This window comes from Salvelinus sp. IW2-2015, linkage group LG27, assembly GCF_002910315.2.
Source record: "Salvelinus sp. IW2-2015 linkage group LG27, ASM291031v2, whole genome shotgun sequence".
Lineage (NCBI taxonomy): Eukaryota > Metazoa > Chordata > Actinopteri > Salmoniformes > Salmonidae > Salvelinus > Salvelinus sp. IW2-2015.
Window position 1 is genome coordinate 11,378,166 of NC_036867.1, and position 72,089 is coordinate 11,450,254.

At 40.8% G+C, this 72,089-nt stretch overlaps 3 protein-coding genes across 4 annotated transcripts in view; 2 read left to right on the plus strand and 1 right to left on the minus strand.

Annotated features, from left to right (window-relative positions):
- Positions 1-3,169: 3,169 nt before the first annotated feature.
- apbb1ip (amyloid beta (A4) precursor protein-binding, family B, member 1 interacting protein) lies at positions 3,170-32,984 on the minus strand. Its single transcript, XM_023973036.2, has 13 exons — positions 32,810-32,984; positions 21,363-21,422; positions 20,225-20,312; positions 19,458-19,756; positions 18,259-18,336; positions 13,369-13,528; positions 9,283-9,404; positions 8,403-8,477; positions 8,129-8,272; positions 7,406-7,516; positions 4,899-4,997; positions 4,645-4,777; positions 3,170-4,450 (listed from the first exon to the last, which is right to left on the minus strand). Exons 2-13 carry the CDS (start codon positions 21,420-21,422, stop codon positions 3,744-3,746), a joined length of 2,076 nt encoding a protein of 691 aa, XP_023828804.1. The 5' UTR covers positions 32,810-32,984; the 3' UTR covers positions 3,170-3,743.
- A 12,361-nt stretch (positions 32,985-45,345) lies between these two features.
- Positions 45,346-51,829, plus strand: nell3 (NELL (neural EGFL like) family member 3). The gene is made up of 4 exons (XM_023973135.2): positions 45,346-45,458; positions 45,689-46,368; positions 48,288-48,923; positions 49,087-51,829. The coding sequence occupies exons 2-4, from the start codon at positions 45,708-45,710 to the stop codon at positions 50,622-50,624; spliced, it is 2,835 nt and encodes a 944-aa protein (XP_023828903.1). The 5' UTR covers positions 45,346-45,458; positions 45,689-45,707; the 3' UTR covers positions 50,625-51,829.
- Positions 51,830-67,219: 15,390 nt separating this feature from the next.
- The window catches only part of nle1 (notchless homolog 1 (Drosophila)), a 17,922-nt gene continuing 13,052 nt past the window's right edge, over positions 67,220-72,089 (plus strand). The window contains exons 1-4 of one of the 2 annotated variants that reach the window (XM_023972771.2): positions 67,220-67,309; positions 69,778-69,951; positions 70,143-70,363; positions 70,442-70,521. In XM_023972771.2, the coding sequence (XP_023828539.1) occupies positions 69,817-69,951; positions 70,143-70,363; positions 70,442-70,521 (436 nt within the window). In that variant the 5' untranslated portion in view covers positions 67,220-67,309; positions 69,778-69,816. Of the gene's footprint in view, positions 67,310-67,415; positions 67,481-69,777; positions 69,952-70,142; positions 70,364-70,441; positions 70,522-72,089 lie in introns of those variants that run through there. The other variant, XM_023972772.2, reaches the window with a different exon arrangement.

The following is a 72,089-nucleotide window of genomic DNA, read 5'->3' on the forward strand; positions in this document are numbered from 1 at the left end:
GCCCCCTAGTGGTATGAACTAAAAGGCACATCTAATACTTTTAAGATGCACTTCTCTTGAATACCAGTCAGTACATGGCACTGTAACCCATTGATTAGTACAGGCCAGGTAGGCAAAAAGTAGTCTACCTGAGGATGAGGCTTGTGTTTGTGTGCAGTTCTTTTTCTTACCCAGAGGATGGACCCAAGCCAAGACCCCACACTGTCGCTTATTTAAGAGAGGTTGTGTTTTCAGTTGCATTTCTAGTAGAGTATTAGGACATGCCTAAGGTATTATTGTCGTTATGTCATGTGGTTTATATGTGTGGAATGTAGATGATAAAACTTCTGTGACTGCAATTGAGTAATTGCAGACTGCTTTGAGTGGCCTGTTTGAGTAGGAGGGTAACCCACTGAGACTTTAGTCGACTGTGTTTGAGTGTCAACCGAAGACGGTAAGATACAGGAAAGAGAATAGAGATGCCGTACAGCACAGTTTCAAAGTCAATCTGTTTCATTGGATACAATGAAAACCTCTGCCAAGCAAATACTGACAGTAAAATAAAGACTTTGTTTCAGTATATATGAGACTTTGTTTTAGTGTGTGGGTTGAGTAGACTGCGTTTGAGTATGTCAGCAGCAGATGGTAAGGTAAGATAAAGGAAAGAGGTTTTGTACGTGTGTATGTTGCAGAATCTCACCTTTTTTTCCCTCACTCCTCCTGGCGATACAGCAGCTAAATGTATCCTACATTTCTCCTACTTTTGGGACAACGGGAGAATATGATAAAAGAATCCAACACATCATAGAAACTATAGTTCAGACAGGAAACGCCACATATTCGTTTAACAATTTATTGGAAAAAGATTACAATAGAGCAATACATTAGTCCTGACGTCGAGCTCTGTTCCTTCGGGGTAGCTCACTGCCAGAGATGCATCATGTTAAGATAATAAAAATTACAGGCAGTGAGAAAGGTACGCTGTACAAATCCCTCTGTCTGAAACAAAAGCAGAGCCATAACAGGTGGACTTCGCCACTTCGGCCTATTTATTGCCTTATGTTCCTAATCTTACCTCATTTGCACACACTGTATATATACTTTCCTATTGTGTTATTGACTGTACGTTTGTTTATTCCATGTGTAACTCTGTGTTGTTGTTTGTGTCACACTGCTTTGCTTTATCTTGGCCAGGTCGCAGTTGTAAATGAGAACTTGTTCTCAACTGGCCTACCTGGTTAAATAAAGGTGAAATACAATGTAAAAAAATTGCAGTTTGTTTTGGTTGGGTTTCGGATTATAGTTAGTCAATGCTGTATTTTGGTGACTCCAACTGCACACTGTATCCCATTTTCATGCACAGGTTATCTAGTTAACATGACATTATTACATCTCACAGATTCATTCTGCTATGGTGTTAGATGATTGATTCTTTGATTGTTTTTAATGCCTTAGGCAGCGAGATGATTTTGTTGAAGATAATCAACTCAGGATGAATAGTAAGCAATGATTAGTATAGTATAGTATAGATATCAAGCTCCAGTCTTCTGAATCAAATCAAATTGTGTTTGTCACATGCGCCGAATACAACAGGTGTAGACCTTACAGTGAAATGCTTACTTCCAAGCCCTTAATCAACAATGCAGTTTTAAGAAAAATAAGTGTTCAGTAAAAAATAGATAAGTATTTTTTTTTWWAAATAATAATAATTAAAGAGCAGCAGTAAAATAACAGTAGTGAGGCAATATACAGGGGGTACCGGTACAATGAGTCAATGTGTGGGGGCAAAGGTTAGTCGAGGTAATTGAGGTAATATGTACATGTAGGTAGAGTTAAAGTGACTATGCATAGATAATAAACAGAGTAGCAGCAGCGTAAAAGAGGGGGGGGGGTGGCAATGTAAATAATCTAGGTAGCCATTTGATTAGCTATTCGGGAGTCTTATAGCTTGGGGGTAGAAGATATTTAGAAGCCTTTTGGACCTAGACTTGGCGCTCCGGTACCGCTTGCCATGCGGTGGCAGAGAGAACATTCTATGACTAGGGTGACTGGAGTCTTTGACAATTCTTAGGGCTTTCCTCTGACACCGCCTGGTATAGAGGTCCTGGATGGCAGAAAGCTTGGCCCCAGTGATGTACTGGGCTGTACGCACTACCCTCTGTAGTGCCTTGCAGTCGGAGGCCGAGCAGTTGCCATGCCAGGCAGTGATGCAACCGGTCAGGATGCTCTTGTTGGTGTAGATGTAGAACTTTTTGAGGATCTGAGGACCCATCCAAATCTTTTCAGTCTCCTGASGGGGAATAGGCTTTGTCGTGCCCTCTTCACGACTGTCTTGGTGTGTTTGGGCCATGATAGTTTGTTGTTGATGTGGACACCAAGGAACTTGAAGCTCTCAACCTGCTCCATTACAGCCTCATCGATGAGAATGGGGCCGTGCTCGGTCCTCCTTTTCCTGTTGTCCATTCTCCCGAGGCGGGGTATGCAGCACAACCCCAATGGTGGGCCCAGGGGTTAAAGGTCAGCTGTTCCTCCTGAGTGACGCCTCTGCCTCAATATGACGGGACTCATCATAACACAATATGTTAGGTGCATTCAGGATCACAAAAAATCTCTTCAGCACCAGTTTCAACATTGTTCAGCATCTTTTGACTGCAGTTCACATCTACATAGCCATCATGGTGGAATTAATCTGCAACTATACAGTTAGTTCAGTACTTGCACGTATTCATGTTCACGCAACTGTCGGATGACCATGAACGTAACCCTGTTTGCTGACCTCATGTAATTCAAGATGAGAAAGGAAAGGGAACAATCAGAAGCTGTTTTGGAAACACTGTGGTGTCGTAATAAATGTGTGGTGTCGTAATAAATGTGTGGTGTCGTAATAAATGTGTAAGGAATTAAATTAAATGTCCTTTTGAACACAGAAACGTGCAATGAGCTAATTTATCCTTTCGTGCTTTAGAAAACAAAACGTCATCGGGTCTCTCTCGTCTCCAACAGACATTGAAACACAAGAACAGTAATACTCTCTAGCCTAGAGAACATTATCTCAGGTGCACTCTCCTTTTTTAAAAAGGAAACAAAGTTGATCATTCCCTCCAATCGTTCAAAGAAAGTCTCTTAGAGTAGGTTTTGTTACCCACACAATCTATACGGATGTTAGGTTTCAAGAAATGAGGACAGAATATTAATTTGCAGTACTGTATAATATATTTATTCAGACAAGAGAAGATTGGAAACATGTCTGTTCTCGGAGTAAAATGATCTTATTGAGAAATATGTATTTATACATTATTTAAACATAAGCCTCCACCGAAATGCAGAACTAGTTACAGTATGTACAGTACATAAAGTCATTGGATCAACTGCAACAAACTTTGTCAAGATCAACTCCAATTGGTTGCCGACTCCCGCCAGATTTTCCTTGTCGGCCAACGGATTCGAACCAGCAAAACACTTACTGGCCGGCTTCTCTAACCTTGAGCCTCCTTCTGCCCCTCAGTTGGTGACTAACATGAATATTTTTCAATCTTGCACTTTACACAGTAGTCTAATAAATCTCTTTGATGTAAAAGCCTCTCCGATTCACAAACAAATAACTTCCCAACTAATTTATCACTTACAGTTCAGTAAACATAAAGTAGTTGCTGTTCTTACATCAGATCTGTAATACTCTTTGCTTTAAAAGTCTGTTTCAACTACTGTCACCGGTGGTTGATTTTCCTGAATGTAAGGGTTGAGTGTGTGCACCAATCCCCTGTTTACTGATTGCCACGTTTCTTAGCCATAGCCTTGGCTAGTTCTGACATGAAGTCCCCGCCCCCGGGCGCTGCTAGCGGTGGTGTAGTCCTCTTGGGTGGAGGGGGGCCTGTTCTCCTCACCGACGGGGTCGATTGTAACCCTGCCGAGGCAGGTGGGGGCGGAGGTGGAGGCGGGGGTGCTCCAGCCCCTATATAGGACTGGCGAGGCGGAGGCGTTGGTAAGGAACCCCTGTTGGTCACAGGGCAGAAGGCAGGATCAGGTGGTGGAGGTGGTAGAGGAAAACCTGGGTCCGGTGGTGGTGGTGGTGGTAAGCTGACTGGAGGTGGAGGGGGTAACGAGCCGGCACCTGGACCAAATCCAAGAGTTGGAGGTGGGGGAGGGAGGAAGTCTGGAGGTGACTCAGAGCTGTCGTCCTGGGAGAGAGATGGAGGTGGTGGAGGGAGGTTGGCCATGGATGTCGGTGATGGAGGGAAGCTGGTGGGCAGGGTGGGCAGGCTGGGCAGTTGTCGTGAGACAGAGGTTGCTGGTGGGCTTCTCTTGGTAGCCAGGGGCGGTGGTGGTGGGGGCAGCACTGGGTCAGGGGGTGGCGGGGGTAGGATCTGTGTAGGTAACAGGGGTGGTGGTGGAGGCGGTGCATTGCCAACCTTGGCCACAGGTTCTGCAGGGGGCTGGGGAGCATGTCCATTGGCCTGACCAGAAGCTTTGGCTGGGAGAAGAGCAGAGAGAAACAGACCAGCAATAAATAAGATTTTTCATCTTATCAATACAGTCATTCATTCAAATTTGATTTGAAGGGTTCTTGACTTTGTACACCCAGTATAGTAAAACAACGATGATCTATCCGTTGATAATCTTTTTGCTCACAGCTAATCTCTACCAGCGGAAAGGGTGTTTACTAACCTTTCGTGGTAGGGGAAGGTGTTGACGGAATGGACGTTGTAGCTGCGGTAGCGGCGGTGCGGTTGGTCCATGCAGTGGTGACTGCAGCCTTCTTCATCGAAGTTTTGTAGTTTTCGTACAGAGACTTCCCATACTGAGAGGGACAAACACCAACCGTTACAATACACGCAAGACCGCCAAACCCTGTCTGCCTAACACGTCACCGTTTATGTTTATGCCTTAGATATACAGGCTGTTGAGCTGTCTGCGTTCACCTTTGCGATGCGTATCCCCGTCACCCAGAGATTCATGGTCCAGGCGTCATCACAGCACAGATACTTAATATACTGAGACTCTTTCTGGATCTGGGGGTGCTGAAGTTAGGGATGGGGATGGAGAGAAAGGACACATCTTTAGGGTAGCGAATCAGTGAGACAAAACGATTGCGTCACCTCCAAACGCGGGTTATTTGTATCACTACTCTGTATGAGCTTCCAATGTTTTTTTTTTTTTGAGGGGGGGGTGATTCCAGCCATATGATCTCTAAAGTCCTCTAATGTAGATTGCATAAAAATCTCAGATATCCACGTTAGCAGAATTAAGGGTTACAGACTGATGACAGCGGTGAGATTGGAGATAGTGAACTCCTCCTCCATATTGAATGCGTCACTGAAAAGCTGGTGAAAATCAGACAGTCAGCACTCACGTGCCTCCCAAATAACATGGGAGGCATCCAACACTGAGATGTCCACCCGGCTCATAGAGTTATGGCACTGCATCCATCACAGAGGGTGTTAAAGGAGGGAACCGAGTCATACTTTCTCCCCTGGCCGTTGTTCAAACACAGCAGTTTGTATGAGATCATTGTCTATCTGAGAGAAAATGTCTTGACTTTGCTGTAGGGCCATTACCACACACTGATTGGTATGATTCAGTGTTTTCCACTATGAAGCAGAATGTGYCTGGTAGTGCCACTAGGGGTCACAGTCTGTTTAAAATTGTGGGCCAGTGCATTTTGTTTTGGTCTTTATTTTGGCCTCAGTGTTGTTAAGCTCACCACTGGGCAGATGTAACCACTACTGTCTGGGTAATATACTGTGATTGAAACATTGGCGTGTTGAACCCAGTTCACAGTGGTTGTGTCACTCTATAGTAAGATAATAGAACTGTCCAGCTTGTAGTCCCAAAAAAGGAAAATYAGTTAGCATTTTCTACCTTTGGTTCCTGTGTTTACCACAGACCTTATTTTCAGCATTTATCAAAAAACCCTACAAAAACCCCATTCAGTTCCCCCCCCCCATAAGCTTTGGCCAATGAGCCATGGTGGAGTTAGTCTCCACTAGTGCCTACAAAAAGATGCCATTACTATTGCTCTCTGTAACATCTGAGTCCAAATGCCTAGCTCCATGTCACTCCTTCAGTGATGCAGTATGAGCATTGATGACCCAATGCAGAGCTAGATATTAGAGACCTTTGCTAAACTTGCCCAGGGTTCCAACCTGCCTGCTGCATTGACTGAGATCATCTTCCTTCAGCCTCACTTCAACCCTCTGGCCTTGGGGGGATATCTCTCAGTGAAATGTAATTCTGTCTCCTTGCCTCTCTAAGCTCTTTGGCTTTGGTTCCCAACACCTCCTAGACCTAGAGAGTAATGGTTGTTGCTGATTCAAGTGTTTCCAAAAGGAGGGAAGAAAAGAAAGAACAGTTTCAGATCCTTAAAAGACTATAACCACCAACCCATCCAATTCTCGTTTTTTTTCTCAAATCAGTGAGGAACTCGTGTTCTGAGAAGAAGTGCGGATCTTATTGAAAGATACAATGTGAAACCGAGCCAACTGAAGAGAGCCCACTATATTGCCTGCAAGTAAAGGGTTTTCACCAAGACAAATACTCTACTATGACTAATGTGTTACAAACCAAATAACCATTTTTGGCGACGTTTACAGTGTTCCTCATGCCATTAATTTGATCTAACTCACTTGTAAATTAAATGGCCTGTAAAAAGGGGTGACTTTTCACTTCCTGAAAATAATGAACTGTTACTATATATTGAAGTTCTCACTTCCAGCGAGGCAGCTGTTGGGTTGACCACAGTACCAGTCTGTAGAGCGACAACAGTATACCCGAGTTATTTACAAATATAATAAACAAAACCCTCACTCTATGCTTATTTAATATGTACATGCATAGTACTTACACTTGCAGCATATGAGATACCTTTCCAAATAAAGCTCAATATTAAGCTCAATATTCAATATTTAGACTATTACAGTAGCTCATAGTGGAAGAGTTAAGCCCGGTTTAAAGGAGCAATCTGCAGTTCAAACAATAACAAAGAAGACACCCAGCTACTGTTAATGTTGAAAAGCTGTGGGATGGGGCTGGAGAAAATGTAACCATTCTCAAATCCATAGACAGAGCTATGGATGCAAGGACTGACCATTGATACCAAAATTATGGTCTTAACCATGTTTTGAGACTATACAGTGTTTGTTTAGAATTACAATGTTTACACACAGATGAGTTAAACAAGCTTATATTTTGGGTTCTGATGGGGTACGACAGTTGAACGAAGCTAATGAGGCATCGGTCAAGAATCAATGGGTATATATAATTCCTTTAAAAGTCAATAAATGTACGTAGCAATTGAAGATAATATTGGGGAAGAGAAGCACTCATGTAGTTTCTCTCTTTATCTACCTTGTACTAACTGTGACTTTTAAGCTGTGAGACTAAAATGGGGGTCGTCCTTCCAAAAAAGTGCTTTCAACTGTTCACTCACCTTCAGAACAAAACAGAAATCTGTTGGGGCCTTGTATTTGTTTTTGAACTCTTTGCCATAGTACACATTTACATTGTCGAACTGGACGAAACACACCAGGTCACGAGATGTCTGTGGGGGAAAAAGGTAGTCAAACTTGAATCTTGAATGACAGTATTGTGTTCGAACACTAAAGCCCAACTTCAAATAATGTGACAACTTAATCAATGCCTTGCAACAAGAGCCAGTAGCCACTGTAGCCTTTCAGTAGCACCTACAATTTAAGGATGTCATGTATGAATGGCGTGTGTATGAATAACTGTTGCCACAAGATGAAAGATGTAAGTGAATATATGTAGCCAGTGAGGTGCAAATACTGCAGTTGTATTTTTAGAGCGGCTTGAAGGGAACAAAGGGTTGATATGGCAAAAAGTATTCAGCACTATAACTWTGTAGTCCAAGAGTAAAGAACCTCCCAGCCATTTCATGAAGGTCTCAGTTGACATTGAGATTTTCAGACTTCTATTTTTCTCTTACCTTTTATTTGTTGTTGCGGGGAAAAGGGTTACTTTTGATCACATAGCAACTGAACTGTGTATGTATGTTGGGTTAGCTGGGAGTGTACAGTGTTTTGTTCACACTAAACTGAGGCTGACTGGGCCATATATTCAGTGGATGTGTTTTCTTTATCTGGGTTGTAGCCCAAGATGTCCCTTTTTGACCTCTGAACTTTGATCTGCTGACCTTGCTCTTCCCTTTGGGTACATAATAAATTCCAGAGGCCCGCAGCAGGAAGAGACGCTGTTTCCACGACTTCTTGCCATCCTCCCTGAGATAGAGCACCCCCTCTAAGTCAGGCACGATGATGGAGGTCCCACAGAAGTTCTCCTGTGTGGGGAGGAGGCAGGAAGGGAGCAAGAAGTCACAGAAAGGTCACATCATTGGAAACTGTCACTCAACATGAAGTCTCACATCTTTTCAATGGTCTAGTCTACGTGGTGGTGTTTGTGTTGTTTACCTCCACGAGTAAGTCCTTGTCTCTGTCTTTCATGTCTTTGATAGTTTTCTTGTCCTTCTTCCACAGATAAAAGTTCTATCGTGAGAAAAATATTAGCGTTACCATGCCTGTTAAAATAAGTCAAAGGGTCATATACATTTTACAACAACAACAAAAATCACGCATGGTACTTCAACCTTTATCTTAACTGATGTGAAGAGTTTGGAGAGCAATAGTAGCCATGCTATTCAACAGGGATTTAAGTCAAATTATATTTTCTTATATTCACAAGGATTTACACGGTAATCATGTTTCCACGGAAGAATGAAAGCACTTAATAATTGTAAGAATGCACAATGTAGCATTTTAGAAATGAGACAATCTCTCACACATTTTTCCATACACTTCAGGCCTGCATATGATACGACAGCCTCTCGCTGCCAACAGCCAAAACGCATTAATACATTACAAAGGGCTCTGTTGGAACAATAAACATTGTTTCAACATAATTAAATTGCCATGTCTTTCACTGGCGGACATTTTGTTTGATGCATTAACGTGAAGATGACATAAAGGGGTCTGTCTGTTTTGAAAGGATATCTCATGATTGAGCAAACATTTGAAAGTAACCAGAGTTGAAATAATGGAGAGATTGATTTGCAAAAAACAGAGAGGCCAAGAAAAATGGTCTGCTGAGTTTTGAGCTGTCGGGATATCATGACCAGACCACCTCACTTTATTTGAAATCAGGGCAGTCGGCAAAACCTTTTTCAATTCTTCTTCTGGAACAGGCATTTCTGATGATAACTATGCAGGGTGTGTGTTTGTTCCATGTTCACTCAGCACAAATGATAGACTTAGAAAGGGATTGCAGTTTGAAAAAGCAATGTGAAAAACTCACCTGAGGGTTTTTGAAGACTTCATATTTGTCTGGTCTCTCTTGGAAGATAACTTTGTTTTCACTGTCCCTTGTCCATGTAGACAGTGGGTCTACTAGGTTCTCGTGATCTTCAAAACCCCTTTCTGTCAATACAAAGGCACACGGAGCTCACACAATAATCTGTTATTCATCTATTATAATGTGCTATTATGTTAGTCCTTGGAAAATAATCTATCAGGGGTCAGTCAAATAATGATAAGATGGAGCCTTTGGCCTACCAACATGTAATCCTTTTTACATTTACTTATGTTGAATGAGATTATTGATAGTATGCTCAATATAATATCATTATTTGCAAGCCTTTTTTTTCACAGAAAAATATGCTGTGAATTCAATGGTGACCCTAACCCTGATAAAATGTCAAACACAGCTATGAAAATGTACACTCTTCACTGCATACATTAATTTAGTTTTGTAAGGTACTGTTATTTTTCTAAACAATTCTAGCATATCACCAAATATAGTTTAYGAGACCAATGCACATGGACACACATGGTTTGAGGTAGATTTCACTAACATACAATTCTCCATTTACAGTTCTACGCAGAATGGTATTGCGCTTAAAATGGACCCAATAAAAGGCAAGTCACTCATTTGCTTACAGATTTAAAGTGGCATTACAACACATTAAGAGTACTATTAAGAGAACTTTCTGCTTCTTCCCACCACGTTGCCCACCCACACTCTGGTGTTTCATCATCATGTCTGGGCGTTTCACTGTAGTTTCACCATGTGTCTCAATGACAGGCTACTAGTACTAATTAAAACAGAGACAGGCTTTAAGCATTAGCCAATAGCTTCCAGGGCTGTAGTCTGTGGCCAGGCCTATTACTGCCATTAAATGGCTGGTGAGGGCGTGAGACTTTGCCCCTAAAGGAGTCCTATAGGGAGTGGTTACGAGTTCAAATCCCATTGAACTGAATTACTGTATCTGCATGGTATGTTGCGGTGCAGGATGCTGTGTATGGTGAACACATGGATGTCTCACGGAAATGAAAGTATTATTTTTTATTTATTTCACCTTTATTTAACCAGGTAGGCTAGTTGAGAACAAGTTCTCATTCACAACTGCGACCTGGCCAAGATAAAGCAAAGCAGTGCGACACAAACAACAACACRGAGTTACACATGGAATAAACAAACATACAGTCAATAATACAATAGAGAAAGTCTATATACAGTGTGTGCAAATGAGGTAGGATAAGGGGGGGGTGAGGCATTAAATAGGCCATAGTGGCAAAATTATTACAGTATGGCAAATTAAACACTGGGGTGATAGATGTGCAGAAGATGAGTGTGCAAGTAGCGGTACTGGGGTGCAAAGGAGCAAAATAAATCAAATAAATAACAATATGGTGATGAGGTAGTTGGATGGGCTCTTTACAGATTGGYTATGTACAAGTGCAGTGATCTGTGAGCTSCTCTGACAGCTGGTGCTTAAAGCTAGTGAGGGAGACATGAGTCTCCAGCTTCAGTGATTTTTGCAGTTCGTTCCAGTCATTGGCAGCAGAGAACTGGAAGGAACTATACCTGCTGGAGCGYGTGCTGCGGGTGGGTGCTGCTATGGTGACCAGTGAGCTGAGATAAGACGGGGCTTTACCTAGCAACAACTTATAGATGACCTGGAGCCAGTGGGTTTGGCGACGGATATGAAGCGAGGGCCAGCCAATGAGAGCATACATATACTACCCACTAGTCGTGGGTAGTATATGGGGTTTTGGTGACAAAACGGATGGCACTGTGATAGACTGCATCCATTTTGCTGAGTAGAGTGTTGGAGGCTATTTTGTAAATKACATCGCCAAAGTCAAGGATTAGTAGGATAGTCAGTTTTACTATGGTATGTTTGGCAGCATGCGTGAAGGATGCTTTGTTGCAAAATAGGAAGCTGATTCTAGATTTAATTTTGGATTGGAGATGCTTAATGTGAGACTGGAAGGAGAGTTTACAGTCTAACCAGACAACTAGGTATTTGTRGTTGTCCACATATTCTAAGTCAGAACCGTCCAGAGTAGTGACGCAGGACGGGTGGGTAGGTGTGGGCAGCGATYGGTTGAAGAGCATGCATTTAGTTTTGCTTGCATTTAAGAACAGTTGGAGGCCACGGAAGGAGAGTTGTATKGCATTGGAGCTCRTCTGGAGGTTAGTTAACACAGTGTCCAAAGAAGGGCCAGAAGTATACAGAATGGTGTTGTCTGCATAGAGGTGGATCAGAGAATCACCAGCAGCAACGAGCGACATCATTGATGTATACAGAGAAAAGAGTCGGCCCGAGGCTTGAACCCTGTGGCTCCCCCATAGAGACTGCCAGAGGCTGGACAACAGGCCCTCCGATTTGACACACTGAACTCTGTCAGAAAGTAGTTGGTGAACCAGGAAGGCAGTCATTTGAGAACCAAGGCTGTTGAGTCTGCCGATAAGAATGTGGTGATGACAGAGTCGAAAGCCTTGGCCAGGTCATGAATACAGCTGCACAGTATTGTATTTTATCGATGCGGTTATGATATCGTTTAGACCTTGAGCGTGGCTGAGGTGCACCCATGACCAGCTCGGAAACCAGATTGCATAGCGGAGAAGGTACGGTGAGATTCGAAATGGTCGGTGTCTGTTTGTTAACTTGGCTTTCGAAGACCTTAGAAAGGCAGGGTAGGATAGATATAGGTCTGTAGCAATTTGGGTCTAGAGTGTCTCCCCCTTTGAAGAGGGGGATGACCGYGACAGCTTTCCAGACGATACGAAAGAGAGGTTGAACAAGCTAGTAATAGGGGTTGCAACAATTTCGGCGGACAATTGTAGGCAGAGAGGGTCCAGATTGTCTAGCCATGCTTGTTTGTAGGGGTCTGGATTTTGCAGCTCTGYCAGAACATCGGCTATCTGATTAAGTAAATGGCACTTTAAGGGGGTAGACTTCAGCTTTAATTTTACAATGCCAACAGAGGTAAGCTATTAGTGTACATTTGACAATTTTCCAGAACATTTGCACCATGTAACATGTACAGTAAAACATTACGTTCACAAGGAATTTTTAGGACGCAGATCAAAATCTATTTCATTTCCAATCGATCAGATATGTTTTGAGGTTTTATAGAAGCAGACGTACTGTATGCCTTCAAACAAAAATAGGTTTTGTTGCGAGTGGGGCGTATCTGTGTCATAGACAGGAGTGGAGCATTGAGCATACAGTCATATCAGCAGTACTTCTGGTTTGTTCAAGAGTAACACCCTGTCATGGAATATAGTCTTGAGGGCTAGCATGTGGCAGTCTAAAATGTCATGCGGGTGAGGTGGCCAACATTGGTCTTCAAATAGCCCTCATGACAAAAAATAAACCAAGTGTTGACCAGGGGTAAGTTCCTTTTTCCACTCATCTCCATTGGGGTTTACAATACATGCAAATGCACCACTGTCTTCAAATTGCACTAACAGGAATTCAAAGACTTTCATGAAGTCAAGTTGTGCTCCGCCGTTATAGAACATGGGCAATGGTTTGAAGGTTTGTCTTGACTCTCCATAAACTGACTGCAATTAGAGGAATGAGCTTAGTGTTATAGGRGACCAGAAAGGATTACAGATGATCAGAAATGTATTACATCAGGTAAATCATGACTTGCATGTTTTTCCCAAAAGTAGGGCTTCTCCAGAGCAAACCAAAGACATGGTAATGAGCTGACTGAACGAACATGTTGCCTATAAAGTCCAACAGTAGCTGAGGTAGAGAGATGGAGGATTGAGGTCATGAGGACTATATTTCTGCATAACAGGGAGGATGACTGACCGTGTCCAATGCAGGAAATGAAACCCACCTGCCTGGTGTGCGTGTGTGTGGTGGGTTGCATCAACGCCTCATTGTGTGCTCACCACAGCAAGGCTGTCATCGTGAATCAATGAAAACACAGTCCATCATCCGGACCTGAATAAAACCCCACCTGGTATATCCCCCTCTGTATGTGTGGTATAGAGTGAGTGCATTGAAACCACACAACAGTATATATTGTGTGTGCGTGCATGCGTGGGTCTGTGTGTGTTTGGCGAGAGGATCAGGCTCACCAAGCTGCAGCTCGGGGTTGGTCTCTGACAGGCTCCAGTCCACGTTGCAGTCACAGTGGGTCTTCTCAAACAGGTTGTCCAGAACATCCCTCACTGTCTGTCTCTCATCCACCATCAGTGTCTTGGAGCTACCGTCATGCATCACCACCTTCACCACCAGCTGCATAGAGATAAGAGACATTTACAGAGATGAACATTTAAATATTGGCGGCATTGGAAAGTATRTATTGTGTACTAAATCCTAGTAATACGTGTAATGACAGTAGGACACTGTCCAGGTTGCCGTTTCATGTTTTATTTATGTCTTACAGAACGAGATGTGAGCTTCTGATAATCATGGTTTTAATGTATATGACAGCTTTATAGCCCAGAGTGTGTTTCCAGTATGATGTTGATGAGAAAACAGTACAGGTGTGGGGGGAATAATACAGATGCCTTGATTCCAGCTGACCGTTGTATAACAGTCCTCAAAAAGCTAGCCGCTACCGCTAGCATTGGCGCTAGCTGAGCAGTCATAGAGCATTGAATGATCATTAGCCTCTATGGAGCTATGGCGGTCATGGTCTTGCTATCGCCCCATAAATAAAGCCCAAAATAGACTGGAATTAAGCTCACACTTCCTGGCTCATGTGGCCTTGRACTTCCTGTCGTCTGGCAACAGATCCCGACTTAGGAAGCAGAGAAGCTTCGCAGACCATCCAGAGGTCAGCCAAGTTGTGTCATAAAAATGTGCCTTTCGAAGACGATAGCGTCGTAGAGGATTTGTCGTTTTAGATCAGGTTTTTCCCCCATCTCCTACGAAGAATAATGGATGGATGTGCACCATATAGTTAAGTAGTGTGTGTAATGGATCACTTCTAGAAYTAGGTGTCTTCAAACGAGTGGATTCACAAAGGAAATGTGCTCATTCTGGAACGTTCGCTTTAACCTTTAGAACACATAAAGGAAAAGGCCTCATTGGCGTTTGACCACAGAGAACGACACTGCAGACCACTGAGAAATGAAACGTCTCTCTGCTCAGGACAGGTGTTTCTATGAAACCGACCAGAGAAGGCAGAAAGTCTGTTTCCTGAACCTTCATTAGTGCCATTTTATATTACCATTAGGCACATAGGGCTACATCAGATAGGCCTAGTCTAGTTACCTTACACCAAAAAAACGCATTTAACCTTTATTTTGACATGGAGTCATGCTGAGACCAAGGTCTCGTTTACAGATGAGCCCTGTAATTACAAGCATATACACATCAATACAATATGAAAACAAAACAGAGATGCAAAACACAGTCATGGAAAACAAGCACATTCTTCATTAAAAAGGTCCTCAATCAGCTGTCTGAAATGCCCTAGATGCACCAATTCATCCAATTTTAGAAAGTTTGGGAGATTATTCCACAAGTAAGCTGATTTACCTAACTCTGTAGACACCCGAAGGAATTTCCAGAGTTAGCCATCCCTGAGACCGGTATGGTAATGCATATGTCTAAAGCGGAAGTTTTTGTAAAATAGCTTTATAAACAAAAAGAGAGAAATGCATCAATCTACGAGACTTCAAAGAGGGCCAACCTACTTTCTGATACAGAATGCAGTGATGTGCACTGAGCCTATTGCCCGTAATAAAGCGCAATGCGCTGTGATAAACTACATACATCCAATGGTTTCAGCGTATTGGTAGCTGCCTTCATATATAGATGGTGTTGTCATAGTCTGGGACCGGCAGGAATGTTGACTGAATTATCTGCTTTCTGTTATTTAATGAGAGGCATGACCTATATCTAAATACAAAGCTCATTTTTATTCTCAGCTTCTTAACTAACTTATATATGCCATTTCGTCAGTCCAGATGCCCAGATATTTACAGTGTCTTCAGAAAGTATTCACACCCAATATTTTGTTGTGTTATAAAGTGAGATTAAAATTGATTTGTAATTTTTTTGTCAACAATCTACACACAATACTAATATACTGTATCTTGTTTACGTAAGTATTCAACCCCCTGTTAATCAATACATGTTAGAATCATCTTCTGCAGCGATTACAGCTGTAAATCTTTCTGGGTAAGTCTCTAAGAGCTTTCCACACCTGGATTGTGCAACATTTGCCCATTATTCTTTTCAAAATTCTTCAAGCTCTGTCATATTGGTTGTTGATAACCCTTTCCAGGTCTTGCCATTAATTTTCAAGCAGATTTAAGTCAAAACTGTAACTCTGCCAGTCAGGAACATTCACTGTTTTCTTGGTAAGGTACTCCAGAGTAGAGTTAGCCTTTTTTTGTTATTATCTTGCTGAAAGGTRAATTCACCTCCCAGTGTCTAATGGAAAGCTTACTGAACCAGGTTTTCCTCTTGGATTTTGCCTGTGATTAACTCTATTCTGTTTATTTTGTATCCTGAAAACATTCCTTAACAATTACAAGCATACCCATAACATGATGCAGCCACCACTATGCTTGGAATATGTAGAGTGGTACTCAGTAATGTGTTGTGATGGATTTGCTCCAAAAATAACACTTTGTATTCAGGACAAAAAGTTAATTGGTTTGCCACATATTTTGCAATATTACTTTAGTGCCTTGTTGCAAACAGGATGMAAGTTTTGGAATATTTTTTTTCTATATAGGCTTCCTTCTTTTCGCTTTGTCACTTAGTTTAGTATTATGGTGTAACTACAATGTTGTTGATCCATCCTCAGTTTTCTGCTATGACAGCCATTAAACTAAATTCACCATTGGACTCATGGTGAAATCCCTGAGCGGTTTCCTTCCTCTCCGGCAACTGAGTTAGGAAGAAGGCCTGTGTCTTTGTAATGACTAGGGGTATTGATACACCATCCAAAGTGTAATTAATAACTTCACCATGCTCAAAGGGAAATTCGATGTCTGTTTTTTAGCATCTACCAATAAATGCCCTTCTTTGCGAGACATTGGTAAACCTCCCTGTTCTTTGTGGTTGAATCTGTGTTTGAAATTCACTGCTTGAGTGAGGGACTTTACAGATAATTGTATATGTAGTTTACAGAGATGAGGTAGTCATAAAAAAATATTTTAAACCCTATTATTGCACACAGAGTGAGTCCATGCAACTTATACTTGTTAAGCAATATTTTACTACTGAACATATTTAGGCTTGCCATAACAAAGGGGTCGAATACTTCTTGACTCAAGACCTTTCAGCTTTTCATTTTTTATTCATTTGTAAAAATTCTGAAAAACATAATTCCATTGTGACATTATGGGGTATTGTGTTTAGGCCAGTGACCAAAAATCTCAATTTAATCAAATTTTAATTCAGGTTGTAACACAACAAAATGTGTAAAAGGTCAAGGGGTGTGAATACTTTCTGAAGGCACTGTATAAGCAAGGACACAATCAATGTTGGCACCATCCAATGTGCTTATGCATAAATCATCATATACCATTTTAAGTGTTTTSKAAAATAACATATACTTGGTTTTACCTGCATTAAGTACCAATTTCAGTTCAACAAAGCCTTTCTGCAATGGAATAAAGGCAGATTGTAGCTCTGAAAGAGCCCGGTGGGGCAATAGCATACACAACTGTGTCATCTGCATACAGGTGTATGTTCAAATTTCTWGCAGATAGACCAATATTGTTTTTATAGACAGTAAAAAGTACAGGACCTAAAATCGACCCCTGTGGGACACCTTTCGTATTATCAAGGAAACTTGACTTAACACCATCAGAGAATACACATTGTGTCCTTTCTGTCAGGTAGTTTTTAAACCAATTACATGATGCCTGATCCAAGCCAACTWCAGACAATCTTTGAATTAGTAGAAAGTGGTCAACGGTATCAAACGCTTTTGACAGAWCAATGAAGAGGGCARCACAGAGTTTCCAGAGTTTCCTACAATTTACCACATCATTTAAAACCAGTGATTCAGCAGAGATGGTGCTATGATTTGACCTTAAAGCAGATTGATAAGCACTTAGAATRAATTTCTTAGCTAGGAAAGAGATAAACTGAAAGTTGATAGGCAAGACAGTTTAGAGATCGGGCAATAATTATTTAGGTCGGAGGGGTCACCAGCTTTGTGGAGAGGAAGCACATGGGCAACCTTCCAAACCCTGGAGTTAGCACCAGAGATAATCGTCAGGTTAAAAGTATGAGTCGATGATTCCGCAATCAGGGGAACATAAAGCTGCAACAAGAAAGGATCAAGCAGATCAGCCCCAGTGCATTTTAATAAAAAAAAGTATCAAGCAAGGCGTCTAGTTGTTGAAATGAAAACARAGATTGACTAGAAGTTGACAGATCTTTCATTGAGTAAACTAGAGGCTGGGAGACGGGAAGCAGTTGAACTGTTTTCCAAAATTCAGAGCRATCACCAGCAGTCTAAGATAGAACTTAGAGTGTAGCTTGATTTTATCTTTCTTAATTGAAGAAGTGCATCTATTTCGCAATTGCCTGAAAAGCTGCCAGTCCGCTACTGAGTGACAGTGTTTGACATGTTCCAATGTCATGTTATGATGCTGTTATGACAGCTCATTACATCTATTGAATAATATTAATGATGGTTTATTTTCAAAAGCATTATTGCGGTGAATCTGAGTAAAATTGTAGATTTCACAAACCAAGCTATTTTCTCTCCTGCTAGCAGTAGTGCCTGAAAGGTCACATGTGTCAGTGATTTAGCAGACGGCTGCTTTGAAGAWGTGGAAGTGTCCACAAATCACACAGAGAAGGAAACCATTTTGTCCTGTGTAAAGGCAGACATCAATTATCAGGATGAATGGAAACAGAAAAGAGAATGATCATTCAGCTTGACTGCTGTTCAGGGTTTTCTTTCCTTCTCCCTGAAATGCCTCTTTTGGTTGGTGGACAATGTGTYGGATTTTGTATAGTGTTTCGCCCTCTGTCATGCTACTTACCTTTTTGACTTTGGCCTCTTTCAGCTTCTCCAATGCCAGTTTGATTTTGTCTGCTTTCATTTGTGCCTCTATTTCTTCCTGAAGGAAAATCAATGATTGGTTTTTAATTAAGTGACATAGAGCACAGTAGGTTTATAATTAAGCAATAAGGCCCGAGGGGGTGTGGTATATGGCTAATATATCAGGGCTAAGGGCTGTTCTTAGGCACAACGCATTGCAGAGTGGTATATTGGCCTTTTATCACAAACCCCCGAGGTGTCTTATTGCTATTATAAACTGGTTACCAATGCAATTAGAGTAGTAAAAATAAATGTTTTGTCATACCCGTGGTATACGGTCTGACATAMCGCGGCTGTCAGCCAATCAGCATTCAGGGCTTGAACCAACTAGTTTATAACACACAACAAATCCTTGCTACTGTTTATAATGTACATTAGTCATACGTTACGTAACATAGGTTATGAAAAACGGATGATGCTTGATGGCTATTGAATGAGGTCAGATAATGATGGACTCAGAGCCATATACTGGATACATACATCTCCATACAGTATATGCCTCTGAATGGACCAATAGCAGAGCAGGAGCTGAGTGATGATGAACAGTATTATGGGTAGTGTTACGTGTGACTGTGATGGATACCTGGTGTTTTTCATCTCCATCGGAGGCGGTCAGAAGGACTGTTAAATGAATAAAATCTCTCACACTAACCCCTCTATCGATCCTGTTACTCTTTCCTCTCCATCCATGTGTGTGTTTGGTCCATTCCAGACAGAATCCCTGCTTTTCCCTCTGAGGTATTGTAATAGATGCCCCAGTGGCCTGAGCCAGGAAACAATCTCACTACGACTTCACTGTGAGAACCCTAACCCTGACATCTAGTACATGTATAGCGTCATTATACAGGCCCTCCATCTTGCAAGTATCTGTTTCAAGCACCTAATGTAAACAATGAGTTTGTGTTGATCTAAATTCCCATTTCCAATTCCTTTGTTGTAGTCACACTAGAAAAGAGTGTCTGCTACAGTAAAGTGAGAAAAACAATGTGGATATAATCAAATGAGTCTGTGCTGTCTCTGTCAGGATGAGATGTGGCTGACAGGCTTTAAAACCATGGTAGAGTGTAGCTTGTTCACTTCCTCTGTGCTCAGCTAAAGGCCTTTAGTGCTGGCCTAGGTGTGGAACCTTAGCTGACTCACCATGGAGGGCTTAGCATGCTGTGGAAGCGTAGGTGGCGAGTGAAGGGGTGCRGGGGAGTCAGCTAGTGGGGCGCTAAAGGTGTTGGGGCCCCTCTCGGGCGAGGTGGAGGTGGAGAGTGAGGGGACTGGGTAGAAGCTGAGCCCATGCGGAGCGGGAGGGAGGTCCGGGTGCGGCGCTTTAGCCTCTTTCTTCCCTCCTAGCTCCGCCGCCAGCTTCTCCTCTGTATCATTGAGGTCGGCCATCAAATCAGCCATCAGTGCGTCCAAGTCATTTTCCTCCAATTCATTCAGGGATTCGACTGTGTAGAAAAGAGGGGAAACAAAATGAAGCTCAAGCTACAGTATAATAACAATGGACATTTTGACCTTGCTATGACACAAGCTCCAGACAAATACTGCTTGTTTTGCACTGAGTGAAAGCCGGAGGCCTACAGCTATAATTGGTGTGTAGGCTGGATCTTAATCTCTGTCTGAAATTAGAGCCTGAACAGTAGCCAGACATATTCCAGAGGTATGATTAGTAACTCTTTTTCTACCTCTCTGCGTCATTGGTTCAATCTTAATTTCTGGTAATTTTCTAGGTAATTGATGTCATTCTTCCCCCGAAAAGTGACCCACTGGAGAAATAATAGGCGTCATACTGTACCAAAGTTAGAAAAGGCCGACGTTGGCCTCTGGGATTTTTAAACTGATATCTGAGACATTTTAACACTATATTTTTAACCCTGGCAGTGTTAGGTAGGGCCATAATTAGGCTTATGATTTACCGTTCATATCAGCGAAGCCCATGGAGAAGTTCATTTCTCTGCTTGAGCTAGAAGGTGGCTCTGGGGGCAGCGTTTCAACCCCAAGACTCTGCAGGGAAAAACAAAGAACAAAGGAGTTTAACAATAAACCAAAGACAACAACTCCAGTCCCCATGTAGCCATCTGGATTTTTAAATCCATTGTGGAGTTCCAGGAACTCAAATAAAGTATGCTGAGTCTTGCATAGAAAACAGTTGAAGGACTAATGCYAAATTCATGAAATCAAATGAGAAATGATATTCAATATGAGGTATCTCAGGAAACATGGAGTTTTAATAGAAAACACAAAGTGTTTTTTTACAAGTGATCATACGTGTCTTCAAACAGTTATGCTAACGTCTACCCTGCTTATGAGTTTAACATTTTACCCCCTTTCTTAAAGTGGTTCTCTCGCTGTTTCGCGGGTGCTTGGCAGTCTGAAGTGTCTTGTTGAGCGCTCGTGTGTTTTAGTGTTACTGTCATGTTTCTCATAAGCAGTGCTTTATTTACAAGTGGTTTCGGTCCAAATAGAACAATCCGAAACATCTCTACTGTGTTGCCCATAGAATATCATTGTTATTATGTTACCAGCAACTTTTCAACGGAATGAGGAGTAACATATGCATCTTACAGGAAGATGGGGTCCATAATACTGACCATATTGTATTGTAGATCTGTGTGTATGAATAATGTATACATGTTTTTCTTGCGGGTTTGCATAATAGTCAGCAACTGCTGGCATTTGGGGGATCACCTTGAAGAAATAAAGAGAGATGAATGCTGTCTTCCCTGGTGAGCGAAAGCATAGYAGTCATGACTACTGTCAGTTTGAAACTTCAGGACATTTATTGTGTACGGTATATTGGATTGTGTGAGGTTCTTTTATCAACAGTTGTTGGGGATTTCTATCCTGTGTGACTGCTGGCATCCGTTGTAAAGATGTTTAAACATGCAGCATGACAAACTTTACGATTCACAGGCATTTCTAACRTTTCTAAGAATGTAATAAACATTTGTAAGTATTTATAAAGGCTTATTCGTGGAAGTTGTTAATACAGTGTTTACAAAGGGTGAGTTACAAATGCCCCAGGCGTTGCTGTTGTGTGCGGACTGAACTCACCTGGGTGAGGAGATCCATCTCCCCCAACAAGTCACTGAACATAGCGTCTATGTCGTCCATCTGTTGAAGACAAGTCAAGGGATGAGCGAGGAAAGACCTGGAACCTATAACATTGGTAATAGGTAAAGTCGTAGATTGAGACTGGTGCATTACATCTCAATACAAGAACGCTATCTCCAACCGGAGAATGTTAGGAATGAGTTTTGAGATTATATTTAAGATTGTCATGCGCAAACATACTGTGTCACCTTTGAAAAAGTGCACACTAACTTCAACACACACACATTGCATTTCTCMATTTCTGTGTTGAACCGCCAACTGTAGGAGATTACTGCACTATAGAATGTTTTCATTCGTAATATGTAGCCAAGAGCCAAATGTTCTTGCTCAACCTCCCCAACATAGACTCCAGGAAGTAAAGCATGGTATGTATAACTCCAGGCATTCATTCCCTGTCAAGACATGCAGTGCCTTTCAAAACTCCTTTTTGGGGAACTGCATGAATACAACAAATGATGAAAGATTGTTCATTGCTTGTTTCTTATGTTGTTTGGTTGATAATCTAATAATGTGTAATTTATAGAAAGTCAATCAATCAGATACTGGAATTCACTTCCTGGTTAGGCCAAACAAAAAAACAAACGTTCAAACAGACCTTCCCCTTGCCCAGAAATGCTACACCTACTGTATATCACTGATAGAGTATGTACAGTGCGTTSATATCTTAGATTGGGGCTGTTGCTTTTATGCATTTGAAATGCAGACAGTGATATCTTTCCCTTTGATACTTTTCAAATGACCTCATAATTTGTCATTGCCTTGATTACATTCAAGACCACCTTTTAGTTCTCAAACTCAGGAAAATAATGATATGGTAAATTAAGTTAAAATAGTGTAATTTTGGTATGCCCGGTAAATCATTAAATTAACTGAGGGTAAAGGTTGAGTGAGTAAGTTATACCACAAATTATTACTCAATCACGATACCATCATTTTGAATTAGTTGCTTATCAAATTACTCATCAAGAAGGAAAATCCAGACCCACTTTTAACAGACATGATCAGATCCTCAGTTGTCATACTATGACTCCCATGGTACTATTGTTGGCATGAGTGTGTAGGCTTAATGTATCATGGGGCCACCTCCATCAATTTGATTTACTTAAGTCAAAGTAAAAAATAGATTGGGAGCCATATCGAGAGCTACCGTAGTCATGATGTACATTATGCTGTCTCTTTTTCACACACAATCTGTTAAGCCCCATTATCTGTAGTAGAACAAATGTTACGGTGTGCCGGACTGCGCAGTCAAAACACAAATCGTGTTTTTCTATTGTAGAATGTGGCTAATTTAGTAGTGATGTAGAACTGGGGAGTTGTATAGGATATGTAATTAAATATACTCATGCGTAATTCACATACAATTAATGTCAAATCCAAAATTCATATCAAAACAAACCATTGAAAATAAAATGTTTTGTCAAGATATAATCTATGACCAACTAGACTGGCATTCGACGAACGTTAACTTCTCAAGAAAAAATGTGATTCACTGCTTCATGCAGGCATCATTATATACAGTAACGTTAGTGATATCAAGTTTCTCTAAAACGATTTTAACCCATAACAGATTGAGCACTTGTTTGTACAGATAACACCTGTGTGTGTGGGTATGTGTGTTGCTCCCCCACCCTTGCTAGAATGTCCGGTGTGTCCCAAAACAGAGGGAAGTGGTTACAGGGCAACTTCCTCTTGCTTCTCGTGATGTTGAAAGTATTTGTGAAGGTTGCAGGAGATGGTAATATGCAATGTCTTTTGCAAGCGCTGCAACTTTATACGCCTGATGTATTTGGTCCTCGCTAAATAACCCATGAGGTTAACATGATCATATCTTGTCAGTTTAACACTCAGAACACATGAGTCTTATTTCACTCAAAATCTGATTATGGGCGAACAATTGAAAATCCTATATTCAGTATTAAACGTGAGCAAATTCACGACAAAACAGCCAAATGTAAACAAAGTTCCTTCTGCCCCTCAGATGTAGACAGCCTGGTCTCGTAGACGTAATATAGGAAACGTAAATCCGGGACACTAAAATTAGTATGACATGTTACGTTTGGTATGGTTACGTAAGACTGATGTTGGCTAACACTTCCCCTATCCCTAACCTTAACCTTTTTAGCTAACACTTCACCTAACCTTAACGCTTTAGCGATCCCCTTCCCCTAACCCTAACCTTAACCCAACTCCTCAACTTAACCCCTAACCCCTAGCCTAGCTAAAGTCAGCCAGCTAGCTAACGTTAGCCACCTATTCGTAACATATTATACACTTTTCAAATGCAAAACATATAGTAAATGTTGCAAATTCGTTACATGTTATATATTTAGAAATGCGTAACACATAATACACCTTTAGCTATCCCCTTCCCCTAACCCTAACCTCAACCCTTTAACCCAACTCCTAAACTTAACCCTAACCCCTAGCCTAGCTAATGTTAGCCAACTAACTAACATTAGCCACCTAGTTAGAATTAACATATCATACATTTTGCAAATTCGTAACATATAGTACTTTTTGCAAAATCGTAACATATTGTATATTTTGAAATTCGTAACACATAATACGGTTTGTAATTTGTAATATATCATAGGAAATGGGTGATGGACATCCACTAATTATTACATACCATACATATATTACGWATTACAAACCGTATTATGTGTTACTAAATGGAGTCCCTCGGATTTACGTACAGAATAATACGAAATGCTCTGAGACCAGGTTGCAGCCCAGTAGCAGAGGTTTGTGTGGTTACAACTGTTTAAGACAGCAGATGAAACAATGAGAAAATTAGACAGAGCATACTTTCTTACTAGGTTTCCCCCACTTCTATGCTCTGTAGTTGTTTTCCACTCTGCATTGGGTTTCTGTTTTGCTTTGTGTTATGACAACCCCAGAATATCATACAATAGCCATCTCTTGGTGATTTCTGGAAACGTCAGCAATCTACAAAACATACAAACACATTGTGTAGCTGATGTCAGTTTCCATTTGTGCTTGGACGTCACAGGAGGAAAGGATTAGTGTATCRGTCATTTAGATCCAGCCAGCTGTGTTTAAAAGCATCATTTTGAAGAGGATACTAAAGTGCACAGTGCCAAATCTCAACATTGCCTCTCTGAAGTGACTGAAAAATCACTAAGAGGTTGACTTTTCAGCAAACGGTCAGAACAGGGAAAGGGAAAAGGGATACCTAGTCAGTTGCACAACTGAATGCATTCAACTGAAATGTCTTCTGCATTTAACCCAACCCCTCTAAATCATAGTGGTAAGTAACACCCTTAGATTGAATGAGAGACCAGTGTCAGTAGCTAGAGAATGGGTGAAACGTGACCTAACAACACCTACAACTATCTTTACGGCATATCATATCTTATATATWATTTTGTTTCAGCCCCAGGAAGATCTAATGGGGATCCTTCATAAATACAAATTCCACCTAGCCAGAGAGGACGGATTGAGAGAAGTCAGGTACAATACTCAATCCGTCGGCTCTGGTTAGTGGTTATATTCCACCCTGAGCAAACATGGTAGAAGATATTCAACAGAAAGCAGTTGGCAGCACTGACCTAGTTTCTGTTCAATGCTATATTATCTGATTGGTGCAATAACCTATTGCTATCAAGATCATCTGTGACCCCACCCCTCTACATAGAAGCCCAGAAAGCCATGTTACTGGAAGATGCGTGTGTAACGGCTGTTGGGAGGAGAGGACCAAGGTGCAGCGTGGTACGTGTCCATATTTATTAATGGAACACTGAAATAACAAAAATAACAAAGAATAACGACCGAAACGGTTCTGGCTGGTGCAGACACACAACAGGAAACAACAACCCACAAAACACAGGTGGGATGAGGCTACCTAAATATGGTTCTCAATCAGAAACAACGATAGACAGCTGCCTCTGATTGAGAACCACACTCGGCCAAACACATAGAAATATAAAACATAGAACAAAAACATAGAATGCCCACCCCAACTCACGCCTTGACCAAACCAAAAATAGAGACATAACAAAGGAACTAAGGTCAGGGCGTGACAGCGTGTCAAACCTCATAGCATCCTTTTGCTCAATACCTCCACAAACAGWTGAGTTGTAAGCTGCAAAGTGATGTCAGCAAAACCACTAACATCTATCTTAGTTGTCAGTTAACACCCATCATCCTGCTACATGAAATGTTATGCAAGACAGACACAGCATTTGTTACAATGTCCGTTTGTGTAAACACAAAACTACTAGGTATTTCAACCATCGCATCAACTTGAACTGAGCTGCAATTCAAACTGTATGTATGAGGAAGCCATTTTTCTTGAAATGTTGTGTGATTTTATCAACATGGAGGTTTGTTGACTCAGATGAAGAGTACATGCGTTCTCAGGGGCGTCATCCATCTCAAAAATCTGAGGGTGCACAAAGTACGTGAAGATGGCTGGGGGTGGTTTGACAGTCCGGAWGTTGGAGAATTTTGCATTTTTCAAACACTCGAAACAGCTTTTTCCTGCAATTCTATGTAAAAAAAAACAAGTCATTTTTTAATGCATATCTAAGCATGTCTCTTCAGCTATCTGTATCCTCCTGACTGGTGGTTATTTAAAAAAAAAATATATATATATGCTTCTCTGTATCTCTGCTACAATCTAGGTAAAATATTGAAAGGAATGTGAGTCTTRTTCAGTACATTTCATTTTTGCTTGCTTTTCTAAAGGTTGGGAGATTGAGAACCAATCTGGGCTAGCTTAAGCCAACTCCATAAAATTGCTACGTGGTTAGTAGTATTACAGATAAACTGTAATACTGATAAACTGTAATACTGTATTTTTTAAAAACAGGACAAATCTGAGGGGGCACGTGCCCCTGTGCCTATAGGCAGGACATCTCTGTCAGTTTACTTCTTCTGTTCAGCGATCATCAAAAAAAGTACAGTTAAGAAACATCTTGTGTTTTAGGCTAAATATACAGAAGGTCTGCAGTGAGAATAGAAGTGCTTCGTGTTTGGAATTGAGGCGACCAGCATTATGATGAATTTCACATCTAGTTAAATAAATWAAAAATCCTGTTTGCAATAAGCCCCTAAAGCAACAACAAAATAGGCAAAGAAATTACCTTTATGTCCTGAATAGAAAGTGTTATGTTTGTGGCGAATCCAACACATCAGTKAGCACTACTCTTCATATTTTCAAGCTGYATCATGTTATGGGTATGCTTATCATCGACAAGGACTAGGGTTTTTGGGGGATAAAAGAAACGGAACAGAGCTAAGCCAAAGCAAAATCCTAGAGGAAAACCCGGTTCAGTCTGCTTTCCGAACAGACACTGGGAGACAAATTCACCTTTCAGCAAGACAATAATCTAAAACACAAGGCAAAATATACACTGGAGTTGCTTACCAAGATGACATTGAATGTTCCTGAGTGGCCTAGTTACAGTTTGACTTAAATCGGCTTGAAAATCTATGGCAAGATTTGAAAAAAGCTGTCCAGCAATGATCATCAACCAACTTGACAGAGCTTGAAGATTTTTTWAAATAATCATGTGCAAGTATTGCACAATCCAGGTGTGCAAAGCTCTTAGARACTTACCCAGAAGACTCAGGGGGTTGAACACTTACAGTTGAAGTCAGAAGTTTACATACACTTAGGTTGGAGTCATTAAAACTTKTTTTTCAACCACTCCACTAATTCCTTCAAACTCAGTGCCTCTTTGCTTGACATCATGGGGAAATCAAAAGAAATCAGCCAACACCTCAGACAAAAAAAATTGTAGACCTCCACAAGTCTGGTTCATCCTTGGGAGCAATTTCCAAATACCTGAAGGTACCACGTTCATCTGTACAAACAATAGTACACAGGTATAAATACCATGGGACCACGCAGCCATCATACCGCTCAGGAAGGAGACGCGTTCTGTCTCCTAGAGAGGAACGCACTTTGGTGCGAAAAGTGCAAGTAAATCCCAGAATAACAGCAAAGGACCTTGTGAAGATGCTGGATGAAACAGGTACAAAAGTATTAATATCACAGTAAAACGAGTCCTATATCGACATAACCTGAAAGGCCGCTCTGCAAGGAAGAAGCCACTGCTCCAAAACCGCCATAAAAAAGCCAGACTACGGTTTGCAACTGCACATGGGGACAAAGTTTGTACTTTTTGGAGAAATGTCCTCTGGTCTGATGATACAAAAATAGAACTGTTTGGCCATAATGACCATCATTATGTTTGGAGGAAAAGGGGGAGGCTTGCAAGCCGAAGAACACCATCCCAACCGTGAAGCACGGGGGTGGCAGCATCATGTTGTGGGGGTGCTTTGCTGCAGCAGGGACTGGTACACTTCACAAAATAGATGGCATCATGAGGCAGTAAAATTATGTGGATATATTGAAGCAACATCTCAAGACATCAGTCAGGAAGTTAAAGCTTGGTCGCAAATGGGTTTTTCAAATGGACAATGACCCAAAGCCTACTTCCAAAGTTGTGGCAAAATGGCTTAAGGACAACAAAGGCAAGGTATTGGAGTGGCCATCACAAAGCCCTGACCTCAATCCTATAGAAAATTTGAGGGCCGAACTGAAAAAGCGTGTGCAAGCAAGGAGGCCTACAAACCCGACTCAGTTACACCAGCTCTGTCAGAAGGAATGGGACAAAATTCACCCAACTTATTGTGGGAAGCTTATGAAAGCTTCCCCGAAACGTTTGACCCAAGTTAAACAATTTAAAGGCAATGCTACCAAATACTAATTGAGTGTATGTAAACTTCTGACCCACTGGGAATGTGATGAAAGAAATAAAAGCAGAAATAAATAATTCTCTCTACTATTATTCTGACATTTTACATTCTTAAAAKAAAGTGGTTATCCTAWCTGACCTAAGACATGGAATTTTTACTAGGATTAAATGTCAGGAATTGGGAAAAAYYKWGTTTAAATATATTTGGCTAAGGTTTATSTAAACTTCCGACTTCAACTRTATGTAATCAATATATATTAGTGTTTTAWTTTTTATGAATTCTTTACAAATGTTTCACTTTGACATTAGAGARTATTTTCTGTAGATCATTGATAAGAAAAKTACACWTAAATCCATTTTAATCCTACCTTGTAACACAACAAAACGTGGACAAAGTCAAGGRGTGTGAATACTTTCTGAAGGCACYGTATAAGTGCCTGTTGGTACAATAAAGATGATTAAAAAACAAACTAACAAAAGATGGAAAATTTCACAAAACCAGACAATAGTACCAAAACCACATAAAGGGTTATGGAATACACAGACATTCCTTTATACTGAATAAAAAAACATGGCGTGTTAAGCCATTTTTGTATTTTCTAGCAAATTATTTTCCAAACTGATTAGGATCACTTTATTCATCATTTGTACACAGGGTTCAACCATTTACCTTTCACTTTGTCCTAACTCTTCCAAAAGACACACATACAAATACTGAATTGAATGCAACAAACATGTCTCTGTCACTAGCAAACACAWTCATGGGTGGTAATTCCAACAWTMACTRTCAGRCACTCTGGGATATATGCAGATATTTACCTACATTAGCATMTATCCCAGTGTGCCTTTAGAGTGAATGTTGGAAATACCACCCATGACTRTGTTTGTTAGKGATAGAGATTAATTGATTGCGTTCACTTGCATGTGTAGTTTCTATCTTCAAAAAGATTTCCCACCTCTTTACATTGTTGTGTTACAAAGTGGGATTAACATGTATTGATTTTAATTTTTGGWAATGAGCTCCACCAAATAGTCTGTAATGTCAACGTGGAATAAAAATTCAAATGTTAGTAAAAAATATATRTGAAACTAAAAACACTAATATATCTTGATTATGTAACTATTCAACCCCCGAGTCAATACATGTTAGAGTCACCTTTAACAGCGATTACAGCTGTGAGTCTTTCTAGGTAAATTATTTGCACATCTGGATTRTACAATATTTGCACGTTATAATTGTACAATTCTTCAAGCTCTGTCAAGTTGGTTGTTGATCATTGCTACAGAGACATTTTCAAGTCTTGCCATAGATTTTCAAGCCGATCTAAGTCAAAACTGTAACTAGGCCACTCAAGAACATTCAATATTGTCTCAGTGAGCAACTCCAGTGTACAGTATATTTGGCCTGGTGTTGAAGGTTATTGTCTGTTGGAAAGCAGACAACCAGGTTTTCCTCTAGGATTGTGCCTATGCTTAGCACTATTCTGTTTCTTTCATTCATAAAAAGAAGCTCCCTAGTCCTTGCCAATGACAAGCATACCCATAACATGATGCAGCCACCACCATGCTTGAAAGTATGAAGCGTGATATGTGTTGGATTTGCCCCAAACATAATGCTTTACATTGAGGACATAAAGTTAAATTCTTTGCCACATKTTTTGCAGTTTTACTTTAGCTCCTCATTGCAAACTGGATGCATGATTGGAATATTTGTATTCTGTACAGGCTTCCTTATTTACACTCTGTCAATTAGGTTAGTATTGTGCAGTAACTGCAATGTTGTTGATCCATCCTCAGTTTTCTCCTATCACAGCTATTAAACTCTGTACTTGTTTTGAAGTGACCATTGGCCTCATGGTGATAGTTCACCCAAATTACAAAATGACAATGTCATAGTTCATAGACTTCTTAAAGATGCACTATGCAGAAATCGCTCTGCCATTTCCTGGTTGCAAAAATTCTAATAGTTTGCTTAATTTCAGTTTATGTGACAAAACAAGCAAGTATAGTGTAGAGAATCATTGTACCATCTAAACCGCTGTTAAAAATATTTTCCGTAACCAAAAATATTGTATTTTCAGWTGTTTGAAGCTGGTGTACAAAACTGAAAGTGAAAGAYGCAAAAAGKAMACTTAAGAACGTGAAGCATAGAAATAGCACACATCTTTATTTTACCCCAATTTCATGGTATCCAATTGGTAGTTACAGTCTTGTCTCATCACTGCAACTCCYATACAGACTTGGGAGAGGCATGGGTCCTCTGAAACACAACCCAACCAAGCTGCACTGCTTCTTGACACAATGCCCACTTAACCTGGAAGCCAGCCGCATCAAGGTGTCAGAGGAAACACCATACACCTAGCAACCATGTCAGCATGCGCTGCGCCCAGCCCACCACAGGAGTCCCTAGTGCGCGATGGTACAAGKACATCCCTGCCGGCCAAACACTTCCCTAACCCAGTCTATGCTGGGCCAATTGTGTGCCACCACATGGGTATCCCAGTCACAGCCAGCTGTGACAGAGCCTGGACTCAAACCCAGAATCTCTAGTGGCACAGCTAGCACTGCGATGCCTTAGACCACTGCGCCACTCGGGAGKMCCCCACATAGAACATATCTACCGTTTCTTAGACTTGCTTTCAATGACAATGACAGATCAATAACACACATTTCCATGTGAATTTGGTCAGGTCTGCCAAAAAGTTACATATTGCAGCTTTAAGGGTAAGGTAATTTTGGTGAACTATCACTTTAATTGGAACAAAATAACCTAAATGGAAATATATTGCATCCCAACTTCTCATAAGACAACATACAAAACATGCTGCATACAAAGTAATGTATATAATTATAATTATATGATTTAAAACTAAGTTTGCATTAAATTTCAATTCGAAATGCATTAACTCAGTAACTTTCACAATTGCACAATTATAATACAATTCAAGGATGGAATTCCATTCCAAGGATGCTTTTCTTTTCTAATTCAAATTGAATTCTAACACAGACAGTCTAAATTCCAATTCAATTCAAATTAAATTCCAAGGATGTATTTCTTCTTCAATTCCAATTCAATTAATATTCAGACTCTTTAAATTCCAATTCAATTGGTTCATGATCAATTCCAATTCAGACAGTCTACATTCCAATTCAAATCCAACTCCATTTCAGGGATAATTTTCTTTTACAATTCCTATTCAATTCTAATTATGTTTTTTGAAGATCGCTACAACTCCAATTCAACTCTCCAACTCCTGCTTGAATTCCAGAATGGATTTTGGAATTTGAAATTAATATGGAATTGACCCCAACCCTGATATCTACATTGTAAAGACTATGTAGACAACTAAAATATGGACCCACATATTCCATCTTGAAAAACTGGCACTTCAAAATAGTGTAATAATATGACAGTTACTTGCATGAAAACAACTCAAGATGTCAAACAGACCAGACTGATTTAAATTTGAGAGAAATGCAATCTATGTCAAAGTCTTCCAACATTCAGTCAAAAGAAATTCTGCCTACATCCTTCACCATACACATGAAAGTTCAAATACACCTGACCTTCTGAAATAGGTTTTCCCCCTGGTCACTCCTTCCCTTTCTCATTGGAAAGTATTGAGAGAGATATTTCACAAGTGATTTTGGTTCTCTCTCTGTAATAGTGTCTGCAATCATTGGTTGTCATCTCAGCAGGAATTTCAGCTGCCAGGGACTTTCTGAACACCAATAGGGAGAAATAACTACTCGACTGGCCTTCCTGGCGGAATTAGAGGCTAACCAAGTCCTTCTAGCCTGGCCCCTGAGTCATACATCAGCCTATATTTAGTTAATAGTCAACCCTAGTTGGAAAGATAAAACACACAAGAACTGGCACGAGCCAGAATGGCTCATAGGAGCAGATCTCCTGTTTCTGCATGAGGCASCTTGATGTACAAGTACACCCCCTGGACAAGATGCTAGTCTATCGCAGRGCCTTACCCCAATCTCTCTTCTTAATTCTGAGTGCCAAGCAGAGACGCATCGGSTCCCATTTTATGACTCTGGTATGACTCGGCTGGAGATTGAACTCCCATCCTTCCAATCTCAGAGCAGACACTCTAACCACACTCTACCGTGGAAACGGTGTAAYGGTGTGGGGAATGTTTACCTGGCACACGTTAGGTCCCTTGATACAAATTGAGCAACGTTTGAACGCCACACCTTGTAGAATCCATGCCTCGAAGAATTCAGGCTGTTCTGTAGGAAAAGGGGGGTCCGACCCAATACTAGGTGGGTGTACCTAATAAACTGGCCACTCTTTGCAATTCTGTCCTCTTTTAATCTGATATTAATACTATGTATCACTCAGGAAAACTTGACAACACAGACATACTCGTGTACGTAATCTGACATGTCTATGGAAAGTACATGATTTTCACATTGATGGTATCTGACATTTAGATAAAGACAGAAAAATGATTTGCTTAAGCCTGATGTAGAGAATATAACGAACATGATTGACATTGACAAATGAGGAGATGATCCTATTGTTAGTAGAGGTACTCTTTCGGTACTTACTGTGTACGCAAGCAGCATTGGAAGACAACGGTTAGTTATATAGTTTCTTCAGTGGATCAAGTGGATCCCAACAATAACAGAAATGGAACTCACCTTTGATACCTGTGTAATCCTTTTTCACGTATCGATAGAATAATAACAGGTTATAGGACGTCAATTATGTCTAGTTTTCTCTCTAATAACACTSAACAAACACCACAACTCATGAAGGGTTGGGTGTGTGGAGTTGGACTGTATCTGACTCAACAACTGTTACTTGAGTTTCCTGGTCTATGCGGAAGTTCAGGTCTAGACCTGTCAGTGCATTCCATCCAGAGCAGAGCTGAACACTTTTACAACACTGAGCTCTGGGCAGTGCCAAAGTTCGCATATCCACTTGCTTAACTGTAAAGTAATGGKGAGTATGTACATTACTGATAGGCGTGATTTAGCATTAAAAGTTAGAGAATAGTCTCTTTTATTTTTCGTGTAGTGCAGATCTCAATTTGAAAACAACGCGTGGCAATGAGAAACTTGAGGTGCATTGATGTTGATACTGGGAAAGGAGTGTCTGGAGAGGGGAAWAGAAAGAGAGAAGGTAGAAGCATTGCAGCGATTGTTGAGGTGTTTAGGTTCAGAGATAATTTTCTCCTTTGAAAGTGATTAACAGATGAGTGGGTGTATGCTATGACACGTCAACCTTAGGGTTTATAATGGGGAGTTGCCTTTGGCTCAATTTGACCAGAATKCTATATTACATGGTGCCAACGGAGCCAAATGATGTAGAAAACATTTAAAGTAACTGTGCAGTGCTTCCAGATTTMTTTTAAATATGACCTATAATTAATTACAATATGAGTAAAATACTTTACCTATTTAAAAATCGTATTTAAATATGCTGAAAAAGCAGATTTTCCTTGTCGCAATGGTGTGGGCATACCCCAACAAATATTGATGCGAGTAGACCGTTGTTTGGCCAGTTTAGCCAATGTGKCAGGATGACATCGTTCTCTATGAGGAAATAGCAAGCATTTTTTAAACCTCTTAAGGATCTGCCCCTTTTTTGTAAATTTTTGCCTAAAATGACATACTCAAATCTAACTGCCTGTAGCTCAGGCCCTGAAGCAAGGATATGCATATTCATGGTACCATTTGAAAGGAAACACTTTGAAGTTTGTGGAAATGTGAAAGGAATGTAGGAGAATAAAACACAATAGATCTGGTAAAAGATAACACAAAGAAAAAAACAGCTGTTCTTTTGTATYTTTTTGTACCATCATCTTTGAAATGCAAGAGAAAGGCCATAATGTATGATTCCAGCCCAGGTGCAATTTAGATTTTGGCCACTAGATGGCAGCAGTGTATGTGCAAAGTTGTAGAWKKWSYMRATAAACCATTGTATTTCTGTTCAAAATTTTGTATCAGCCCAAATGTGCCTAATTTGTTTATTAATAACTTTTCATGTTCAAAATTGTGCACTCTCCTTAAACAATAGCAAGGTATTCTTTCCCTGTAATAGCTACTGTAAATTGGACAGTGCAGTTAGATTAACAAGAATGTAAGCTTTCTGACAATAYCAGATATGTCTATGTCCTGGGAAGTTTTCTTGTTACTTACAACCTCATGCTAATCACATTAGTCTACGTTAGCTCAACCGTCCCATGGAAGGGACACCGATCCCGAAACAGAAATAGATCTATGTTTGAGATATAAGTTTGAGTTTTTTAAAGTGTTTTTTTTAATCCAATTGATGCTTTAGCCACAAATACAAGTATAAGATGAGTCAACATTATTTGGCCACGAGTTAACAGACTATTCACTTTTAAAAGTGAGATTGTCATTGGACAGGTTTATTCTGAAAACGTTAATAAAAATGTGAATGAAAAATATGTTACTGAAAGGGAGCACAACAACTCATAACTCTGAAAGATGACTAAACATACKAATATACCAATAACTATTTTGTTTTCTAAAGCTGTTTGAATATTGGTGTATATATACAGGGTATTGTGGTGTGAGTTCAGATTTGTTCAGGGTAAAGTCAGAGACAGGGACTGTAAAGCTATGAATACACTCAGGGCCATTATCTAGTAAAGCAGACACACAGACATGTATATTTATCCAAATATATAATTGATGAAAGTTATATTAAGATCCGAAATATCTTTGTCAAGTGAACCTGGCCAAGAAGACAGAACACATTAGTTACAAAATAAAATCTTGACACATCATGACTTATGTGCCCGATATTATACAATCAGTGATCATAAAAGAGCAARACTTCCTTTGAGCAACTGTAGTTAAAACCAAGATGGTTAGGATTCATTTCTGGCCAGTCACATTAAAATGCTATAAAATGATGAAAAACCTCATAGTCCATTTTCAACGTGAACTGGATTTAGGTTATTTCCCTTAAGGAGCCTAACTAAAAGGGAACTGACACCCATCTCCACCGTGGCACCCATCTCCACCTTGGCAACCAACAGTGGAAAGAACTTCACTAAAAGTGGAAAAATAGCAGCAAGCTTCCCATATTTCCTGTCCATTATTCAGCCATTATTAGCACTGGAGCTGTAATGTTTGAACCTATTTTCTCTTGGGGGCCTTTGGTTCCAATGGGAAACACAGACCACCCTCTCTCTCTGTGGCGAGAGGCTGTCAACATGTTGTGTGGTTGAACTCCATGGGGGGAAACAGAATAGCTCTGAATGAGTCTAGAGCCTTTCATCAGATGTGATGTATTAAATAAACACTTGGGGAAAGCATGTGCTCCACCCACTCTTATTTCCTATCCCAGGGGTTGAAAAACAGATGGGAGCCATAGGCTGCCTTTGCTGCCCCTATTAACTCTATATGATCGAGTAAAGGCTAACACAGTCATATTTTAGAAAGCTCTATCAGGGCCAGCTCTAGCCTKTTGGGGGCCCAAAGCAAGATTTCCTGCAATTCTACCCATTTTGCTGACATGGCTAATTGATTGACAGTGTGACCGACGTAACAACAGAAAAATTGCTGATGCACAACCACAMTACCGACTKCCAGTAAGTTGACAAAAGTTCCTAAAGAAAGTTTAAATAAAATTGTGGTCAGGGCCCCCCTAGCGGCCTGGGGCCCTAATCGACCTCTTATGTTACTTGTTCCTGAGCACTATCCAAATAAATTCACTGAATGAAAGATCACCATTGTTGAGTTAAGAAGCTATGTTTATTGTCCCTTTCCTTTCCTGTCCGTTCACCTTTCATTGACTGGATGGAGGTGGTCAGCGGAGAGGGTAAATATAAATTGTGTTGTCACCCTCGCCGGTATATGGTTTATGTCCGCTATCCATCAGATTTCAGCTCCATCCATAAACCCTATGACGAGGGAGCTATGTTTCTGCTATAGCATCCCCATACCATGTGTTTAAAAGCTGGAATCCATAGCTGTGAAACTGCCACTTCCTTTAACAATATCACAACAACAAAAATACKTTATAACAGTTTTTTTCTTCCATTGCACACAGGGGTGTCATGCACCCCAAAACTCTGAGGGGGCACAAAGTACGTGAGCATGGCGGGGGGGGATGGTCCAGAAGTTGGAGAATGTAGAATTTTTCAAACACATGAAACTGATATTTCCTGCAATCTACAGCCATAATCATTATGCTTAATTTCATGTAAAAAAAGATAAACWGAAAAAAGTACATCTAAGCATGCCTCTTAGATATATATTTCTGTACATAATGTTGAATGCTCATTTCCTTGAAACAAAAACAAGAATAAATGCCCCTGGGGCGGCCGGCGTTGTTTCACCTATTGCTTTAAGGCTCATTGGATCTATTTAAAAGCACTTGACAATAGCAAGCTTTCCGCACCATTCGCTCTGTTTATCTATAGCTGACTAATAGRAAGACGTTTGAGATCATGCTTCTGAGATATAGGAACATGAACAAACAACTTAACTTCTGACCATTGTCTGTGCAGCCTCAACAGCAAACTTAAACACACATTTAATGGAGGCAGCATTTGATACAGTGAAATGGCAGTTTGAATACAAAAATGGACTTTGACAAAGCTCTCTTTGACAAAGAGCAGTCTTGCCTCCAGTACAGGAAAGCGGTTGTGAAAATCCATACCAGGTTTCAAATAACTGCAAAAGGCCAGATGGGAAGGTGTGAGGGTTGTGGCGTACATGAAAGGTTAGGTAAGATGGCATACTTTAAAACCATTATTATTGTCTCCAGAGTGTTATTTCTCTTAAGCTATGTGCTAGTCCACACCTCACATTGGCTTTCCAAGTAATACCCTTCCAARCCTAAGTGCTGTGTGATAATCGTAAAAGCAGTTTGAAAACCCTAAAACGTGCATTGAAATRCAATAAAGTGTCTGTAAAAATGTAGTTCAACACAAAGACCCAGGTCTATGTTTTATCAAGTTATGCATACACAAATATATTTTCCAGGTGTGCAGTAGCGCCCTCTACTGCGAGGTAACATTAGCTTTCCTTCGGTCTCATATTAATTGCTACTGAACTTGGTGGGTGGAGTGAGGGTAGGCAATGCCACCAACCTTGAACCTTTCTTAAGACTGATAAGTCTGAACACTTAAAATGTTTAAAGGGGTACATTTATTAGGGAGCAGCAGGAGCAGAAGTWTAAAAGTGTCAGGGCAGAAACGTTGAGTTAAAGGGTTTTGATCACTTTGCTCTATTGACTGACTATTTTCTCCTATCATCGTGTTGTGGCAAAATAACTCAACTCAGCAAAAAAAGAAACGTCTTCTCACTGTCAAGTGCATTTATTTTCAGCAAACTTAACATGTGTAAATATTTGTATGAACATAACAAGATTCAACAACTGAGACATAAACTGAACAAKTTCCACAGACATGTGACTAATAGAAATGGAATAATGTGTCCCTGAACGAAGGGGGGGGGGTCAAAATCAAAAACAGTCAGGATCTGGTGTGGCCACCAGCTGCATTAAGTACTGCAGTGCATCTCCTCCTCATGGACTACACCAGATTTGCCAGTTCTTGCTGTGAGGTTTTACCCCACTCTTCCACCAAGGCACCTGCAAGTTGCCGGAATTTCTGGGGTGAAAAAAAAGGGAAAGAAGGCGTGGGGAAGGAAGGGAATGGCCCTTGCCCTCACCCCCGATCCAACAGGTCCCAGGCGTGCTCAATGGGATTGAGATCCGGGCTCTTCCGCTGGCCATGGCAGAGACACTGAATCCTGTCTTGCAGGAAATCACGCACAGAACGAGCAGTATGGCTGGTGGCATTGTCATGCTGGAGGGTCATGTCAGGATGAGCTGCAGGAAAGGGTACCACATGAGGGAGGAGGATGTCTTCCATGTAACGCACAGCATTGAGATTGCTGCAATGACAACAGCTCAGTCCGATGATGCTGTGACACACCGCCCCAGACCATGATGGGACCCTCCACCTCAAATCAATATATCAATGATGCTCGCTTGCTGCGGGCGATTCCCTGATCCACCTCTACGCAGACGACACCATTCTGTATACTTCTGGCCCTTCCTTGGACACTGTGCAACTAACTCCAACAGAGCTTTCAATGCCATACAACACTCCTTCCGGTGCCTCCAACTGCTCTTAAAGTGCTAGTAAAACCAAATGCATGCTTTTCAAACCGTTCGCTGGCCGCGCACCCGCCCAGCCCGACTAGCATCAACACCTGGACGGTTCCGACCTAGAATATGTGGACAACTAATAAATACCTAGGTGTCTGGCTAGACTTGTAAACTCTCCTTCCAGACTCATATTAAACATCTCCAATCAAAATCAAATCTAGAATGGCTTTCTATTTCGCAAAAAGCCTCCTTCATCACGTCGCCAAACCTTACCCTCGTAAAACTGACTATCCTACGATCCTCGCACTTCGGCGATGTCAATCTACAAAATAGCTTCCAACACTCTACTCAGCAAACTGGATACAGTCTATCACAGTGCCATCCATTTGTGTTACCAAATCACTTATACCACCACTGCGACCTGTATGCTCTAGTCGGCTGGCCCTCGCTACATATTCGTCGCCAGACCCACTGGCTCCAGGTCATCTATAAGTCTATGCTAGGTAAAGCTCCGCCTTATCTCAGTTCACTGGTCACGATAACAACACCACCGCGTAGCACACGTTCCAGCAGGTATATCTCACTGATCATCCCCAAACCAACACCTCAGTTTGGCCGCCTTTCCTTCCAGTTCTCTGCTGCCAGTGACTGGAACAAATTGCAAAAATCGCTGAAGTTGGAGACTTTTATTTCTCCTCACAAACTTTGGACATCAACTATCTGAGCAGCTAACCGATCGCCGTATCTGTACATAGTCCATCTGTAAATAGCCCACCCAATCTACCTACCTCATCCCCAACTCTTTTTATTTTATTTACTTTTCTGCTCTTTTGCACACCAGTATCTCTACTTGCACATCATCATCTGCTCATTTATCACTCCAGTGTTAATTGCTAAATTGTAATTATTCGCTCCTATGGCCTATTTATTGCCTACCTCCTCATGCCTTTTGCACACACTGTATATAGACTTTCTTTTTTCTACTGTGTCATTGACTTGTTTATTGTGTTATTGGCTTGTTTATTGTTTACTCCATGTGTAACTCTGTGTTGTTGTCTGTGTCACACTGCTTTGCTTTATCTTGGCCGGTCGCAGTTGCAAATGAGAACTTGTTCTCACATAGCCTACCTGGTTAAATAAAGGTGAAATAAAAAATTAAAAATTAAAAAATCGATTCCGCTTCATAGTACAGGCCTCGGTGTAACGCTCATTCCTTTGACGATAAATGCAAATCCAACCATCACCCTGGTGAGACAAAACCGTGACTCGTTAGTGAAGAGCACTTTTTGCCAGTCCTGTCTGTTCCCAGTGACGTTGTTGCCGGTGATGTCTGGTGAGGACCTGCCTTACAACAGGCCTACAAGCCCTCAGTCCAGCCTCTCTCACGCTATTGCGGACAGTCTGAGCACTGATGGTCAACTTGGACAGTTGTTGTTGCCAGCGTGTCCTGTAGGTATGATGTCGGAGTACCGATCCTGTGCAGGTGTTGTTACACGTGGTCTGCCACTGCGAGGACGATGCAACTGTCCGTCCTGTCTCCCTGTAGCACTGTCTTAGGCGTCTCACAGTACGGACATTGCAATTTATTGCCCTAGCCACATCTACAGACAGTCCTCATGCCTCCTTGCAGCATGCCTAAGGCACGTTCACACAGATGAGCAGGGACCCTGGGCATCTTTCTTTTGGTGTTTTTCAGAGTCAGTAGAAAKGCCTATTTAGTGTCCTAAGTTTTCATAACTGTGTCCTTAATTGCCTACCGTCTGTAAGCTGTTAGTGTCGACCGTTCCACAGGTGCATGTTCATTAATTGTTTATGTTTCATTGAACAAGCTTGGGAAACAGTGTTTAACCCCTTTACAATGAAGATCTGTGAAGTTATTTGTATTTTTACAAATTATCTTTGAAAGACACGGTCCTGAAAAAGGGACTTTTTTTTTTAGCTGAGTTTATGTGGAAAATAGCTATGCTAACAAGATTTTAATGGCTCACTGAGCTTGACTGCTTCTGTGTCATTAGCAATCAAAAGAGCAAACAACACTCAAATAATAGATATTTACAGCTGTGTGTGCTGTATGTCATTATTTTAGTGCTCCCGAGTGGCACTAGTTAAATAAAGGTTATGTAAAAAAAATTGTTAGGCAGTACTACAAAATGTCTCAAATATTCACTCAAATCAGATATTAATGACTACATGATATGCAAGCCAGTCCCAAGAGTTGTAGTCTAGTCTAATTAACTAACGAGATTGGGAGAAAGTCCAATATTAACGTTTCACATTCCTGACTTTCACCAAAGGTCTCTTCAACAAAAGATAGACTACCCTAGTCACCACCCTAGACATGGTGAGTTTGACGTGACAGACATTGGAAGGACAACAGCTGTCTCAACAATAAAGATGTCCAGAGCAAAAACCTACTGACACCTCGGACAACACTGTTGACGACAATGTCATCAGAGAGTCAATTCAGGACAAATGAGACATGCCAGTCAATAAAGGGTAAGCTGTTCTATAAATACTTTCAGCTTTTATGGAACTGTGCAATAAGATTTARTAGCCTTGGCTATAAATTGATGTTGGTAAAGGCCCAGACATTTAATTTCCTCTTCGTTATATATTTGCATAATAGCTAGTACATTATTTTTAACAAAATCAATGTTGACAATAATATTTTATTGGCAAGTTGGCATTGGAAATATACGTTACACTGCAAAGGACACGCCATAAAAAGTGACATCAAAGGATGCTATTCACACTCAAACATGATGGTTCCTCAAAGGTTCTTTGGGAAGGGTGATGGTTCAATGTGGAACCATACTGACCCAAAAAACWCTTTGAGCCCTTCAATGGTTCTTTGCAGTTAAAAAATTAGTGATCATTTAAATGTAGGGGCGGAGGTTCAATCGAATATTTTTGGGGCGTGTTTTTTTCACAGCTCTTTTTGTGSAACTGKGAGTGAGAGTGTCATTCCATTTTATCTGCTCTCTTGAGGACAATTAATTAAGTCAGTAGTTCTCTAGTCTTTCCTCATGGACCACCCAGTCGTTCCAAAGCTAGCACACATGATTCAACTTGTTAAGAAACACAAAAATAAAATCAATGAAATTTGAACAATATGACTATTAAACCAGAAAAAAACACCCTGTATGGTTCTACAAAGAACCTTTGAGATTGAGAAAGKTTCTTTATAGAACCATTCTCCTTAAAGGTTCTATCAAGAACCATAAAAAAGGGTTCTATATAGCCCCAAAAATGGATGTAACCATAGCGGAACCCTTTTTTTGGTGCTWTAGAAAATACTTTTTAATGGTTCTTTATAGAACCTTACAAGTTCCATTTAGAACCTCTTCATGTTCTTAGAAGTAATGGTTCGGCCACACCGGCGGAACCKTTCCAGTTGAAAAGGTTCCTTGAGGAACACCTCTGAACAGGATCTTCGAAGAACCCCTGTGTAAAGGTTAAAACCAGAAACTTTTTGTGATGGGAGGGTTTCAATTGTGAAACTTTTAAATAATATATTGTACAGGTGGCAGCCTATCAGATTGGAGGCGTGGCTTTCAGATGGTTATTTCTGGTCAGCCGTTAGCGTAAATGTCATTCCTGTTCATCATCTTAAGTTTGTATACTGCAAATTAAAAAGTTCCTTCAATATTTATGCATAGTGCCCTCTCTGTTTATTATCAATGCACGGTCACTAACTCTACCTACGTGTACAGTTGAAGTCAGAAGTTGAATATTAACAGTTTTCACCAAAACTGTCAAAATACTCATCAACAAATGAAGGAAGAACTAATGCAGACAAAATATCTGCACCACATTGTGAGAAAAAAACATATATACAGTTGAAGTCGGAAGTTTACATACACTTAGGTTGGAGTCATTAAAACTCGTTTTTTAACCCTCCACAAATTTCTTGTGATCAAACTATAGTTTTGGCAAGTTGGTTAGGACATCTACTTTGTGCATGACACAAGTAATTTTTCCAACAATTGTTTACAGACAGATTATTTCACTTACAACTCACTGTATCACAATTCCAGTGGGTCAGAAGTTTACATACACTATGTTGTCTGCCGCCTTTCAACAGCTTTGAAAATTCCAGAAAATTATGTCATGGCTCTAGAAGCTTCTGATAGTCTAATTGACATCATTTGAGTCAATTGGAGGTGGTACCTGTGGATGTATTTCAAGGCTACCTTCAAAAATCAAAAAGAAATGAGCAAGATCTCAGAAAAAACCCAGCACAAGTCATGGTATCTTGGACAATTTCCAAACGCCTAAGGTACCACGTTCATCTGTACAAACAATAGTATGCAAGTATAAACACCAAAGACCATCACACCGCTCAGGAAGGAGACGCGTTCAGTGTCCTAGAGATGAACGTACTTTGGGGCGAAAAGGACCTTGTGAAAAATGCTGGAGGAAGGTACAAAGTATCTATATCCACAGTTAAAACGAGTCCTATATTGACATAACCTGAAAGGCCGCTCAGCAAGGAAGAAGCCACTGCTCCAAGACCGCCATTAAAAGCCAGACTACGGTTTGCAACTGCACATGGGGACAAAGATTGTACTTTTTGAGAAACGTCCTCTGTCTGATGATACAAAAATAGAACTGTTTGCCATAATGACCACTGTTATGTTTGGAGAAAAAGGGGGTGCCTTGCAAGCCGAAGAACACCATCCCAACCGTGAAGCACGGGGGTGGCAGCATCATGTTGTGGGGGTGCTTTGCTGCAGGAGGGACTGGTGTACTTCACAAAATAGATGGCATCATGAGGCAGTAAAATTATGTGGATATATTGAAGCAACATCTCAAGACATCAGTCAGGAGGTTAAAGCTTGGTCGCAAATAGGTCTTCAAATGGACAATGACCCCAAGCATACTTCCAAAGTTGTGGCAAAATGGCTTAAGGACAAGAAAGTCAAGGTATTTGAGTGGCCATCACAAAGCCCTGACCTCAATCCTATTGAAAATTTGTGGGCAAAACTGAAAAAGCGTGTGCGAGCAAGGAGGCCTACAAACTTGACTCAGTTACACAAGCTCTGTCGCGGGAGCGAATGGGCCAAAATTCACCCAACTTATTGTGGGAAGCTTGTGGAAGTCTACCTGAAACGTTTGACCCAAGTTAAACAATTTAAAGGCAATGCTACCAAATACTAATTGAGTGTATGTAAACTTCTGACCCACTGGGAATGTGATGAAAAAAAAGCTGAAATAAATCATTCTCTCTACTATTATTATGAAATTTCACATTCTTAAAATAAAGTGGTGATCCTAACTGACCTAAAACAGGGGATTTKTACTAGGATTAAGTGTCAGGAATTGTGAAAAAACKGAGTTTAAAAGTATTTGTATCACCACTTTTTAAGGTGTATGTTAACTTCCGACTTCAACTGTACATATTACCTCAATTACCTTGACGAACCGGTGCTCCCGCACATTGACTCTGTACCGGTACCCCTGGTATATAGCCTCGCAATTGTTATTTTACTGCTGCTGTTAAATTATTTGTTACTTTTATTTTATATTTTTTACTTATCTATTTTTTACTTAACATGTTTTTCTTAGGGGCTTATAAGTAAGCATTTCACTGTAATGTTGTATTCGTCGCATGTGATATCTGTTGTATTCGGCGCATGTGACAAATACCATTTGATTTGTTTCAAATGTATCAAGAAATAATCATATTTATATGCCTAGCAATCAACAAATGTACGTTGWTTAAAGCACAACAAGCCCCAGTCACAAAGGACAGCTCCAAAAAGCCCCCTATGGTGAACAACATGGGAACGAGAAGCTCGTAGAATCATGACTCTTTCAAGATTTCAGTCCATCGTTGGCCGATAGGGGGTCCTGTGTGTCCTTTGGATTACTGACTCAAATTAACAAAATGAGTCAAAAGATTAATTATTTTAACTGAACAAGACAAAAAAAAGCCTAAGTCCATTAAAAGAGCACTACGTCTCATTGGTAAACAATACAACTGAACAGATGAACAGCATTGATTTTTACTCTAACAGGTTGCCCCAAAAAATATATATCTTAAAGCCACACCCCTACTAAGCCACGCCTCCACTCCAGGGTTCCTCCAAGAACCCATTGCTACATTGAACCATTAAAAGGTTCCTCAAAAACCCCTCAACTAACTAAAGGTGCAAATATGAACCATTGACTAGCAATGGTTCCTTGAGGATCTCCAGGTTTCCTCGAGTCACCACTAATTCTCTCTTAGGCTGATACAGAGAGACTCATCCATGCTTTTATTACAAGCAGGCTTGATTACTGTAATGCTCTCCTGTCTGGTTCCCCAAGAAAGCCATTGGTCAACTGCAAAACATACAGAATGCTGCAGCACGGGTACTGACCGAGACCAGAAGGAGAGCACATATTACACCAGTTTTAATGTCTCTCAACCGGCTGCCTGAGTTTTATGATTAAATTAAAGATGCTTCTATTGGTTTTTCAAATCAATCCATGATTGTGCACCCCAATACATGTCAGACATGCTTTTAAGTTATGTACCCAGTAGGTTCCTCTGGCACTGCACTTTTAACTATCCCAAAGCCTAGAACCAAGAGGCAAGGAGAGACAGCCTTTAGTTATTATGCCCCTGGAATAGCCTTCTAGAGAACCTGAGGGGGGCAGAAACTGTGGACATATTTCAAAGAGATCTTGAAACACACCTTTTWAGCTTAGTTTTTCCTTCATTCAGTTTRCGTTATTCTTTTGTTTTATATCCATTTATGTTTGTTGTGTAGTAAATATTTCMGTTTTTATTGTCAATGTTTTTTGTTGTTGTTTTTCTTTCTGTAAAGCACATTGCGTTKCATTCCATGTCTGAAATGTGCTRTATAATGAAGCTGGATTTGATTTGATTCGAAGAGTGTAAAGTACCAGAAAGGATTCCGCTATTCTTACAAGCCCAATAACMCGTATTTGGCACTATATAGAACCATTTGTTTTTAGTGTKTTCCGATAGGAAGGAAGAATAGGAAGGGGAAGGGTTAATTTGCGGCTGGGGAAACCAGATGCTAATTAAGTCTTTGGAATGTCACATACTAGCATTCTATTCCAGAAGCCTTCAGAGTGGGTCAGACATGGAGTGAGGGGAGCGACGCACGTTTCAAATTGTTTTCTAATCTTATTGACGACGTTCAAAAAGAGCATCCACACCAAATACCAGAGCCACAGGTAATGTTCCCTATTGTTTTGTCTGTTGGAGTTTACTTTGTCATATCTGGATTTCAGGTAGCCTACTTTAACTGTTATAGTTAAACAAGAAAATACATATGGGGGAAACCAGCCTAAACCAAATCTAATTTAATMAAATAAGCATATATATCCAAAATGTGACATGTTTGCGCACTGGTGTCATAAGAGCGAAAAGATGCTGAAGTTGAAATCGTTTTCATTTTCTCCAGGGAGATAAACAAATGCAAAATGGCATTGTCCAGAACAGTGCTGTTGTTATTGGTGTACTCGTTATCACTACATGACACAGTAAGAGGTGTCGCAGAGATATGCCGGGGGACGCACTGCCAYGGTGGCGAGACTGGGGATCCCAGACCCTGCGTCGGAGCCCACTGCCTGGGGGGTAGATCATCCAGACCACCGCGGCAATATAATCCAACAACACAGGGCAGATCGGGACAGACAGTCCACAGCCAGCATCATGTGTACCACAGCTCTCAGTCAAGAGGAGACACCACAGACACGTATGTTGTTCAACCACAGCGCGGTAGGCACAGTGACAGCGCTAGGGAACGCGCAAGGATGCAAACGTATGAAGTTTTTGGTTCAGGATGTACTGGAGCGGATTGCGTTACTCCTCAGAAACAGCTCCAGGCTTTTAACGACACCAGAGACTGTAAAGGGATCGAATGTAAATTACCACTAAGGATACGGCCGAAGCCCCGTCCAAAGGATTGTGTGGGAGAGGGCTGTCTGGCTGATGATGCCGCAGCTTCCAGCCAGCCTTCCCCTGTCCATATGCCGGACAGAGCTGCTCAGTTTCTGGGAGAATTTCCAGAGTTTGGATATCCTGCATCTGAACTTGGCAGTGCGCCTTTGGGAGTGCAGCTCACATGTGACATTAAACCAGGTTAGTATATACCCACACATCAATTGTATATGAAATATATTATTATTAGTGTTATAATGCATTCAAATACTACACAGTAACGGAAAACTGTAAATTATATGGTCATTTGGTGTATTATAAACAGTCAAATACTCTGAAACATTTTACTGCACCATACTGTAAATTATGGTGCATTGTGGGAAAATATTGTGGTCATGGCAAAACATTGCTGTATTTTGTATGGTACTGTCATTCCACCCCACAGAATACAATACCATACCATATCTTTGGTGCACTAATAACCGTTTGACCACTAGTGGGTGCATGGTATTGTTATTTTTGGTTCATTAACATATTTTGAGGGTTGGGCTTGTAATAGGCTATATTTGTTGCACCCTCAAGTGAGAATGCTGTACTATGTGGTTATAGTGGCCCATCAATTTGGATGGGCAGCAAGTATTAAACCTTTACCATGTCCTTTTGGTCTGTTTTGTAGTGATGGGAGTACAAAGCTTCCTGAAGCGTTAAGATTTTCCATCCAATTGTGTTGAAAATAAGTTCATTATTCAAGGCTGTGATCAACACAGTGTACACTAGTGGCACCTGCTGGTCAAAATAATTTAGAGCTGCCAAATTATTATAGATGATGTCCCATAGCGTGAGCGTAGCGTAGCCTTTGTCTTCTGCCAAATAAATACCAAACCAATCAGGTGGTTGTTCAGCAAAGCTTCAGACAACATTGATCACATGCTTCTGATAAAGTGATACAGTCATCGGCACACTGCTTCGCGATTTCAACGCATGCCTCGGAGCTCCAGCATTAAACGTAACATCACTACTGTTTTGCCCTGTAGTCGATGCCAGTTTGGAAGCCTTTGGTAAGACCTCTAGAAGTGCAAGTGATATAAATACCCMAATATTAATTAATATGCTGTAATATGTAAACACTTTACCTAGCAGCCAACATGCTTGCACCAATCCCTTAAAAACCCCTCCCTCAATGAATTTCATTCATCCATTCATTTACCTTTTTTTTTTACAGTATAATACAATACATGTCATGGTATTGTACTTTGTGTAATTACACAGTACTTGCTTTGATGCCGTATTTATATTGCATTAGGTGTACTGTAATATGAAATACAGAATTTTACTTGCCACGAGCTGMCTGTAATCTACTGTCAAATCCACATAACACCTTTACAGTGTAGGCTATCTATTAAGAAAAACGTAATTGACAGATGAGGGAAGATACATAGTGTGTAAAGGGGTTCCAACTCATGCCAGATTGAACTCCATGGATGTGTGCGTAATTTGGAACCCCTTTACGCAAAATAACCAAAGTAGTCTCATTCCAGAACAAGCGGTTTTGATAGCGATTTATTGTCCGGTAGGCTACATAGATTTTTGTTTAGAAATGACATGGCGAAATGGAAATCACATAATATTCCTTTAATTCCTTTAAATTTATTTGGGATTCATTTAAACACGCAACATTAGGCWTCATTGCTACCATCTTCTTGTGTTTGAGACCCAAGATTATGCATGCATTGACTGCAGTCCAATTGAAATAGAAAAATGTCTGGCAGTCAAGAAAACTTAGAATGCTYTGATGTCTATAAAAAGCCTGCCTAGGAAACTTCCATTACTTGATGTTGGACTTTTAGATTTTCTGCCAAAATAGTTTAACATTTTTTTTTTTAAGTATTTCATCTCAAAAAGTGATGTACTGTATTATCATAATTTCACAGTATATTTAACTTAGCATTAACCACAATTTCAGTAATGATTTGCTGAACTGTTTTGAATTCTAATCATCTTAGAGTACAGGAGCACATTATTAGTACTTGATTCCAGTTTAATAGCTAGCTATGCATAGTTCCACATCCTATCTCTGACTACTCCACACTTTTTAAACCCTGCCCTATTCCATCTCACAGGGGAGAACGAGGTGCCTTCAGAGGATGCCCTCATCTTACACCTCCAACTGGCTAAGGGGCAGGAGAAGCTGGTAGAGGCCCTTCAGGCTCAGCAGACGATCATCCGCGACATGCAGCAAAAGCTAGCCGAACAGCAGGGGGCACTGTTGGCCCAGCAGCGGGAGATCCTGGAGCAGCAGCGGCGCATGTACGAGCAGATGGACGTGGTCAAGGCACAGTACGGCCTGCTCTCTGACACCGTCAAACAGGTGTCCTTCCAAGGCCTCCAAGGGGAGCTCCAGAGCTACTTCGAGAGCCACCTGGCAGGCCTCCAGAGCCAGGCTCGGAGCCACCTGCAGAAGTCCTATGCCGTTCGCAAGGACATGCACATGGATGTAGATGCTAAGTTGATGGATGTGGTCGGGGAASCCCACCTTCCGCACCCCCTGCTGGGGTGTGGCGCCCCGTGTGGACCGGAGGATTACTGTGACTTCCAGAGGGAGCCGCCGCAGTGTGAGAAGTGTACCATGTGCCCACCTGGTTTCTTCCTGGTCTCCCAGTGCTCTCCCAATGCAGACAGAATATGCCAGGACAGAGACGAATGCCTTGAATTACCAAACCTATGTGAACAGGGAGTGAAGTGCCTCAACACTCCAGGTAAGGCTTACAACATTTCTAATTTGTAATTAGACATGATATCCATCCTGGTTCCAGAAGTCCTTTTACTGAATAGTCAACTAAGAGTATCAAGCAATTTGGCACATGCTCATATTTCTGATCTCCTTCTCCCATCTCTTTGTCGTTGTTTGATGCTGAGCAGGAGGGTTCAGGTGCCTGGGCATGTCGGAAAGGGAGGCTGCTGCTGGAGTATGTGGCCATGACTACTTCTACAACCAGGAGCTTCCGGAGTGCCAGGCTTGTTCTGACTGCAATGGAGAACCCATTGCCATCCCCTGTACAGCCACCAGGGATTCTGTCTGTGGACCCTTCACAGACAACCTGATGTCCCAGTCCTGGGGCGCCACCGTGACCTTGCCCCCAGCCAGGGCCCTTGGCAGCCACATCTTCCCTGGCCTCCAGCTCAATGTACAGAGCAAAGAAGCCAGCGACTTGCTATCCAACCACGCCGGCCGGCTATCCTTCCAGCAGCACGGCTTGATGTGGCTGGACCATAACTTTGCCCTAAAGCACAATTGCAGGAACTTCCTCCAGGTGGGCATGCGGCTCAACAGCAGTCAAGAGGAGGAGGGCCACGACCTCAGTGGGGTCCGCATTGAGCAGCCAGACGGGAAGTACTTCCAGGGAGTTAGCGTTAGTGGCAGCGCAGAGGTCGAGCCCAACCACATGCTGACACTGTTCCTGAAGAGTCCCAACCAGCATTGCAACCAGAGTAAGGACCTTCAAGTCTACGAACTCAACGGGCCTTCCTTCAGCATGCTCTGGCTGTCCCACGATACTGGAGCCGTGGCCATGACAGCACAGATGTCAATGTCGGCCCACTACCAGACCAACTACCGTCCAACCTTCCGCATCACCTCCGTCTCTGACCCTTACATGGTGGGGTTGACCCACGACAGCCGCGGGGTGCGCTTCACAGAGAGTGGYGTGGTGAAATTTGTCCTACAGCAAGCGCTGTACTCCATGGGCCACACCTGCATCCGAGAGGGCTTCTCTCTGGTGGCCTACGCCAACCGCAATGGGACCAACCAGGAATTGATGCAGGCATTCAAGTCTGGCGTCAACTACAGGGACACATCCATCACCCTTTCTGGGGCTGTCAGGGTGGATAGTGGGCACTCGCTTAGTTTCGAGATCCTATCCCCATCCCAGTGTAATATCCGCTACTTTGGAGACAGTACTGGGATCAGTATACTGAGCCTTATCTGGATCCCTTCAGCTGTCTCCTCTGCTCTGACTGCCACAGTGTCCAGGACAGGCCTTCCCTCTGGAGTCGTCCGCAACAAAGCCCTCCTCTTCCAGCAGGTCAGCCCAGAATCAGACCAARTGCGCTTGGCCCGTTCTGGGGAACCCAACGCCCAAAAGAACTTTGTCTTCCGGGGGGATGGGACAGCTAACGTGGCYCTCAACCTGAAGCTGATCCATTCGTGTAACGTGGTGAAGCTCACCCTGCACCGGCAGGGGGGCAGCGGGGAGGGTGGACAGGCTACACCCGTGGCCCAGCAGATGTCTGGGCACATGCCCGAGGGCAGCGAATGGGCCAACGTGGGCCTGAGGGCCTCCTTCCAGGTCCAGAACGGTACAGCCATCTATGTGACACTGGACTGCGTACGTGGTCGTGTTAACCAGATCACCCACAAGGGAGGCACTAACATATCCATCCTCTGGGTGGCGTTGTGATCCAAAAAGAGGAACTTTTTTGTTGTTGACTCTGTCACATTTTGTCAACACGTTTTAGAAAAAAATACGGTTTCGCACAATTTCAAATTACAGAGCAAATTTGGAACCTCACTTAACTTCACAGGTGCTTCCAAGGTAGAGGAGATTTTTTTGAAATGGAAGGTTGTGTTTTGTCTAATGTTAACATTTTTGTCATGTTAATGTTGTTTGTATCTTATGTCTGATACTTTGTTGATTCATTGATTATTTTTGGATGACAAGTACTGATTTTGCTCGAAGTACTTCGGCTGGTTGAGCAGTGACCAATTATTTTGTATGGAGTAAGCTGAATGATGTGTGTGTGTGTGTGTGTGTGTGTTTATAATGTTTGTTATGCTTTTTATTATGCTATATCTTATTCCATCAATTTTCTGCACATGAATATGAAATGTTGCCTTTCTATGCGTGTGTATTGCAGAGTATTTTGATAAAAGAGCATTTAAATATTTTTAAATGTATTATATTTAACTTTCACCAAGCGGTTATTTTTATTTCATATTTTCAATAACTTATTCTGAATTTTATGTCACTTAAAATAATAGTAGTGTAAAATTGGAAAAGATTTGTGTCGATATACTATTGGAAACAATACCTTACTTCATAACCAGAATTGTACTTCAATCTCTTTTGATAAAACAAACAAACAATCACAGTTGTGTCAATACTGTACTTCTAGGATACATGTATGTCAAACAATAGAATTATGTTACAAATATTTATGTGACCATGGAACTACAGTATAAGTGTAGTATACATTACATTTACTTATATAAATGGTGTAGGGAAAGTTTATCCTCAGATTATTATCATTTTTACATTTGATAGTTCACACAAATCAGGTTTTACGTAGCAACAATATGTTAACTGTTAACTACATAATGTATGTTATGCTTTAGCCTCAATACTCTTGGCCCTGTGGAAGTGCTGCCTATGCATAGCATTCTTAATTGCCTTTGTGCATGTTCTGTCCCCCAAACAATTAGACACAATGAAGTGTTTCAGCGATTTGGCAGCGAAGCAAAGCGGTCGGTCACTGAAATACTTCGGCTTTATTTTCACTTCGCTATGCAATGCCTGGTGATTTGTTTTACTTCACATGTATTGTAGAACAACAATGAGTGTATTCTTTTTTTCAAAGCCAAATAAAATTCACAAATATTTTGTAAGATGTTGATTCTCCCTCTTGCTTTAAAAAAAATGGTATGTACCAAAAAGTGATGAARAGGTCAGCATCTAGGTGGAATTTTTGGGATGAGATGAGATTGATTGAGATGTCATTCATGTAGAAAATGTATGTCCTGATATAGAGGCTTTGGTAAAAATTTGAATGACGGCACACATTCTCACCTCCACCATGTGACTGCATCACATGATATGAGCCTAATTCTTCAGTCTTTTCAACCATGACAGCTTTAAAACTGACTCCACCATCCTGACAACCATCATACATGAAATACCCAGTATTTTCCACAGTTTAAATAGAAAACTAAACAGTCAGACATTACTCATGTCATGGAGTCCCAAACATATTGAACCTATTTGAAATCAACTTTTTGAGCAAGGTGTCCAAATTGCAGAAAAGAAATCATATAATTGTACTAATTATTGGTCTTGAATCATTTTAGAATCAATCTATCATATTTAACTCACAGGTAAACTATCCCTCTCCAAACATGACTAATAGTGGCTGAATCGGAACGAAAACTCATTGTGAGAAATAATAAAAKGTTTCTGTCTGCAGTCTGAATTGAAAACAGGTGTTTGAGATGGAGCGCCKCTTCAGAYTTCTCATGTTGTAGATCAAATGGGACCCGCAGTGCATGAGGGGAAATATCAAAGCCAGCAGAGAGACAGAGCTGTATGTGTGTGTGAGAAAGAGGGAGAGAGAGGGAAAAYRAGAAGAGAGAAGATGTCTRTGTGCATCTGCGTGTATGTGGGTGTTTATGTGTACGTGTACGTACGTTGTGCATGTGTCTAGAGCAAAACAATAGTGTGCATTATAAACTATGGACCGTTAAGACAGAAGTAGTAAAACTGAATTTTCACTTTTTAATGTGAACCATGTGTTTCTTTTACATTTCTCATACTTAACACTCAAATGTTTGACACAAATCACGTGTGTGTGACAGTCAGTGTTAATTCATAAAAAGACAGTCCAGTATCATTTAAAAGATGGACCGTTAAGGTGCTATGAAACCTGAATCACTGTAAACTTATCCAGTGGTGTTTGAGAGGCCTACAAAAGAGACATCATTCACCACCACAAAGCATATACTGTATATGCAGTTAGTTTATTTACCCTCTTATGGCTTATCCACTGATGTATATTAACCCTGGATTTCTGATGCTATGAATTTGCCAATGAGAGGCTTTGAAGGCATATCTTTTTTGTTCTTGCAGTGGGGACAGWAACATTAGTACTTTCACAAAATTATACTTTAAGGAAATGTTTTATATATATTTTTTTGCTCACATAATATAATTTAAAAGTACGCACGAAGGTARGTGTCTGTAATAGAATAAATGTGGCAAAAACTAATGTAGATATTTATAATTGCATTTCTACAGCTTACAAAATATTTTTTACGAAGGTGGGGGAGTGTCAAGATGGAGGCCTTAAAAAGGACAAACCCAGAGCAGGAGTCTAATCAAAAGCGGATGTGAAAGCAAGTCATTCCTCTTGTCTGCAGTCAATGTAAGCCATGTGGGCTSTTTTCCTCTGAGGCCACAAGCCACCAAAAAAATACATTAGCTACAGGAGGTTAGCCTGACATGGATTGGCTGTCTGTATCTTCGTGTTGTATACTGTTAAATATGGTCGTTTCTTCTTTATTAAAAAAGAATTTAGGCCCAATGTTGATGTCTAACCCCAAAAATATTTTGAGAGGATGTGATGTCACACACAACATCATTACATAGCATCAYTTTGAAAAGAGAGTAAAGTGGGAAAAACACATTTTGTGCATTTGTGATGACTCACTGTAAATAGAGTATATCCATAATCATTTACTCAAAACCAGCAGACATACTGTACTGGATGAGCATTATCCATTAGAAGAACAAGTTGAAAGTGTCTGTTTGGATTGGATGAGTGTTATGTACTGTTACAATGTTAATAGTGTATTTAGCTTTTTGTGAGGCTCTAAAACTCAGATGCTGCTTGTATTTCATCTAACAGCTTTGACATTTCTTGTTGGAGTAGTAGAGTGAAAGTAGTCATTTTCCATTATGCTAACGCACCTTCTTAAAAGACAGGGGCACTTTGCAACACTATCTCAGTTGGTTGCTACATACCACATTCCATGCCTGGCTACTTTAATAATTACACCGCCCACTCTCTCTGCTAATAAGTAACTAATGGTTCACCAATTATAGCTAACAGCACTGGAATAGAACAGGGAGGGAGTGTGTGTGTGTGTGTGTGTGTGTGTGTGTGTGTGTGTGTGTGTGTGTGTGGTGTGGTGATGTGTGTGTGTGTGTGTGTGTGTGTGTGTGTGTATGGATGTGTATATGCGTGCGTGTGCATGAACTCCTCTGACCACTGGTTGCAGGGTCATGACCAGTTGATGAGAGGTTTCAGTCGACCGTTTTTGGTCACTGATTACTTCTCACTCTCCTTACCATCCTCTACAGTATTATAACCATATTATGTTTCTCTCTCCTCTAAAGCCCCGTTTAAACCTTGTGTGTCCTTTGTCCTGATCTTCTCCACATTCTGACTGTGCCCACAATTTTAGACAGGTCAGATCTTATTTTGTTAACAGACAGGATAAGAACAAGATCAGGACAATATCAGGACGCATGTTAGCGGCAGGTATAAACGGGGCTATAGATAATCTCTTCCTCTTTCATTCCTCTTCTCTCCATCTGTGCAAGTCCTCACTCTCTTTATCCCTCAGAGGGGTTAGTGATGCATGCTGGAATGAAGTAGCAGGTCACTAGCCACAAACACAGGCTGAAACGTACTGTTAACGGGCCCAAGCAAAAGCCTTTCAGTTCCAAAGGCTGCAAAATTCTGCCTGCCTGCCTGCCCCCTCTCTTCTACTCCCATTGGCTCACAGCATGCTGAAAGAGTAGCATTTGCTGCAGGGAAAGAATACCCTTTACTAGAACTATGAAATATGCCTTTTCTAGACACATTTTGGGCCAAGTTCATGTTCTTATCAGTCAAGGTTTGRGGCAGTTATTGGGGCAGCTAAAAATGTTAGGGCAGCTAAAATAATTATTACTTTCAATTCACAATATCTTCGTTGTATTGTAGATTATTGTAGATTAACTATAATGTTGTTGATCCATCCTCAGTTTTCTCCTATCACAGCCATTAAATTCTGTAACTATTTTAAAGTCACCATTGGCCTCATGGTGAAATCCCTGAGCGGTTTCCTTCATCTCCGGTTTCCTTCATCTCATCTTCATCAACTGAGTTAAGAAGGATGCCTATATCGCAGGCTATGGTCTATTTTTCTCCACTTCCTGTCTGACTGACGTGYCCAAAGTAAACTGCCTGTTACTCAGACCCAGAAGCCAGGATATGCATATAATTGGTACCATTGGATAGAAAACACTTTGCAGTTTGTAGAAATGTTAGAATGATGTATGAGACTATAACACAATTGATATGGTAGGAGAAAATTCAAAGAAAAACCAACCCGGGAAATATTTTTTTTTGAGAGCCCATGCTCTTTCAATGGAAAGCTATGGGTCCTATGCAATTCGGACAATGCAGTTAGATTAACAAGAATCATTTTTATGATTATTTATTTGAATTTGCGCGCTCTCCAATTTYACTGGAAGTTGTCGACAGGTGTCCCGCTGACAGGACGCCTAGCCCTAAGAAGTTTTAAATTCTGTAACTATTTTAAAGTCACCATTGGCCTCATGGTGAAATCCCTRARCGGTTTCCTTCATCTCAGGAAACTGAGTTAAGAAGGATGCCTGTATTGTCATAGTGACTGGATTCACCATCCAAAGTRTAATTAATAACTTCACCATGCTCAAARKGATTTTCATTGKCTTCTTTTTTTTAACCTATCTACCAATAGGTGCCCTTCTTTGTGAGGCATTGGAAAACCTCCCTGGTCTTTGAGGTTGAATCTTTGTTTGTAATTCACTGCTCGACTGATGGACTTTACAGATAATTKTATGTGTGGGGTACARAGATGAGGTAGTCATTCAAAAATCCTGTTAAACACTATTATTGCACACAGAGTGWGTCCATGCAACTTATTATGTGACTTGTTAGGCACATTTTTACTCCCAAACTTATTTTAGGCTTGAAAGGGGTTATTGACTCAAGACATTTCAGCTATTCATTTTTAATTCATTTGTAAAACTTTCGAAAATACATAATTCCACTTTGACATTATGAGGTATTGTGTATAGGCCAGTGACAACAAATCTCAATTTAATCCATTTAAACTCAGGCTGTAACACAAGAAAATGTGGAACAAGTCAAGGGGAAGTGTATACTTTCTGAAGGCCCTGTAAATGTACAATACAATATGGTGTGTGTGTGTGAGATTGGTTACGGTGTGTGCGTGTGATTGCGGTTCCAAATCAGGGATAGTACCAAGTGCCGTCCCCATAGACATTTTTGTTGTATCAGTGTCGAAACAATCAACATCTTACTCAAAAGTTGTACTCTTATCATACAAAAGTGCACAATGGGATAATGCAAAAAGCTACACTACAGAACAKAATTATTATTAGAACTTCTAAATGAATAGTTTCCTTGAAATATGATGTGTTTTATCCTATCAGTCTGTAACATTGCTCTCTCTATCAGGATGACTCCAGGATRCTGTTTCTTTGTGTGTCTAAAGAATGAAACAAAAATTGCAGAACTTATGTTCAAATGGATGTTCAAAATGACATTGTATAATTTGTTTCTTTAAGTGTGTGTGTGTGTGTGTGTTTGCATGACCATGTGTATGAATGTCTGATACCACTAGCCGACATATAGGACTGTCGCTGTCGCTATGGACTACTGTATCTAGTAAATGTATTATTACTATAAAGAGTATAGYATATTAATGATGTGTTGACCACTCTTCCCTGGGCAGTGATATCATTGGTTAATGTTCACTGTGTATTTACATCAACATGGACCAATTATCTTTCTTTATGTTATAACTGTCCTCAAACAGTTCCTTCAAATGTCCTTAAATCATTTATGAGTATCTATACCGACTATATGTCTAAATATATGTATGTAATGGATCTCCATAAGATGTGTCTCTGTGTAGTCATGAAATATGCCTTTAGAATGTTGATTTGGGATTAAACTGCCTTCTATTACTCCATAAAGAGAAACAATGTCTGTATTTTCTTAATTATGAAGCTAATGTAGCGATTATATTTACAGTGTACGTACAAATGTTTCATTGTAAACATAGGCCTACAATTGTGTACCAGTAGTGGGTTTTTACAGTACTCAAAATCATTCTGTGACTTTATGTGACCGGGGAGAAAGAGCTCACCATGTTGGCGCACTCATAGAGAACCTGGTCATAAATCACTGAGAGCCACCAGGAMGATGATGTTTACRAAACTCTCAAAATGGTGGATCCACTTCCTCCTCTTTGACCTCCCACATCCACCATCCTGATCAAAACAACATAAAATAAATCTCATATCACACCCTTTTCCAAATATGGCACTACTTTTATAGCCTGGGTTACGTGACGTGGTACACAGCAAGGGAGAGCTGTGACACACTAGTCTGAACAGGAGTCCATTGTTACTGCAATATGGGCTGAGCTTTGATTGATTCTTTCCTGGGGGGAGACCTCAGATTGTTTGGATTTGAAAATCCAACCATTGTATTGGAAGGGGTTGGCACTCAGAGGCTGTGTGTGACAGTCCATGTGGGTGTTTGAGTGAGAAAGACATAGATGAGAGCCAGTCAGTAAAAAAACAAGAGCCCCCTTTATTATTGACACATCGTGCCTATAACATCCAGCAGCCTTTCCAGATGGTGAAATCATGAAACACCAAGGAGATAAGATGCACGAACTGTCAGAAAAGCAAAATAACCTTTTTGCCCGTCAAGAACTGAACCCAGACAGCTGTCAGTACAGGGTCTGCTCCTTCAAGACCTGAACCCAGACAGCTGTCAGTACAGGGTCTGCTCCGTCAACACCTGAACCCAGACAGCTGTCAGTACAGGGTCTGCTCCTTCAAGACCTGAACCCAGACAGCTGTCAGTACAGGGTCTGCTCCATCAACACCTGAACCCAGACAGCTGTCAGTACAGGGTCTGCTCCTTCAAGACCTGAACCCAGACAGCCGTCAGTACAGTCAGCTCCGATCATTTCATCACTAGTAAATCAGATCAATTTCGAGTTTAGATGTTAGCGGTTATGCTAACCAGGTGTTAACAAGACTAAATTAGTCAACATTAGCTAGCTAGATGCTTGTAGTCTARCTATTAGCATGCGTCTCTCTCATAGGTGGTGCGTGGGTTAAGTTTTGGGGAGGCTATTTYTTCACCATAAAAATGCATCTTTATAAATAAAGCATTGCATGCATCTATCATCGCATTTGCAGACTAATGTAAGCCTGTTAATCCTAACGTGATGGGTGGATTGGATAGTCATAATCCAGGCTATTAAAGCTCAATCTAATCACTGTGCATGGCTGAGCTCAAAGTGGCATAGGCCTAGAGGCTATATCAGAGACATTTCTTCTCTTTCATTTGCACAGAAAARAAATGTGGCYTTTGATAAAMACATTTCATGCAATTCTATTACACGTTATATGGCTGGAGACATTAGCAGAATMTTTTTTAATATGACAACTCAAAGGGTAGCCTATTCKGCTGACACTGACAAACAGATSAATAAAAAMRACCTTGTCTTGAATGCAACCATCTAAGCGATGCCTTTGAAAAGGGGAGACACACATTGTACAATAAATGACATCCATCCAGCYTGGAGGACATTGTAAAAACAAATACAAAAATAAAAACTGGTTTCATAAGTGGAGGGAAAATGTATGGATATTACAGCATCGKGMAAAGGMYTCAATGGAATAGGACAATCGGATGTGTTGACTATTGGTTGTTCCAGCCCAACAATAGATTAAATATGCCACTAAAACSCCTGAATTAATTAAACACAAGCAAACAATCAAGAGCCCTGACGGTACAGTTGACCTGAAGAAGTGATATTCTAACATCAGGGGTGCTTTTCATTTGTTGATGTACTAATGTWKRYWMWMYMRYWRACMWYWRTCWKKWSCMYSWTGTTSMSWRKWWYMYYWCWKWKAWKAWKAKSWAYRYWRCMRCAKWAYYRKKWWMWWSYTTKTYYRRWYAKSARWWRKWGAYAYMCCYYWSRTWSRSWWMAWKGKKGYMMTWTKSTSWKRAWSWSAAWGRKGAWRKKKKSYCWYTWSWSWARWGRSMMMMYATCMYCWTTSWSWTYMWSASMAWAKKRCMMCMWTKWWSYSWAYSWRRGGKRTRTCWMYWWYTSMTRWYYRRAMAARSWWKWWMMYRRTWMTGYKGYWRYRTWSMTMWTMWTMWMWGWRRKRWWMYWSKSAACAWSRKGSWMMWGAYWRWKGTYWRYKRKWKWRYMWACATTCTGTACTTTGACAATAGGCTATATTGTTGTRTGTGWRAWRWRAARWRTWKTGTGTGWGTGTKTTATCTCTGCTTTGCCTTAACCCATKAAATAAAATGTATTTCTTATAGCCCAAATTATTTGTMTTTAATTTGACAATTTAAACACATTTTAAATTGTTGTAGTAGTCTTATGCAAACCATGTTCATTTATCACWGTGGCACAGTGCCACTCAGGCCTTTGGGGAGAACAGTATCTGGCATTGAACTTTGTAGTAGTAGTTGTGTGTATGCTAAGGATCTCACCATCTCCTGCTTCCAGATGGATTTGCACTAAACAATTTCATGTCAGCACAAGGAATGTACAAAATCTGGTATAATGATTAGCCTCATTTACATTGTCCAGGGCCGGCTCCAGGCATAAGCGGGACCCCGGCAGCTAGGGATCAGTTGGGGTCTCAACTGTTAGAATAGCAGAATACACAAGGTGTTTGAAAATGTGGTTGTGCATCAACAGTTTTTCTCTTGTTTTGTCAGTCACTGACAGTCACCCAATTAACCATGTCAGCCATAGCCACAGGAAGTAGTTTGGGGGTGGTGGTGCTGCGTAGATTTTTTTTGTACAAATATTTTATTCTGATTATTCAGGGGGTGTTGCAGCAGAGATTGTGACTTTGAGGTTGAAAAGTGGCGGAATTGCCCTTTACAACTGCAATAACTTCTGTCCACCCCATGGCAAAGTGTGTAGAACTGCAGAAAACTTGCCTTAAAACAGCAAAACATTCTCCGTTCCCCATGGCAAAATGAGTAGAATTGAATGAAATGTGTTATAAAATTTACATTTTTTCTCTTGGTATAAACCTTAGCCATGGTTTATACATTCATATATTGTGTGGGACTTTTAAACTGTATTTTTGTTTACAACATTTGCTAACATAGGTACAAATATAAACCATGGTATACAAGGATGTTGGTCATCTCCCTGACCAATTCCCTTCTCCCCYAATTTCTCAGTTTGGCTGGACAGCCAGCTCCAGGAAGAGTCTTGATGGTTCCAAACTTCATCAATTTAAGAATGATGGAGGCCACTGTGTTCTTGCGGACCTTCAATACTGCAGAAATGTTTTGGTACCCTTCTCCCGAGCTGTGCCTCGACACAATCCTGTCTCAACGCTCTACGGACAGTTCCTTCGACCTCATGGCTTGTTTTTTGCTCTGACATGCATTGTCAACTGTGGGACTTTATATAGACAGGTGTGTGCCTTTTCCAAATCATGTCCAATCAATTTAATTTTCCACAGGTGGACCCTAATCAAGTTGTAGAAACAGCTCAAGGATGATCAATGGAAACAGGATGCACCTGAGCTGAATACTTATGTAAATAAGGTATTTCTGTTTTTTATTTTTAATACATTTACAAACATTTCGAAAAACCTGTTTTTTTTCTCGCTTTGTCATTATGGGATATTGAGTGTAGATTGCAGATGTTTTATTTAATCAATTTTAGATTAAGGCTGTAACATAATAAAATGTGGAAAAAGTCAAGGGGTCTGAATACTTTCGAATGCACTGTATATGGATCCTACAGCTATCCTATTTCTGACTGTTTAGGTATTACGGCTTGCATATCTGTCATATCTTCTTTTTGTTTTCATTCTCATAATTGTTTCTTCATTACCCACTCTTACTCGTCAAGTCGGCTAAYTTAATTGTTATTATTATTATACCTAAAGACCCAAAATATGCTGGTTAAGAGGTCTCACATATAAGGCTGCCACTCGCCGTTATGCTAGCATGGAAGGGGGAAGGATTTCTGGTGGGCCTACTGGGTGGGGAGCGACCAATGGGTGGGTTTCCCTGTGGGTCCTGCTTTTTATTTTACATCTATGGGCTTATCAACACTAAAGATAACAATTACACCAAAAAAAACAATGGCAACACTAGCTATACTCGTAGGATTTGACAGCCCTTAATATTGCTATCAAGCGTTCCAACTGTCTTGCTATTCTAGCAAGAAACCATATCGATATAGCAATGCKCCAAGAAACACACCTGCTCCAAAAAGGACACACATAAAATAGAAAACCATTTGTACAAACTGGCTGCTTTTCATGAGCCCCAAACAAAACTAAGGGTGTAATCATAATGATACATAAGAAACTCAATCACCATCCTTGGTAAAGGCGAAGACSAAGAAGGCAGAATCACTTTCCTTAATGGAAAGACAATTGCCTTTGTTAATGTGTATGCTCCAAATGTATATGATCCTACGTTTCTTTGAACAGCATATTTAGAATTAACTGACTTCCAACTGGTTATTGAGACAGATATGAATGTCMTTCTGGACATGCGGGACAAATCCAATAAGCCCAACAATCCACAGGCAACCAAGGCTCTCGAACATATACTCTCTGATTACAACCTCATCGATGCCTGGCGAGTAGCATAACCCTGAAGCAAAAGACTACACTTTCTATTCAAACAGGCAAAAAACGTTCTCCCRAATCGATTTCGTACTATTATCTACTCCTCTATTTTCTTTMATCAAGAWAATWGAAATATGAGCCGATCATGCATAATACTGCCAAATACACATTTCAGAATCCCTTAAAAGAGCCACAAGATGGTGCTTTAATATTTCCTCACTACAAAATCCTACTTTATGTGAACAATTTGAAACTGAATTGAATTAATTGATAATGATTAGCAAAAATTTTGTCAATGATGGGACGCCATCATTTCATGTTTTATTAAATGCCATTAAATGTTTTATTAAAAGCAATGCAACTGCATTTGCATCTGGGCTGAATAAATCACAATTAGATATCAGAATGGGAAAAGGTATTAACGATGTTAGAGCATTCTCAATAAACACTTTTTTGAGACCAGGTAGTCAAGACAGAACTAAAYCTATTGATAAGACAGAGAGCAGAACTTGCCATCCATCGAATTAGACTCAGCCATTACTTCCATGGTAATCGACCCAGTCGACTACTGGCTAACACGCTTAGCAGTAATGATCAATTAGCAGTTATTGCAACTATTGAATCTGAATCAGGTGAATTACGATCAGAACCTAAATGAATCAACCAAAGATTCTCCCATTTCTATAAAGAATTGTACACATCTGATTGTAAATCCACACCAAGGCAGATCCCTTTTAAAAGATATATTAACTTGTTTTCTCTCAAGTGASGAAGCCGGCTTGCTGGGAGCCCAAATCTCTCTCCATGAACTCAAGGGMATTGGATAACATGAATAAAGACAAATCACCTGGTTGTGACGGTATTCCACCTGAGGTTCCACCTATTTAAAATGTGGGAACCAATTAGGTCCACTATTACTTGAAATTATTAACACAGCTGTTCACAAAGGTTAATTTGAAAGGGCTGTAAAAACTGCAGGTAGCCTAGTGGTTAGAGTGTTGGGCCAGTAACCGAAAAGTTTGCAGGATCGAATCCCTGAGCTGACAAGGTAAAAATCTGTCGTTCTGCTCCTGAACAAGGCAGTTAACCCACTGTTCCCGGTAGGCCGTCATTGTAAATAAGAATTTGTTCTTAACTGACTTGCCTAGTTAAATAAAGGTTAAATAAAAAAATACAGCACTAGTTGAGCTTTTATTTTAAAAAGATAAGGATGCCAACCAGTGCTCTCATTATCACCCCCTATATTTMATAAACACAGATATTAAACWATTTTCTCAAATTTTGTTGTCCTGTCTCAAAACTTACTTACCTAAATTGATACATCTGGACCAAAGCGGTTTGTTAAACTGTTATCCTCAGATAACCTCCGTCTATTACATATCGTACATACTTAATCAGAAACTAAAGCTCCTTGGGCAGTTCTATATCTAGATTTTACTATCTATGGAACCCCTGGCCCCAGGCAATTCGACAATCGAAAGAAATTACACCAATATCTCTAAATTCTACGGATCACGTCATCTCATTATACGCTGACGATATGTTACTTTATCGAAACAATGCATCACAATCCCTCYCAAAAGCTTTGAAGATCAAAGACAAATTCAGCTCCAAGTTATAAAATAAATCTAACCAAATCAGCCCTTCTGCCTCTCAAGACMCCGACGGAGGACTCCATCTCTACTTATGGAATCCCAATTGTTTCCCATTTTAAATATTTGGGAATAGATTATTTCCTTCCTTCGATAAAACCATTGCCAGAAACTATAACAGAACACACAAATCAATTCAATCCGACCTCAGTATATGAACTAATGCCCCAGTTGCTTTAACCGGCAGAATATCTATTGTCAAAATGAATATATTGCCATGGCTGAATTTTTGTAGTTCAATGCTTCTCTTAACTGTGTTCGAATACCCATACTARCATACTGTATACAACATACTTAATGAGTATTTACTACATACTATTAGTTCATTGTAGTATACTATAAATTAACGGTATCGTTTCAGTTGAGCGTACTAGAGCTTTGCCTGTCTACCGGAAGTTGATGCTGTTGCTATGCAGCGTCTTGCTAGCTTGTTAGCWWAACAAATGACTAGCTAAACATTTTACGATTTCGGGTGTGTTCGTAAATWCCTTCTGGAGTGCCAGAGTGCGCTCTGGTGGATCATCTTTCATAAATTCAGAGTGTTAACTGGCTAACGTTGGCTAGCTACTTCCAGACACAAATGAGAGAACACCTCACTCTGACMATTTKACACGCCCTAGCARAGCTGGTTAGGCTGTTTTYATGTTATCCAGAGCRTTGGTGACTGTRACTGTGCTGCTGGCAACAATTTAATTAGSTTTTTTTTGCACATGTTTACTGACACCGGSCATATTCAACCGGTGTTGAGCATTTGTAAATTCATCAGTTGTTCTGCGYGAGAGTGCTCTGAAATCRGAGCAGATAGCCAGAATTAACAATGTCCATTGAAACGCACAACGACTACACCACTTAGCTAAGAATKATGTGAATAATCAAGTCAATAAACGTTGAGTAGGTAGTTAGATAGCAGATAGTTAATATACTGCCTGGCAAGTTCGAGTAGCCAACTAACGTTAGCTAAATATCTAACATACCGGTACATACTGCTGTAATGYTATGCGGTTCGTAAGGGTAGCGTTGCTGTCAGCCAACATAACGTGTAGTGTAACTTGTTTGAAAAGTCATTACTTTATTACATTGCTGAACATTTTCTTAACRTTTGTCATAATTAGTTAAAGCAATGAATTTGTATCTGCTCTMGTYGGATTTCGGCTACATATTTTCCGCCSTTTTCTTCAAATCTGAAAACGKTGTGAAGCCACGCCTATTTTCAGAAGAATTGCATTATGGGCCATAAAAGTATGGAAATAGTGTCCATTGAATGTATACTTCGTATTTTGGCGAATTTAGTACGACATCCGGGAACTTTTGGCATACTAACTATATCCATACTATGCTTTGTCATTATGGGGTATTGTGTGTAGATTGAGGGGGAGGGGGAAACTATTTAAACAATTTTAGAATAAGGCTGTAACGTAACAAAATGTGGAAAAAGTCAAGGGGTCTGAATATTTTCCGCATGCATTTTATATATAGAGTGTGCGACTCTATTTTTATAGCAGGCTAGAGAGCACGTGCCTATACCAGAGTGGGTTCACGAGCTACATAACGTAATTTTTTTTGTGGGAAAACCATCAGTAGAGTTGAAAATGCGATGGAAACCCATTTAACTTGTAGTTTTTATTCGGTACATGGGAATTTAACCGCAAAAGGTATTTTTATGTGCTCTACGTCATCACGCACATCCCTTTATCCCAAAAAAAGTCAATTTGATCTAAACACATCTCTGGTGGGAAAATGTGCATAATGTTTTTATGCAGATTTTAGAATATTTGTATTAAATCTGTTGACAATTGGTTGGAAACCTAGGTATTGAGGGAGATTCAGGCTCCCAGCAGGGCGGCTTCCTCTTCAAGCATGCCATGACAAGAAAATGTGTATATTTTGAATCAGGGAAGRATGGAGAACAATACACACATTCTTTTAGATTTTTTGGAAGATTAAAACCTAAATAAAAAATGTGTTGATTGTTCTCCATCCTCCCCCGATTCAGAATATACCATTTCATGCATGCTTAGTTCAATAGCTATATGATGAGAGAAACCGAACATCTAGTATAAAACAATTTTACCTCAGTCTGAACTGAACAATATACCTACCTGCTCTCTAAAAAGTTGGTTAAACAAACTCACTGGAGAACAATCCGAATAGAGGAAATTGCGCCCCTCTGTCTCAGTATGTGTAGCCATTGTATCTGATGTTGTCTTGACCAAAAGAGTATAACATTTGCCAATGTAGCATTTCATTGACTGATGCCAGCAAGAATTTGGCATCCCTTGATACTATTTTTTTAAATAGAATAATTGGCCAATAAGCTTGAGCTGTGCTCAACTTTTTATTTACCTTTTTTAACTAGGCTAGTCAGTTAAGAACAAATTCTTATTTTCAATGACAGCCTAGGAAAAATGTGTTAACAGCCTTGTTCAGGAGCAGAACGACAAATKTTTACCTTGTCAGCTCGGGGATTCGATCTTGCAACCTTTCGGTTACTAGTCCAAAGCTCTAACCACCTGAAGGGAGGCCAGTTTGGATTTKGCTTCAGACCAATCAAATCACATCCTAAGCAAAAACTCATTTTCAGGAAAAACATGTCTGTTTCTGGTCTGCTTGTGTTGATGTCCTGCACTAGCTAGCTTGYTAAATTGTCCCTTTCCTAAGCCATGGATGGGSATTTGTGGTTTTCACTTTCTCTGTACAGGCCAATGATTATGATCGAACCATAAATTAATATGTTGTGCCACTGGCATGAGCTCATTGTTCAATATGTCCCCTGGTAGGCTCGTGTTAACTTGTTAGCTAGATAACTTTGCTGGTTCTGTGGTTCATTGTTGCCTATACAAGGAAGTTAGGCTAGYATTTTAGCTCGGTAGCCTTTGACAACAAAAATAAAAAAGTGTACTGTATGACCGAGCCATWGTCAGAACRTTTTGCCAACAAGGAGGATGSCATTGGCGTTCAACAWGTCTACAAGTAGGGTGAGWCAACATTTTTTGTTTTAAACAAACAGACAGAAATCCTGGTCAGCCACATAATATTGAGCAACATTGATTGAACGTAATTATTTTTGTCATCTWTAAGTTTGTTTTCAGTGTATTAAACTAAGCATATAGCCTTGTTGATATGGTGCTGGAATAGTGCTCCTGTTGTCTTTGTTCTGACTTGCAGTAACTTCGTAACTCTGTGGTTCTAAACAGTAGTTCTTTAGTAAACTGTTGAAAACATTAAGGCCCTTGACCATGCTGCAGGTTATATAATGTTTTGTTTCATGCAATATTTGCTTTGTGGACTTCACCTGACAAAAGTGTGTGTAGTTGAATTTATTCTGCCACTATGTGACTGTTGTATTTTTGTTGTCACTGCTTTATTGTATATCATGGTGGTGTACGAATGAATTGTTTATAAGTAAACAACGTAATCTGACTTCTTACTTGCTTGGCTTGCTCAGTGATTGTACCCACGCACATCTACTGGCTACAAATGTACTGCTATAAATGGACGCACGTGGCATTCTGGCGACTTTGACAAAAACAGTTTTATATCGGAATTGTCTGTTCACGCGCAAATCTAGCCACTCATTGGCTAGAATGTTCCCACCTGATCTCGCCTCCTCCCGCCTGCCTTTTTCGGACATTTAATCGACTGACAACTGTCTTGTCAATATAATAGATACTCTTTGGTATAGCCTCTCCATTTCGGTCGTCACTAGTTAACAGCCACAAAGTCATAAACCCTGCCCTTTTCTACAATTTATCTTCTTAAACTCTGATTTGAAACCTAACCTTATCCTCAACCACACTAAGCTTATATCTAAAATTCAATTAAGACTCCAATATTTGTTCATGAATTKGTACGATAAAGCCACAGACTTGTGTTATCCAGCGGGAGCCCCTCCCTTTCACTTCTAACMAAGTCAGTCGCATTTTAGTGACGTRTGAGAAACTTCCGTTGCTAGGTCTGCTGCGTGCACTTCCTACACACGTGTTGCAATTCAGAAGTTGTTGGAACACTGAAAAGGTATTTATTTATCTGTGTTTAACGTTACGGATTGATGTTGTAAAATCGTTTGGTTTTAAGGTCGTTGTGTCGGCTGCTGTTAGGAGGATGTGATTGTTGGAGGAACCGAAACAAATGATCAGAACCGGCATAGTTAGCCACAATAACATGTCTGGGAAACAAGCTAGCCAGGTAACGTTATCTAGCTAGCATGTTAGCCCGGCTACTGTTTGAACCAAATATATGATATCATTTATTGACTTCTCCTATTAATATCATTATTTACGTTAGTTTGTTGGCRTAACGTTAGATGGGAAGCCATCTCTCCCTGTTGCTTCACATAATTTAGTGAATTACGAGCACCTAGTCTGATTAATCAGGTTATAATACTACATTATTTGGGATAGTTACACTGCAAAATCGTGTAAACGTTCTTTACAAGCCAGAATGTTGTTTACATTTACGTTTGAACTTACTCTACCGGTTGTCTGTGGTGTCTGGCCTTCACATGTAGGAAATTTGAGACAAAATATCCACAGAAAAGTAACTTAATGTTTAATCCACTTTCTAGAGTCCGGTGCTGAAGAAGACATGTATATTACCTGGTACATGTGTAACATTATTGCTTTCGTCCCGCTCCTCGCCCATACCTGGGCTCGAACCAGGGACGCTTAGCACACAACTGACACCCTCGAAGCAACGTTACTTATCGCTCCACAAAAGCCTCGGCCCTTGCAGAGTATGGGAAACAACAACTTACAGGTCTCAGAGGAGTGACATCACCGATTGAAACGCTATTAGCGCGCACCCCGATAACTAGCTATCCATTTCACACCGGTTACACATGTGCAMAACCATGTAAAAGCCTGCTGACTTCACTTAGTGTGCATGTACTTCTGTCTTGTGCTCGTGCCTTCGGTCATGAGCAAATGTGTGCACATGTTGCATACTAACTGAAGTCAGCAGGTATTTAAATTGTTTTGCAGGTGACAGGTAAATGATAGTCCCACTAAACCCAAACCAGATGGGATGGTGTATTGCTGCAGAATGCTGTGGTAGCCATGCTGGTTAAGTGTGCCTCGAATTCWAAATAARTCACAAACCATGTCACCAGCAAAGCACCATCACACCTCCATGCTTTACGGYGGGAAATACACAYGCAGAGATCATCCGTTCACCCACACCGGCTYTCAAAGRCATGTCKGTTGGAACCAAAAATCTTGCATTTGGACTCCAGACCAAAGGACAAATTTCTACCGGTCTAATGTCCATTGCTCGTGTTTCTTGGCCAAAGCAAGTCTCTTCTTATTGGTGTCCTTTAGTAATGGTTTCATTGTAGCAATTTGACCATGAAGGCCTGATAAACRCAGTCTCCTCTGAACAGTTGATGTTGAGATGTGTCTTACTTGATATCTGTKAMGTGTTTATTTGGGCTSCAATTTATGAGGCTGGTAACTCTACTGAACGTATTGTATGCAGCAGAGGTAACTCTGCTCCTCCATTCCTGTGGCAGTCCTCATGAGMGCCAGTTTCATCATAGCGCTTGATGGTTTTTGCGACKGCACATGAAGAAACATTCAAAGTTCTTGAAATGTTCCGTATTGACTGACCTTCATGTCTYAAAGTAAKGATGGACTGTTTCTCCTTGCTTATTTGAGCTGTTCTTGCCATAATATGGACCTGGTCTTTTACCAAATAGGGCTATCTTCTGTATACCACCCCTACCATGTCACAACACAACTGATTGGCTCAAACACATTAATAAGGACACAAATTATTTTAACAAGGCACGCCTGTTAATTGAAATGCATTTCAGGTGACTACCTCATGAATCTGGTTGAGCGAATGCCAAGAGTGTGCAATGCTCTCGGGGCCAAAGGTGGCTATTTTGAAGAATCTCAAATGTAAAATATATTTTGACTTAACACTTTTTTTGCTTACTACATGATTCCATATATGCTATTTTTCATAGTTTGGATGTCTTCACAATTATTCTACAATGTAGAACATAGTACAAAATAAAGAGAAACCCTTGAATGAGTAGGTGTTCTAAAACTTTTGACCGGTAGTGTATGCGCTTCTGCCTGCGCCTCCTCTCTCCCTTGCGCTGGCCTGCCTGCTGTTTTCKAATGACTGGATGKGTTCAGTCTTCGGTCTGTTGTGTGTAGAATATCCTAGTTTAGGCCATTTATGGGACCGATGTTGCCGGGATACAGTACAGGGGGACGGACCTCGGCTGTGCTGATAGACATGAGTATGCAAGTTGATCCATGAGACACATTTGACAGAGGTACCGAAAGTAACAAATTCTAATACCGGACTGTTTTTCATGGTCTAGTATTGGGGGAAAAGTACAGAAGTTGTGGTATACCATGCAACTCTACAAGCTATTTGACATGTAATTCTTTTTTTAAAGACCAATGAGTTTGGTCTGTTTCGTGTGTTTTTTTATTTTTGCCATCGAAATGGTTCTGCTTGTATCGTCCCAGCCCTAGCTCCAACCCCTAATCCATCCCTGAKCAGAAAGGATGTCCAGTGACGTGGAACGGCTGTTGATCCAGTTTCAGGATGAAGCGGGGGAGCCGCTGGGTTCTCCCTTTGATGTCCCGCTGGACATCACACCTGACAAGCTACAGCTGGTCTGCAATGCACTGCTACAGAAGGTACACACAACGCTCACATACTGCAAAGTATTGCCTTCAATCCCCACGGACACCACCATGATCCACACTAAACTTCCATCTCTCTAACCCTGCCTCTTACTCCCCTCCCTCTACTCTGTCCTGGGCTGTTGTGATAGTTTATTTGGATCCCCATTAGATTTGACTAATACCTCTTCTCCGTATCGTTCCAGGAGGAGCCGGTACCATTGGCGTTCTTTGTGCGTGGCGAGGCGGAGGTGTTAGAGAGCCTGAGGGTGTGTGTGAAGGCCCTGGGGGCGGAGACTGAGACGGTTCTGCCCGTAGTGTACCAACCCCAGGCGGTGTTCAGGGTCAGGGCTGTTGCTCGCTGTACCTCCTCACTACAGGGACACACAGAGGCTGTCATCTCCGCTGCATTCAGCCCTACTGGGAAGTAAGTATATACACACACACACACAAAGACGGAGATATACACACACGCTGGGCTAGCTGTAATGTGTGTGTTCCTCAGGTACCTGGCCAGTGGTTCTGGAGACACTACAGTGAGGTTCTGGGACCTGACCACCGAGACACCACAACATACCTCCAGAGGTACACACACTAGTGTTGTTACGATACCAGAATTTTGACTTTGATACCAGGTTTAGTATGACGATATCCCGAAAACGATACCAAAGCAAAAAAACAACGTGTTTTAGCCAGACTAACCAGCAGGTGCTYACCCAGTGGCACTTCACATTATAGCAAAGAAAACTGCTGTGAAGAGTAAGACAATATTCACAACATAATGACACAATTAGTCTTTATAGAATACACATCTAATTTTATAAATTACAGTGCTCTCAGAAAGTATTCAGACCCCTTGACTTTTTCCACATTTTGTTACGTTACAGCCTTATTCTAAAATTTGACATTTCCCCCCCATCAATCTACACACAATACTCCATAATGACAAAGCAAAAAAAAGGTTTTTAGATATGTTAGCTAATGTATAAAAAATTAACTGAAATATTACATTTACATAARTATTCAGACCCTTGACTCAGTACTTTGTTGAAGCACCTTTGTTAGCAATTACAGCCTCGAGTCGTCTTGGGTATGGCGCTACAAGCTTGGCACACCTGTATTTGGGGAGTTTCTCCCATTCTCTGCAGATCCTCCAAAGCTCTGTCAGGTTGGATGGGGAGCGTCTCTGCACAGCAATTTTCAGGTCTCCAGAGATGTTCGATCGGGTTCAAGCCCGGGCTCTGGCTGGGCCACTCAAGGACATTCAGAGACTTGTCCCGAAGCCACTCCTGCGTTTTCTTCGCTGTGTGCTTAGGGTTGTTGTCCTGTTGGAAGGTGAACCTTCGCCCCAGTCTTAGGTCCTGAGCACTCTGGAGCAGATTTTCATTAAGGATCTCTCTGTACTTTACTCTGTTCATCTTTCCCTCGATCCTGACTAGTCTCCCAGTCCCTGCAGCTGAAAAACAACCCCAGAGCATGATGCTGCCACCACTAGGCTTTACTGTAGGGATGGTGCCAGGTTTCCTCCAGGCGTGACGCATGGCATTCAGGCCAAAGAGTTCAATCTTGTTTCCCATGGTCAGAGTCCTTTAGGTGCCTTTTTGGCAAACTCCAAGCGGGATGTCATGTGCATTTTACTGAGGAGTGGCTTCTGTTTGGACACTCTACCAGAAAGGCCCTTTGGAGTGCTGTAGAGATGGTTGTCCTTATGGAAGGTTCTCCCATCTCCACAGAGGAACTCTGGAGCTCTGTCAGTGACCATCGGGTTCTTGGTCACCTCCCTGACCAAGGCCCTTCTCTCCCGATTGCTTAGTTTGCCCGGGCCGGCCAACACTAGGAGTCTTGGTGGTTCCAAACTTCTTCCATGTAAGAATGATGGAGGCCACTGTTCTTGGGGACCCACATCTGTGCCTCAACACAATCCTGTCTCGGTGCTCTATGGACTATTCCTCTGACCGCATGGCTTGGTTTTTGCTCTGACATGCACTGTCAACGGTGGGACCTTTTTATATAGACAGGTGTGTGCCTTTCCAAATCATGTCCAATCAATTGAATTTACCACAGGTGGACTCAAAGTTGTAGAAACATCAAGGATAATCAATGGAATCAGGATGCACATGGGCTTCAAAGCAAATGGTCTGAATAGTTACAGT